General features: G+C 34.1%; 4 protein-coding genes across 4 annotated transcripts; all 4 read right to left on the reverse strand.

Annotated features, from left to right (window-relative positions):
- Positions 1 to 1,889: 1,889 nt before the first annotated feature.
- Positions 1,890 to 20,976, reverse strand: LOC134261540 (uncharacterized). Its single transcript, XM_062743994.1, has 8 exons — positions 20,963 to 20,976; positions 20,364 to 20,423; positions 20,136 to 20,250; positions 18,623 to 18,752; positions 18,350 to 18,498; positions 10,199 to 10,240; positions 2,539 to 2,577; positions 1,890 to 2,397 (listed from the first exon to the last, which is right to left on the reverse strand). The coding sequence occupies exons 1-8, from the start codon at positions 20,974 to 20,976 to the stop codon at positions 1,924 to 1,926; spliced, it is 1,023 nt and encodes a 340-aa protein (XP_062599978.1). The 3' UTR covers positions 1,890 to 1,923.
- A 2,910-nt stretch (positions 20,977 to 23,886) lies between these two features.
- LOC134261247 (uncharacterized) lies at positions 23,887 to 28,079 on the reverse strand. Its single transcript, XM_062743722.1, has 5 exons — positions 27,995 to 28,079; positions 27,526 to 27,661; positions 26,194 to 26,333; positions 24,586 to 24,621; positions 23,887 to 24,473 (listed from the first exon to the last, which is right to left on the reverse strand). The coding sequence occupies exons 1-5, from the start codon at positions 28,061 to 28,063 to the stop codon at positions 23,988 to 23,990; spliced, it is 867 nt and encodes a 288-aa protein (XP_062599706.1). The 5' UTR covers positions 28,064 to 28,079; the 3' UTR covers positions 23,887 to 23,987.
- A 24,568-nt stretch (positions 28,080 to 52,647) lies between these two features.
- On the reverse strand, positions 52,648 to 55,244 carry LOC134261625 (zinc finger protein 862-like). The gene is made up of 5 exons (XM_062744074.1): positions 55,196 to 55,244; positions 53,559 to 54,436; positions 53,238 to 53,444; positions 53,027 to 53,145; positions 52,648 to 52,936 (listed from the first exon to the last, which is right to left on the reverse strand). The coding sequence occupies exons 1-5, from the start codon at positions 55,242 to 55,244 to the stop codon at positions 52,648 to 52,650; spliced, it is 1,542 nt and encodes a 513-aa protein (XP_062600058.1).
- Positions 55,245 to 58,177: 2,933 nt separating this feature from the next.
- LOC134261723 (uncharacterized) lies at positions 58,178 to 59,991 on the reverse strand. Its single transcript, XM_062744156.1, has 2 exons — positions 59,377 to 59,991; positions 58,178 to 58,699 (listed from the first exon to the last, which is right to left on the reverse strand). The coding sequence occupies exons 1-2, from the start codon at positions 59,989 to 59,991 to the stop codon at positions 58,178 to 58,180; spliced, it is 1,137 nt and encodes a 378-aa protein (XP_062600140.1).
- Between the last annotated feature and the right edge of the window lie 2,795 nt (positions 59,992 to 62,786).

Below are 62,786 nucleotides of genomic sequence, written 5' to 3' on the forward strand. Positions count from 1 at the left end.
TAATTGACAAAAAAAGTCTCTTGAAGCAAACGATGTCATTTTAAAGAAGGTTAATGATTATTGTATTAACAACATACGAGCTTGAAGCGGGGGTACCTGAAATTCAGATAGGTACCTTGTGGTAAAAATAAGAAGGAGTGCACTGTATACGAAACAAATGCCTGTGCTTGTGAGAAATGATGAAGTTGAATGGCCTCAGTGTGACCTCTGTGATCAGTGGTATGATAGAATTAGTGGTATGATAGACTTTTTCAGAATAAAGATGATGGAACTATTCAAACAATCAGAGAACATTAAAACTTGAATGTAAGAGGTGTTGTGAATAAAGGCCAAAACTTAATCTAAATAAAAATCAAATATACACTAAAAATATAATTACATGCAGTGTGTTGTTGTTTTTTTTTTTTGGTTAAATTTATAAGTACATTCTAGTTATGTCATTTATATATGAAAAATCCCAGTTCCTTTATAAAAATTACATGTTTATAATTGATTGACAATCATTTCTTAACTAAATTTAGATTTGTACATTTCACCTATATTTTTTCTGTATTTCCTAGGATAAACAGGAAGTTGTGTCTGATATTTATGACACTCCATGACCACTTATAAATGTTCTCTTCCATCATATCTCATTACGTTTGGAGTCCTGTGAAAGAACTTACCACGTAAATCCGAAGAGAAAATACATGTGGACTTAAAAAAGTGAATACCTTAAAATGCAGACCCTTGGAAAACAGGGGAATGTGGTAGAAACTACTTGACGTCAATATCATGGAATTGGTACTCTTTTATGTGCAGTGTAAAGAGGATCTGTACAGATATATGGCTATATTTTTATTTTCCCTTTCGGATTTCATTTTAATTATTGAAAAATAAATAATATCCATTCCTTTTCACAATTCTCTTTTGATGAAATGAAAAATGTTTACAGCCCCCTTCTTTAAAGTGTTTCTTCTACCTTATTGGCTTGTTATTTAAACCAATTTTTTTTTCGCATCCGAGTTATATTCGCGAGTTTTGTTAACTACTTTAATTCCGTCTGCGCTAGAATCGCAAAATAAAGGAGTTGATCCTTACGTCTCGGGTTCGAATCCCACTGTGGGACGTGGAGACCGGTCCTTCGGATGAGACCGTATAAACCGAGGTCCCATGTCGCTAGAGGTGCTCGCATGAAATAGATCCCTCCCTGCCCAATGGCCCGCAAAAAATGACACGAATAATAGTTGGTTTACAGTATATGTGCATGCAAGTGATTTATTTGTTCAGTGCTTTTGACTTAATTTCTTCCAGAAATTAATAACGACGAATAGTTCATACTAGTCAAAGTAAATACTAATATATGGATCATCTTGTCGGTGGAAATGTTAGGTTACAACTTGATTCAGTGCACAATTTTATACATACTCTACAACATTAACCGTAACAGATTACATTGCTATAAAAAGTGGGAAGGGGCAATAAACATCAATAAAAAGTTGTTTGTCCTTTGAAACAACCCTCCCCCCCCCATTTTGTGTCTCTTGTTAGATACATATCTTTACCGGTATGTACTAATAACAAAGAGAAAAGATTAAAAGTATATGTGTATAACTCTTACTTTGTTTGACGTATCATGATTTTCACACTTAAAAACGAAACCCCTTGCCGGTTGAGAGATGCAAATTTTGACCACACTTAGGGCTTTTGAGCAGCGGAGGATATTGTTCTTGCCACCACTTACTGGGAAACATGACCTCGGTTTATACATCCAAAGGACTGTCACTGTGCTACAACCTTATTCTAATTAAGGTAAGAATTAAGATTCCCTTAGAAATTGGTCCACACTTATGCTGTTAATGAATGAAATATCATTTAAATAAAGAGAGAGAACGCTTTTTTGGAATGTTTAATAATACTGTAATCTTAGCCTTAAGTTCTGAGTCACCTTATAACAACATTATCGGGATCGGTCTCCATAAAACATTGGAATACACTGTATGGTCCTCTGTCCGCTGTTTTAGGATCGGATATCAAATTTCCCGAATTGTCCGTATTTCTAGCTTTTGTCCTTCCAGGTTTATGGGAAAATAAACCATTTTCATCCAATCTGTAAAAGTGGTAATCATTTCCAGGCCATATGACTAATGCAACTAAATTTCCGTTATATTCTTCAGGAAGACATGAAGACGTTGCTACCACTTCAATAAGTCCATCTAGCTCTGCTCCAACCTGTACTGATGGTCCGTCCATGGTTGGGATGCGATAATTATTTGCTCTTCCCGGCTGAGCAAATGTATTTGTTCTTATATTATTTCCGTAATTGTAACAATTATTCCAACGACGAGTAAATGGTCTGTTATTCCACTTCCATGGTTCATACGTCGTTTCAGATGGAGCTTGTTCACATGCTAAGGTCTGTAAAAGCAGTAACTTGTATCAAAAAAGTGAATTACCCCCTATCTTTTAATTACATATCGATTAAGTAGATCCCATCTGACATCACCGAGTTAAACAATTTTGTCTATTAAAGTATTCGTACTTGTATTTTTTATATACCTGGTTAAGTGGTAGTTTGTTTGATTTTTCTTGCAGAACCTGAAAAAAAAATGAGACAAAAGTGTTAAATGTTTACAATAATCCCTCGGTATTGAATCCTTCAATTATAGATTACTTATTATACATTTATTGACATGGTTCTAGCTATAGGTCAACATGCATTTTGTCGAACACTAGAACCAAACTGTTTTTCCTGGGGCCTACCTTGTTTTATCTATTTTAATTGTAAAACTATAATTTTTGAAATTTTTCTTTGCCAAATGATAGTTGACAACTTAATATATCGTATATATTTACACCCAATTACTTTTGACATAGGTTTACTGAGTTTTCTTTAATATATAATCATAAAAACTCCTTGGGATAAATATTTTCAAACTATTGAAATCATTCTCAAACCAGAGGCCCACGGGCCTTATAAATCACCTGAGTATCATGTAACAACTTTCCAACAATTGAATCTGGTTCGTGTTTTGAACCAGAGGCTATGAAATTCACACTTTTGAAAGAAACGCCATTGCTTATCATAATTATACACTTAGAAAAAAAGTCACGTGACACGGAACAGGGTGGACGCTTTATCTGTTCTTGTGTTTTTTTCGGCATTTTTTGCCAAAATCTCTATTTCTACACACTTAAAATCTATTGAAAGTGGCGTAGGAGAGTTTTTGGCCTGTGTATATATGTTCATTTCATTTGGATTGGATATTATATTCGTTTTTTGTGAATTTTTTGTGTGTGTGAATTATCTGATACCTTGGTGAACACTCTTCACCCCTTGATCGCTTGTATTACCTGTATTGCACAGCGAGGTTTAAACTCCGTCATGGGTGATCGGACAGAGGAACGTACGATCAAACCGTTATATTTAAAAGACTCAGAAATTCAATGCTCGGATGATGGCAGAATAACAGACTTCGACTTAATGGACTGTATCACGAAAGTGGTTGGAAATTCCTTGCATTGTCTACAACTTGACCGGAATTTGTGGAGAGTTTACCTCAGTGATAATGCCAGTAGAGAAAAACTTTTAACAGAGGGAATACATATTCAAAACATTTCTATTTCTTTCTTTGACACAAATCCTTACTCGTCAGGTAACCATAGTACCACAGAGAAAACTTTGAAAATCAGATTATGTGGCCTTCCCCTATCTGTAGACGATTCAGCTGTTCATGAATTACTGGAAAAACTTGAAGTCAAGCCTAAAAGTAATATTCTATACGAGAAAATTCGCCACCCGGTTACAAATAGGATGACTAGTGTACTAAACGGGAATCGGTTTATTTACATTGAGCCTTAACCCGAAGAAAAGTATCTTCCCAGGATCAACTACTGTGCGGGCCTGCGCTGTCAGATTTTCCATTACGGTCAGCCTAAATCCCAGAGGAAACTCACATGTACTAAATGCTGGGCAACAGATCATACCAGGAGGTACTGTAATAACGCCCCACGTTGTAAAGTGTGTAAACAGGAAGGGCACCAGCCAGGGGATGAAAAGTGTGCGTATTATCAAGTCCAAGAAAACGTAATTGCCTTTAACGGAGAAGACAACGTGCTTTCTAATTTTTTCCCTTGTGAATTAAATATTTATGGAATAACGCATAAATCTGCGGAACATGCCTTCCAATACACAAAGGCCGTTAGATGTGGCGATCTCGAGTCAGCCAAACTGGTTCAGGAGGCCAGAGATGCCCTATCAGCCAAACGGTATGGCGACAAGGTCAAACCCAACGAGCAATGGTTTGAGACCAGGGAAACAGCCATGACCGAAATAATCGAAAATAAATGTGTACAAGTCCCAATGTTTCGGGAGAAATTAAGATCGGTTAAGAAGGACATTATATTCGCCGAATCAACCTACAATGACATATGGGGCACTGGTTTGGATAAAAAAGGTACGGAGAACACCAAAATTGATTCCTGGCCTGGAAAAAACCTACTTGGCAAAATTATCAGTAAAATCGGCAAAAAAATACGGAAACGAAAAAAAAGTGACCAGTGGAGCAAACCAAAACAGAAACAAAAACCGAAAGTTAACACCAAACAGCGAGACATTGCACAGATGTTACATGCTTTAAGGAATCAATCGGATTCTTGAATCCATGTCAGGTTTTGATGAATCATCGGACTCTGATTCAGACGACCCGGCTAAGAAGGACAAATAAATCAAAAACTGTGTAATGCTCGAACGTCGCAGGACTTTGATTCTCGATCAGCGGACTGGAATGAAATGTTACGGTATTTTTTCCTATAACAAATATATGCATTTGAATATTAATTCTTATGGAAAAATTAGAATTTATCTCAGTTAATGTAAGGGGTTTAAATACCCCTGAAAAAGACGTAAAATTTTTACATGGTTGAAAGAATGTAATATAGATATCATTCTGTTGCAAGAAACACATTTTTTAGAAAAAAAATGAATCTGTATATAATTTAAACTGGAGAGGAAAAACATTTCACGCATATAGCGACTCTGCATTCAGTAGAGGCGTGTCTGTTCTGTTTAACGAAAAAATAGATGTTAACATAATAAATGTCAAAAAGTCTATTGATGGTAGGAAAATTCTGATAAATCTTGAAATCGAGGGTAATATTCTTACAATAGTAAATATATATGCACCTAATGAAATTAAGAAGAGGTGTGAATTTTTCAAAAAACTTAAGAACTTTATTTCAAAAAATTGTGTCAACGAAAATATTATACTATGTGGAGACTTTAATTGCCAGATAAACAATATTAATAATGTAGATAAAAGTGCAAATTATTTAAAAGATTTGATAAGGCATTATAACATGGATGATATATGGAAAAAACAAAATCCAGGTATGTCAGGTTTCACTTGGTGTGATGCAAAAAATGATCCTAAAAGTCGAATAGATTATGTTTTTATAAATGATTCTTTTTATTATAGCATAGCAGATATCAAGGATTTATTTTGCAAAAAATGAACAAAAATCAATAAAACAAAAGATAAGAACACTAGAACGCGAAATTGAAGATATGGTAGAAAATTTTAATTACAAAAGACTGAAAACTTTAGAAGCGGAATTTGACGCTATTTATGACAAAAAATCTAAAGGTGCGCAAATAAGGTCTAAAATTAAATGGATAGAGGAGGGAGAGAAAAATTCAAAATTCTTTTTAAATTTAGAAAAACGCAATCAATCATCAAACGTAATTAAAGAAATAAAAACAAGAGAAGGAAATAAAATCAGTAAAACTAATGCCATTTTAGGTGAAATGTATTCTTTTTATAGCGAACTATATACTAGTAAAGAAATTTCAAACGAAAAAATAGAAAAATATTTATCTGAGATAGACGATATCCCTAAATTAAGTGAAGAAGATAAGATATTGTTAGAAAAATTTCCAACATATGAAGAGTGCAAGGAAGCTGTTGATAGCATGAAAAAAGAAAAATCACCTGGACAAGATGGCCTTCCTAGTGAATTTTATCAATGTTTTTGGGAAACACTTGGGCCTTTCTTTTATAAAGCACTTAATGATATTTTTGATAAAGGTGAATTGTCTTACACACAGAAACTTTCTATTATATCACTGATCCACAAAAAGGGTGAAAAAGATAATTTAAAAAACTATAGACCGATAAGCTTAACAAATACAGATTATAAAATTATTGCCTTTGTCTTTGCAAAGAGATTACAAAATATACTATATAAGTTGATTAACGAAAATCAAACGGCTTACATAAAAGGGAGATATATCGGTGAAAATGCTAGCTTAGTACTTGACGTTTTTGAATACTGTGAAAGTGAAAATTCAGATGGTATATTACTTTTCTTAGACTTTGATAAAGCATTTGACTCGGTTGAATGGAACTTTCTTTTCCAAGTCTTAGAAAAATTTAATATTGGCAATAGTTTTATAAAGTGGGCAAAAATTTTATATACAAATCCAATGTTTAAAATGAAAAACAACGGCTGGCTTTCTAAAACCAGCGAAATGACGCGAGGAATTAGGCAAGGCTGTCCTATTTCCGCTCTCTTGTACCTATTCGTCGCAGAAATTTTGGCTATTAAAATAAAATGTGATACTGATATAAAAGGCATTACAATTAATAATTATGAAATTAAAAACATCCAACATGCAGACGATTTGACTGTAGCTTTAAAAGACGAAATATCAATGAAGCGAACTCTGGATAAATTACAAGAATTCTGTGAACAAGCGGGTTCAAAAGTAAACATGCATAAGACAGAATGCATTTTATTAGGGGAACTAAGAAATTTATATGATGAACTCTACGGTATAAAAATTACGAATAAAGCAGTAAGATGTTTGGGAATATTCATAGGGCATGATAAGGAAGAATGTTACAATAAAAACTGGATGAAAATTTATCACGATATTGAAAAACTTTTTGAATCTTGGAAAAGAAGAAAACTAACGCTATTTGGTAAATCATGTATAGTTAAGACACTTGCTATATCTAAACTTACATATGTTGCCTCAATACTAAGTCTTCCTGATAATGCTTACATTAAAAAAATACAACGTCTAATTTATAACTTCATTTGGGATAAAAATGAACGAATTAAAAGAAACACGCTTATAGGTAGAATTTTAAAAGGTGGACTCTCAATCGTTGATATTGAATGTAAATTAAAAGCCTTAAAAGCAGCTTGGGTACCTAGATTGTTAAAAAGCAAAGGTATTTTGTACAAAATTTTTGATGGTTATTGTAAAAAATCAAATTTTGAAATTCTCTATGTGTTAGATTTTTCTGATAGAAAAGTAGAAAATATGGAAAAATTAGAGAAACTACCTAAATTTTATCAACAAATGTTATGTTGCTTTAATGAATGTAAGCCCTGTTTTTTGAACAAAATGTCTTCCGATAATGTTCTTCGACAGCCGATATGGAACAATTGTAACTTTGTTTATAGGGGAAATACATTATTTTTTAAAAACTGGATAGCCAGTGGGATTTTGCATGTTAAAGACTTATTTGACGATGATGGTAATTTTAAATCATTGTTAGATTTTTCTAATTGTATAAAAAACAAGTCAAACTGGTTGTGTGAATTTAAAATTCTTTCTTCTGTTTTCAAACCTTTGCTACTAAAGTATGATTTTTCAAATTGTAAGTTTGTTAACATAAGATACAAAAATTATTTTCTTTTCTACACAGGACAGGTTAATATCATAGACCAAAGATGTAACTTTTTTTATGACAATCTTGTACACAGAAAATTTTGTAAACCATGTTATCAAGTAGTTTTAAGCAACGAATTCAGTGTCGAACCTTCAGAATGGAAAAATATATATCAATGTAAATTATATGACATACCCGATAAACAACTTACAGAATTCAACTATAAACTTTTAAACAATATTCTTTGTAATAACTTGTATCTCAGTAAATGGAAAAAAGAAACGAGTAGTAATTGCAAATTATGCCACGTGAATGAAACTTCAAAACATCTCATTTTTGAATGTAAAAATGTTGGTGAAATTTGGAATAGATTAAGTTTGTACCTGAAAATAGATATCAAATGGAAACATGTAATAATTGGATTTAGCTCTGAGCGCAATAGAAAAATTGTATCACTCAACACACTCATCTCATATGTTGCCTGTAGGATTTACAAATATAAGATGTACTGTCGAATAAATTCCTTAGATGAAACTAGTTATAACATCTTTAATCACGTTAAATCTTCAATTTTTTTTCTATGCTTCCATTCTAAAAAAATTGAAATCACTTGACTACAAACTTTTTAAAAATTTTGCATAAAATTGTCTGAAGGTAATATTGTCATATTGTTTGTAATGTAATTTGTCTGTTATATATATTTCACTGTTTGTTTGTATGAAGAATTGAAAATAAATAAATATAAAAAAAAAAAAAAAAAAAAAAAAAAAAAATAATTATACACTTAGCATGCTGACTTTGGTTACTTAATACCCAGAGGTAGATCAGATTAACAAAGAGAAAATGCATTTCCACTGTATAACCAGTTGTGCACCCCACCCCATTGGAACCACTGAACGTGGGGCCACTATTTCAAAAATTTTGAAAATTTTATCATAAATTTTTTTCACCATAAATGGTTTATTCATACCAAAGAGCAGATTTCAAAGCATTATTTTATTCCAGACTCTGTAACACCCCCCTCCCCCCTCTCTCCGATACCCTTGACCCATGCAGGGGGCATGAAATTAACCATTTTGCTAGAGATCTCGATGCAATTTTCTTCATCATAAATATATATATACTTAGATCATTGGCATAATTCCCAGGAGCAAAAGAAAAGATTTTCAAAGAATTCATGCATTTTCACTATATAATCATTAGGGCCACGCTCTAACACCAGAACCCCTGATCCAGGATCCATGAAATTCAAAACTTTAGAAGAGGCATCCTTCCTCATCATAACTATGTACACAGTTCATTGGTTTAATACCCAGGAGCAGAGAAGATTTTTAAAGAATTTATGCATTTCCACTATATTATTGATAGAGCCACACCCTAACACCAGAAACCCTGATGCTGGGGCTATAAAATTTACAATTTTGGAAGAGAGAGCCCTATTCAATATGACTATATATTGATTAGTTTATTAAATGCCCAGGAGCGGAGACGATTTTTAAAGAACCTATGTATTTTCACTATATTATCAACAGAATACCACAACCCTCAACCCAGGGGCCATAAAATTCACAATTTAGGAAGAGGCACTCTTGCTCATTATAACTATATACTTAGTTTATTTAATACCCAGGAGCAAAGAAGATTTTAAAGAATTAAATGTATTTTCACTATATAATCAAAAAGACTCCCCTTTCACCAAAATCCCTGACCCAGGGGCCATGCATTTCACAATTCTGGAAGAGGCACTCTTGCTCATTATAACTATACACTAAGTTAGTTTGTTTAATACCCAGGACCTGAGGAGAAGATTTTCAAAGAAAGAATGCACTTGTACTATATGATCTTTAACGTTCTACCCTAACACCAGAACCCCTGACCCAGGGGCCATGAATTTCACAATTTTGTTGGAGGACTCAATGCTGACTACAATTATGCCAACAGTTTGACTGCTTGATGTCCAGGAATAAAGAAGAAGATTTTTAAAGATTGCGTTAATTTTAGTAGTTTTGACCCCACCTCTCGGGCCCCAGGGTTGCAGGGACCATAAAATTCCAAATTTTGGTTTCCCTTCACCCGTAAATACTGTATATCAAATTTGGTTGAAATTGTTTAAGCGGTTTTAGAGGTTTTAGAGAAGAAGCTAAAAAAGTTTACGAAAACGACAGACAGATAGCAGTAGATCACCTGAGTTTACTGAGGTGACCTAAAAATCAAAATAATTATATTTTAATTTCGGAAGTTTCTATCCAGTTTTACAGGGGTTGATTTGCTTGTTATCCATATTTATAAGAAAATAAGTTGTTGGTGTTTGGAGGAAATGGAGAAATTTAAGACTTGAAGATTGTTATGTAGCAGAAGTATATGTGTGATGAAACATGAATATTTAAATAAAATACACTGCTTCAAAATGATAGTTTCAAAGATTCGTAGGAAGGATACGAACCGTTAATGACTTAGTATCTATGTGATTATGTTGTTTCATGCATTACCCGGTATTTGTCTTTTTTTCTTGGATATATATGTAAAAAAAAAATTACCAGTTTTTCACCATTTCGCTTGGAATGTATGGCCTCCCGAATCTACAAATATAGTGTCATAATGAAGGGTCACAAGATTAGTTTATTTTCTGAGATAATTTTGAAATCAATAAGTAGTCGGAGCTGAAAGACGTTTATCCAAAGTAAGTGTTTTCAACATCTATATACGAGTTAAATGAAACAAACGTGACACAATTTTTTAAATAGCAGCAAATGAGATTTCATTCATTTAGCTACCTACAAATGTTATCAACAACATACTTTGTTTACAGAAGGTAGAATTAAAAGACAGTCATCGATTCCATTATCATTCGGAAAACTACTGATTTTTTTTAAATTCAAATGAAATACATACATGTACGAGTGAGATAACAAGATTTTGCTGTTTTACGTGCATTCGAGATTTTTTTCACACAAAAATATACAAATAAAAGTACCTTGTAAGAGAAAAACTGACATCTTACAAACGACTTTAATAATTTTTCGGACTTCAACTCGCATGATATGAAGAAAAAACTGTCTGGTACTTGATTATCAAATGAAGATTGGTTACTAAAAATTGAAATTTCTGTGAAAATCTTCCAAAACGCTTCTCCGCCTACAGTTTTGGTCTGATTTCAACATGAAGACTACACTATGATACATATTTTTTTTTATTGGTTCTGTTCTTGATTTTGATAAAAGGTGTTTCCATGATTGCTACATTTTTTTAATTTCTGTGAAATACTTTTAAAGCGCTACTCCACCTTTAGTTTTGTTCTTATTTTATTATAACTTTGCACACAACAAGACTGCACTAAAGGATACATTATTCTATATATCGGTTTTTGAGTTAAAACACGTGCAAAATGCTACCTTGTTATAAGCAAAAACAGTAGAGTTACAGTCTCGTCACTTGAGCTGAATGTCCGTCCTTCTATAAAATTTTCACATTTCGCAGATCTTTTCAATAGATCTACCTCGGGTAAAGGAAGAGAAGCAACTTTCAAACCAGAAGTCTCAGTCGAGATTGTAGCTCTACTATTAAAACAAAGGAAGAGGAAGTAGCAGTTGGGAATTGAAAAATTAAAACAGCAATGAATAGAAAAATGATCCTTGCCACTCATCAAAATAAAAACCGATGCATAGAATTATGTATCTTAGTAAAGTCTACTTGTGTGCCAAGTTATATTGAAATCGGACCAAAACTGTAGGTTGAGTAGCATTTGGAAAGAATTTCACAGAAATTTCTATTTTTAGTAACCATGGAGACAACGTTCATTGAAATCAAAAACCGATGCACAGAATTATGTATCTTAGTGTAGTCTACATGTGTGCCAAGTTATATTTAAATCAGACCATAACTGTAGGAGGAGTAGCATTTTAAAAGAATTTCACAGAAATTTCTTTTTTTAGTAACCACTGCAACACCGTTCATTGAAATCAAAAACCGATGCACAGAATTATGTATCTTAATGTAGTCTACATGTGTGCCAAGTTATATTTAAATCAGACCATAACTGTAGGAGGAGTAGCATTTTAAAAGAATTTCACAGAAATTTCTATTTTTAGTAACCACTGCAACACCGTTCATTGAAATCAAAAACCGATGCACAGAATTATGTATCTTAATGTAGTCTACATGTGTGCCAAGTTATATTTAAATCAGACCAAAACTGTAGGAGGAGTAGCATTTTGAAAGAATTTCACAGAAATTTCTACTTTAGTAACCATGGCAACACCGTATCAAAAACCGATACATAGAATCATGTATCGTAGTGTAGTCTACTTGTGTGCCAAGTTATGTTGAAATCGGACCAAAACTGTAAGAGGAGTAGCATTTTGAAAAATTGTTTACAGACAGACGGACGGATGCATTACTATTGCATAAGCTCTTCTGGTCTCTGACCAGTAGAGCTAAAAACCAGAAAAGTTTTAAAATGACTTTTGAATTTTTAAAGTTTTTCTTTTCAAAATTATATCCACCGGATGAAGAGTAAGGACACAAGAATAGATCATATTCTACGAAGAAATTTATACTACATTCTATATATGCATGAAAGTCATTAATTTGTGTAAAAATTAAGATTTGATAGAAATATATATATATTTTTCCGTGAAAGATGTTTAATTTCATGGCCCAATGAGATGAGTTTGTGAAACACTATACGCCCGGCGCTATAGGTAACAGTCAAGGGCACTGAACTTGGTGTCAGTTGAACAAACTTAAATAGTGGAGTATGCATACCAAATATCTATCTCTTATGGTTAAAAAATTATAGCGAGAGTTCGAAAAAGCTATTTTTAGTATAAAGGTCAAGGTCACATGGTCATTGACCTTTGTATTATTTGAAAGGGCATAATTTATTGACAATAGACAGACAAGACAAAAGCAATACACGCCGTAATCTATCCATCCGGGGGCATAAAAATTCATATTAAACGCATCCAATAACTGCTATGTGTTTGTGAAATACGTGAATATTAGGAACAGAGAGAAAGTTCTCTGGTTTCCGAATATTGATTGATTGATAATATGTTGATTAACGTCCCTTTTGAAAATTTTTCACTTCTATATAGAGACGCTACCACTTCATAATCGCAATCGACAAATATTGCTGGCTATCATGGATGTTATTGTGTGCCTTGGACAGCAGAATCCTGCATTAAGAGGGCTGGGGTGTCGCGGTCATTTTTAGACTATATCGATCTCCTTTAGAAGAAGAGCCCCATATGAAGACATACAAAAATGGTCAAATTTTAAAACAAACGTGTGAAATTCTTCTTTGCCGAATGATAGTCGACAGCTTAAAATACCATATATAAACCAGTTAATACCACTTATTTAAAGACTGTAGCTTTACTGGTTTGTACTTACAACAAAGGATGAGAAAAGAAGTCATTGCAATCAGACCAAAACTGTAGGAGGAGTAGCGTATTCAAGGAATTTCACAAATTTCTATTTTTAGTAACCATGGCAACACCGTTCATCGAAATCAAACACTGATGCACTAAATTATGCATCACAGTGTAGTTGACTTTTGTGCCAAAATATATTAAAATCAGACCAAAACTGTTGGAGGAAAAGCGTTTTAAAGGAATTCCTAAGCAATTTCTATTTTTAGTAACCATGGCAACACTGTTCATCGAAATTAAAAACGGATGCACAATATTATGCATCTTAGTGAAGTCTACTAATGTGCCAAGTAATATTGAAATCAGTCCGAAACTGTTAAAAGAATAGCATTTTTAAAGGAATTTCACAGAAAATTTCTATTTTTAGTAACCATGACAACACCTTTCATTGAAATCAAAAACCGATGCCCCATATTATGTATCTTAGTGTAGCGTACTTGTGTGCCAAGTTATATCGAACTCAGATCAAAACTGTAGGAGTAGTATTTTAAATGAATTTCTAAGCAATTTCTATTTTTAGTAACACCGTACACCGTAATCAAAAACTGATGCCCTATTACAATGTATCTTAGTATAGTCTACTTGTGTGCCAAGTTATATCGAAATCAGACCAAAACTGTAGGAAGAGTAGCATTTTGAAAAATTGTTTACAGACAGACAGACGGACGGCCACCTTACTATCGCAGAAGCTCTTCTGGTCTCTGACCAGTAGAGCTAAAAAATATGTTATTTCTGATAGTTAATTTGTTGACCCAATGCTCCTTAAGAGGATTGGGATAAAGCACCGAAGAGAGAAGAAAGGAATTGCCAATATTTTGTGGACTGGAAGTCTCAATTTGACAAAGTTCTCCTGGATCATCTAAACTCCCAAAGTCCCTGTTATTGATCACAAAAATTCCAGAATGAAATTATCTGTTGTTGTGAAACAGAAATAAGAAAGAAGCTAATAACCCTTACCTTTTTTGCTGTTTTTATGGGGCGCCGTTTTGGTATTTACTGCCAAAAAGTGATATAATGATATCACCTATTCAAATAGGTGATATCACCTATTGGATTTGAATTGGTGATATCACCTACTCGAAAAGGTGATATCACTAATTCGAATAGGTGATATCACCTTTTGAATAGGTGATATCACTTACTCGAATAGGTGATATCACCTATTCAAATTATTTACGAAATAATAACAGCTCCCAAGATTATAGGTCCCTTAATCATATTTACTTTCACTACCATTTTATAACTCATTCTAGGAGACAATAGATTACAGTTTTGCATTTAATTTTAATCAACCCCAATAGAAGATTGTTTTGCTCACAAAGTAATCTATTTCACTTTTCTATCATGTAAACTTACAGAAAAAATTGGAAAACGCAAGAAAACTGGGTAGTCCGAATTTTCTAAGTTCCAGTGGTAATCTATATATTATAGGGAGCGTTCATTATTTATTGTAAGAAATTCAAATTATAGGTGATATCACCTATTCAAATTGAATAGGTGATATCACCAATTCTAATAAGTGATATCACCTTTTCGAATAGGTGATACCACCTATTGAAGATGAATAGGTGATATCACCAATTCGAATCGGTTATATCACTTTTTGCCAGTAAATACCAAAACGGAGCCTCATATGTTTGCTGTGATGAAATCACTGATATTTGCACTAAAAGAATATTTATGTGTATATGTACGATTTGTTGAAGGTTCGTTCATCAGAGAGGAATTCATAGGATTGATCGAGGCTACTAAGACAGGTGCAAAAATTATTGCTCAGAGAATACCGTCAAGCAAGGAACAGTGAGGTCTGGGAATTGCAAAACTAAGGCTATGATGGAGCCAGTGTGATGACAATCTCCCATGCAGAGTTGTTCGTTCCTCTCTCAGAGCTCACGTCAAGATTTTTGACATGACGTATGATGGAGCCAGTGTGATGACAATCTCCCTTGCAGAGTTGTTCGTTCCTCTCTCAGAGCTCACGTCAAGATTTTTGACATGACGTATAAAATGTAATATTTGAAGGATTTTTTTCAAATAAAATTAATAGTTCTGGATTGATATAGTAAATATTTATTTCAAAACTCAGACATAAGTATAGAAATTGAATAATCATGAATTAAAACAAACGCACTATTTCGCGTGTTTTTCACTGTGTTATACGCGAGCCAACGACAAAGGTTAATGTATGAGCCGATGGTACCGTAGAGAGTGATGTGAAGAGTGGAAATGTCCCGAAGTGCAATCAAGGATAAGGGAGGTGTCCGCAAAAGCAGACTATGTTCACTGTCGATCGCACAATTTAAATGTAGTTGTAAGAGAATAATTCCATTCCCATTCGGAATATCATCGATAGTATCGCGCAATTGACTTGGTTTGTTTGCACCCAAGCCAATCGCAAAATTTTTAAAAGGATGCTATGATGAATGACTCTGACTTGCTACAGCAATACATGTATTCATTTTGAGTTTTCGAAGTTAATTTTAGAAAGTTAACCTAATGAATTAAAATTCTAAAACTAAATCATTTTGGAAAATTAAATTGTTGAACCACGGACAAACCAGTACAATGAAATAGAAAAACCAATAAATAGACTTATATGTATCTTATGTAGTCTATTTGTGCGACAAATTATATTGATGTAGGCGGAGTAGCGTTTTGTATTGTATGTATAAAAAAGAAATTTCACCTTTTAGCTCTACTGGTCAGAGATCAGAAGAGCTTATGCGATAGTAATGCGTCCGGCGTCCGTCTGTCTGTCTGTAAATAATTTTTCAAATATAATACATGTACTCCTACAGTTTTAGTCTGATTTCATTAAAACTTGGCACACAAGTAGACTACACTAAGATACATAAATCTGTATATCGGTTTTCGATTTCCAACGGTGTTCGAACGTGGTTACAAAAAATAGAAATTTTTGTTGAATACATTCAAAATGCTACTCCTCCTACAATTTTGGTCTGATTCCAATATAACTTCGCATACAAGTAGACTACACTAAGATACTTAATTCTGTGTATAGGTTTTTGATTACAATGAACGGTGTTGCCGTGGTTACTAAAACTAGAAGTTTCTGTGAAATATTTTCAAAATGCTACTTTTCCTACAGTTTTGGTCTGATTTCAATATAACTTGGCATACAAGTAGACTACACTAAAATACATATTTCTGTGTATCGGGTTTTGATTTCAAGGATCAGTGTTGCCGTGGTTACTAATAATAGAAATTTCTGTGAAATACTTCCAAAAGGCTACTTCTCCCCCAGTTTTAGTTTGATTTCAATCAATATAACCTGGCACACAAATAGACAACATTAAGATACATTATTCTGTGTGTCTGTTTTTGATTTCGATTTCGGTTTTGCCATGGTTACTAAAATTGAAAATTTTTAAAAATACTCGTAGAGTTGTAGTCTTATTGTGGTCTTCCCACAAAAAGAGACTTTATAAAGGATCATTATTCTATTTATTGCTGTTGTAAAGTTTCCAGTCCCAACTGCAACTTTTCTCTTCCTTTGTTGTAAGTACAAACCAGTAGAGCTACAGTATCGACAGAGACTTTTGGTTAATAACCACGGCAACACTGTTCAATGAACTCACAAACCAAACAAAAGAATTACGTATCAAGGCGTAGTCGAAATGTGTGCTAAAGTGTTTATTGAAATCAGATTAAAACTGGAGGTACAAGTAGTTTTAAAAGTATTTCAAAAAAAATTTATATTTATAGTAACTAAGGTAACACATTGAAATCATAATGATCTTGGTATAGTCTACTTGTGTTATATTGAAATCAGACCAAACCTAAAAGGGGAGTATCGTTTTGAAAAGTAAAAGAAATTTCTTTGTTTACAATCAAGAGCAACAGCTGCAACACTGATCATCAAAATCAACAAGAGGCCTACGGGCCTTATAGGTCACCTGAGTATCATGTAACAACTTTCCAACATTTGAATTTGGTTCGTGTTTTAAACCAGAGGCCATGAAATTCACAATTTTGAAAGAAGCGCCATTGCTTATCATAATTATAAACTAAGCATGCTTACTCTATTTACTTAATACCCAGAGGTAGATCAGAATAACATAGAGAAAATGCACTCCCACTTCAAAGCCAGTTGTGCAACCCACCCCAAAGGAACAACTAACCATGGGGCCACATATTTCAAAATTTTTGGAAATTTATCATAAATGGTAGATTAATACAAAAGAGCAGATTTCAAAGTATTTATTTATTTTTAGACTATGTACCCCCCCCCCCATACCCATGACCTAGGGGGCATGAAATTAATCAGTTTGGAAGGGGCACTGACTTGCTCATCATAACTTCATATACTTGGATCATAAACATAATACCCAGGTGCATAGGAAACAATTTTCAGAGAATTAATGTATTTTCACAATATAATCAAAAGAGCCCCCCCCTCTATGAACCAAATGGCAAATAAATTTGGTTGAGGCATTATAACTATATACTAAGTAAGTCAATTTGATACCCAAGAGCTGAGAAGAAGATTTTGAAAGAATTAATGTATTTTCACTATATAATCATTAGAGAACCGCCCTAACACCAAAAGCCCTGACCCTGGGGCCATAAATTTCACAATTTTGAAAGAGGCACTCTTGCTCATCATAACTATGTACTTAGTTTATTTAATACCCAGGAGTAGTGAAGATGTTTTGAAGAAATAATGCATTTTCACTATATAATTTATATTGCCCCACCCTAACACCAGAACCCCTGCTTCTGGGGCCATAAAATTCACAATTTGGGAAGATGCACTCTTGCTCATCATAACTATGTACTTAGTTTATTCAATGCCAAGGAGCAGAGAAGAAGATTTTCAAAGAAATAATGCATTTTCATTATATAATCTATTTAGTCCCGCCATAGCACTAAAGCCCCTGGCCCCAGGGCCATGAATTTCATAATTTTGATAGAGGATTAAATGCTGATTACAATTATGCAAACAATTTGACTGCTTGATGTCCAGGAGTAAAGAAGACGATTGCATTAATTTTAGTGGTTTTGCCCCCCCCCCCCCCCCAGGCCCCAGGGGGGCAGGGACCATGAAATTCACAATTTTTGTTTCCCTTCATCCATAGATGCTTTATACCAAATTTGGTTGAAATTGGTTCAGTGGTTCCAGAGAAGAAGCTAAAAAGGTTCAAAAGTTTAATGTAAATAGGTTAAATCAAATATTATTTATATATACTTAATGACCTTGTAGTACTGCGAGGTAATGTAATATTATAGAGGTACCTTCTGCCGGCAGTGTTGCTGTATGTCTCTTGATATTGCACTCCACTGTAGCAGTTGGTGTTCAATCGTTATGTCAGATCCTCTTGCGACCAACCTTGTTTCTGTTGCATTCTCAAGGTCATAAATCGTGAACCCGCGGTATCCCAAAACTTTGGAAAAAAAATAATGAGCTATAAAGACAAGCTTTTGGTTCCATAATCTGTAAAACTACTGTAGTTTACTGTGTTATGTAAGGGTGTAATTTTCTAATCTATTGCAGAGATCAAAGCGTACCGCTGGGCAAGGCAGATTGTATCCAAAGGTCACTTGAGGCTAACATTCGTTGAACTGGTCTTTTCATCATTCGGACTATGGGATTTGGTCGTCCGGAAAAGATATTAAGCTCAACTATTACGGTCTCATTCTATAAAAATATGACAATAATACACATTACACTCATAAATCTTGACTTTCAAGTGACTTCTAGAATATTTCAGAGAGAGATTTTCCTTCTTTGCAGAAATTACCAGTACCTAGCATACTAAAGAAACTTAAATCTCCGAGAAGAGTTTGAGTAAGTATTCTACTAACTGATTGATTGTATGCTGTTCTATTTGACGTTTGAGAATTAATTACTTATATAGAGACCTTAGCAAACACCGATACGGGACATTGATCCGCCACTTGGTAAAGAACAGTTGCTACCTAGGTATATTTTATCGACTTAGATCAGTCTTTAAAGCCCTTCACCGTTGCATGGTGATATATCTATTTGAGTAAACAATCGTTGAATGGGATGTAAAACAACATACATGTACAATCAATCAGGCCAGGGGTGTCACTTTCCTCCAATTCGGACCGAATATCGAACAATTCCCAATGATAAAAGTGCTATATTTTCCTAAATTCGTACGAATTTTTCCAAACATGCGTGACGAGGTGAAATTGGTTCGTAAACTAAAGGATGCAATACAGGAAGAAAATATTGTCGTATAGTATATCGATGTTTCCTCAGATATTTTTAATCACGATAATACGTCCAATAAAGAGAACTTACGATTGCCGAACGATTTGTAAAGTTGTTCTTAAATATTCTATAATTTTAAGAATCGGTTCATGTTTAACATATTACGAAAATTCAACTACATGGATATGTATTCTCTGACTGAACTATTTATAATATAAATAAAGCTGAACACGACTCGTAAAAGGGATGTGTTTGGATTCTCGCTATATTGTCTCGCGATCTGTACTTTTCCGATGGGCCGATTTTTTCAACATGGCGGATGTACATGTATGTTTTCACCACGTGTAACAGTATGATGACTTCCAAAAAGTGTTCACAAAATGGAATCCGTTTTCGACAGATTAGATAAAGGTACTTCCTCAAAAGTTATTTGTCTACCACAAATTTGATGTAAAATACGTGATACGTGTAATTCACCGTTCACAACAGTAATGAGCACTTAATTTTTTTGCGCCCTTTCACTTCAAGCAGAACCAATGCATTGACCCTATTACGCAGACGTAATGCTATCTCACGTGATTTCCTTGGTATGATGACGTAACAGAAGATGTTGTTAGAAAATATCGCACAATGCTAATTAATGTCGACAATAAAAACAGTCAAAGCAAATTAATGACATATTCAATGATATATTGCTGTCGGTGTAAATGTGTAAACGGAATCTTCTGTAGAAATTCACTCGGAGTTTGAGATTCAGAACTTCAACAAAAAGAAATTTCTGACTGTCAATCTCTATTGCAGTCATGTTCAAAAACCTCTTGTCAAGACACAGTGGAGCACACACTGGAGATTGGCATTACAGAGTCTCAGGATTTCAACATGAAATTGAATTCTGATGTAAGTATTCCTGAAGATGTCTAACAACTTAGTATTGACTGTGTCTCGGATATGGACACTGAATGTAGAGAAACCAATAAAATGTCTATCTCAGTAAAGTACGAACTACAGCTCAGCAAAAGGAGATTAGGTTTCCTTGTGATTACACTGAGTTTTGGTCAAAACAAATACATCCGAGAGTAAGAGTCTATTTGTGCATTCAGGAATACAGCGTAGTGACGACCCGGGTTACTGAAGAATCATGACAGTTCAGAAAAACACAATAAAGATTGTTACAAATCAAAGTCAATGTATAAATTTCTGATGGACCAATATATAACAGTGGAGAGAAGTAAAGCACGATTCGATTTGCTAATGAACAATTTATGAAGATTTTTTCAGTCAACAAAACTAATATCTCCGAGGATGGAATTGGAAATATGATTTAACTTAGCTTTAATCTTCGTATTTTCTTTGCGATCACGTGATAAATGCATGTTATAATATTCATAAAAAATGTGTAAAACTTAAAAAAACCGACCTTTTTTTTTTAAATCAAAATATTCCAGCCTGGTGTGTTACTAAACAACACACAGCAAGAAAGCATGCAGTTGTGACATAGAAGGCAAATAGCTTTATGAGGTTACAAAGCGATTTCCTTATTTGTAGATTTATCTCGGATAAAACCATCGAAAAAAATATATATTTCGGTACATACAGGGAAAATCTAGACCTTCGACGCCAAAACGTAATTTTATGAGACAAATTACACAAAAACACACTTTTCTTACCTGAGTTTGGGCATCGTTTTTCTTGAAAAGGGTTAAAATAAAAATAAGGTAGGTGAAATGAAGTTTACACATATCTTCTGTGGAGTCGCCGAAGCTATGGTATACAATGACAACTAGCTTTGTAACATCATGCCGGACTTCTCTTAATGATTAATTTAAAATATTCATACATCGGACCTTGTTCTTGTTCATTTTAATGTACTTCTTGCGTTGTCAAGTGCAGAAAACAAGATTTTACATTTATAAGATCTTGACATTTTTACATCATATGAAAGGGACGAACAATTTTGCGTGATGGGGATTTCTATTTTTAAAGAGAAGTAGGACAGAATATAATTGAAATAATTACCCGATCGTCACGCTCCCTGGTAGAAGCGTTCCGAGAAACGTCATAACACTGCACTTAACAACCGAACTTCGTTAACGCCTCGTTCTAATGATGATGAATTGCATTGTGAAAAACTGATTATGTTTCAAAGTAAAAAAAAAACTCTTACGAGAATGTAGCTCTACTGGTGTGAACTTTTAACAATGGAGGAAAAAGTTGCACTGAGACTTGAAACTCTGCAACAGCAATAAAAGGAATAATGAACCTTATTTTTATATTTGTCTCTTTTTGTGGAAGAATTTAAATTTAAAGTTAAGAAATTGAAAGAAGAGTAGCCTTCAAATTTAAAAGTATTTTCAATTTTAGTAACCATGGCAACATCATAATCAAAACAAATTTTAAAGACAATGTATTGCAGTCTAGTCACCTTGCATGCCAAATTAAATTAAAACCATTCCAAACTGTAGGCAAAGTAGTTTTCTGAAAGTATTTCACAGAAATTTTTATTTTCAGTAACCATGTCAACACCCCACCGTCCATCGAAATAAAAAAATAAACAGAATTATGTATCTTAGTGTAGTCTACTAGTGTGCCAACATATGTTGAAATCAGATTAAAACTGTAGAAGAAGTATTTCGAAAAATTGTTTACAGACGTACGGCGGACATTTTTATCGCATTAGCTCTTCTTGTCTCTGATCAATAGAGCTCAAAACAAAATTATGTCAATAAGATAAACAGTTCAAGAAAAGTTTGAATTCACAATTATTTAAAATCATTTTTACCGATATTAAATCAATATTGTGATGTCGTGAAGGTTAAAGAAGATATTCTGAGGGCATTTATAAGTGATTCTCATTATTTATAAAGGGACGAAATCCTACAGGAATAGGCCGAGTATAGCTTCTTATAACTTCCGTAGGTTACATGTAAACGAAGCAAACATGTACCACGTGATATTTTTTTTCGGCAAAATGTGTTAAGCCCTTTCTCCATTTTTAAGTAAAGTTTGCTACTTTGTTCAAATAAATCCCTTTTATATCATGGAGCGATGTGCAGTAAAACTCAGTTAGTACGAACACGGATATTGCGAAATCACGGATACAGCGAAGTTATCTTGAATCCCCAGCTATATAATTTTAACGATTTTCTCATGCGGATATAACGAATTACGGATATAGCGAAGTAATTTCATAGGTCCCAGTGACTACGTTATAACCGAGTTTTACTGTAATAACAAATTTTGTTCCTAATTGCGCATCTAGACATATTTTTGGCATATCTTAGAAAATTTTAATATCAGATTAATATGTCCCATTTTCAAATCACATGAATCCGATTTATTAATAGTGAAATAGTGTTAAAATATGTGTCAAATCAGTGAAATTTTTAGTATACTACTCAGATTCACTGTAGAATCTGAATTAAAAAAAAACTGCAAATAACTCCAAATCGATTGATGTCATTTGAGTCTAGCTTAATCGGAGTCGGAAATTAAAAAAAAAAAAAAAAATCCCAGCATCAGCTAACAAGAGGCCCATGGGCCACATCGCTCACCTGAGAAGCTTTGATCATTCTGTTCTTTACCAGATTTCCCCTTGTAATACATAATGCATCCCTACCCTAACTCACTGATAATAATTTAGACATTTTGAAATCTACACTACCCCAGGATCCTTCCATGTGCACATAAGTTTCAGCTTTTCTGGCCCAGTGGTTCTTCAGAAGATTTTCAAAGATTTTTCCTAATTATTTCTATGTAAAACTTTGATTCCAAATTGTGGCCCCGCCCTTCCCCCGGGGGTCATGATTTGAACAATTTAGAATCTACACTACCCCAGGATCTTCCACTTAAGTTTCAGCTTTTCTGGCCCAGTGGTTCTTGAGAAGAAGATTTTCAAAGATTTTTCCTATATATTTCCATGTAAAACTTTGATTCCCCATTGTGGCCCCGCCCTTCCCCCGGGGGTCATGATTTGAACAATTTAGAATCTACACTACCCCAGGATGCTTCCACATAAGTTTCAGCTTTTCTAGCCCAGTGGTTCTTGAGAAGATTTTTTAATGACCCCACCCTATTTTTGTCTTTTCTTGATTATCTCCCCTTATGAGGGGACTTGGCCCTTTATTTTAACAATTTAAATTTCCCTTTACCCAAGGATGCTTTGTACCAAGTTTGGTCAAAATTGGCCCAGTGGTTCTTGAGAAGAAGTCGAAAATGTGAAAAGTTTACAGACGGACGGACGGACGACGGACAAACTGTGATCAGAAAAGCTCACTTGAGCCTTCGGCTCAGCTGAGCTAAAAAAGTGTTGTTTTTTTTTTTTTTTAGCTGAGAGTAAGAATTTTTTTCCGGAAATTTTTTTTCTAACGGAAAAGAAATTCCGACTGCTGTGTTAATATGAAAAGACGCATTGGTTTTACAATACTGTAGATCAATAAATTTTCGCGAGACTGTCGTTAACTCGTTTTGAATGAGACAAAATTTTCATGAAATGTTGTCATTGTTGCCCTATTTTATCTGAGGAATATCAAATTAAGCTAGAATCAAATTTTTGTGAGCACACTGCCTCGCGCTGATAAGCGAAAATATAAAGTTCTCGAATTAAACAATGATTTATCGTATTTCATTCTTGCAATAGAGACTAAAATAAGTTCAAACTTTATAGCATCTTTTTTTTAAATACAGTGCTTCAATTTACATGATGCCGACACTGTTCGAACTGGTCTCCATAAAGCAGTGAAAGACAGTGTAAGGTCCCCGATCGGCCGACCTTGGGTCAGTGATAGTTGCATCACTATTGTCATAATTTCGGGCAATTGTTTGACCAGGTTTGTGGGAGAATGTTCCATCGCTATCCAAACGGTAAAAGTGATAGTCCATTCCAGGCCATATAACTAGAGCAATCAAGTTTCTGTTTGGAACCGGTAAGCATTGTTCAGAAGGAGGATCGACACGAGCCAGCCCATCTAATTCAGAACCATACTGCAAATTTTCGCCGGTAGTACTTGGATAGCTATATCCACTAGCTCTGCCTGGTTGTGCAAAGGTGTTTGTGATGATGTCAGTGGCATAGTTATAACAGTTGTTTTGTGACTGTATCATTGAATTTGAGTTCCATCTAGACGGTTGAAATGTAGTTGATGACTGGGGATTTTGACACGTTCTTGAACTCATTGTTTCCTGCAAATGTAATCGAAATCGTTTATGTTTATTTTTCATTTTCAAATATTTTTATAAATATGTTAAGATGATTTATGCATTAATGTACTGAGAGGAATGATTTTATACTGACCGTGTACATAGGATTGTTTCTGTCTTTGCCGAATATCTGCAAAAAATAAGACATTTTGAATTTTGATCTCATTTAGTTATTTTTACAATCACTACTATTAAAGTGAATAGTTATTTTTAAGTTATATACTGCATATTGTTATAACTCCGTCGAAAACAGAATGTTTAAATTTCCACAATACTTATTTTTGGAGAGCATATTTATTCCGCTGCTCCAAAGGATAGAAGGTATACTGTTTTACCCTTGTGAATGCGTGTCCGTGTGTTACAAATTTTGTGAGTTTTTTTTTTGTACCCATCGCAGATAATTAAAACTCTAGCACTCTCTTATCTATGCATGTCATATTGTGGAATTTATTTTTGTTCGAATCCGATGTCAACTTCCTGTTAATCCGTTTGTACCATATAATTATAGATTTTTTTTTCGCAATTTTCGCTACTTCTCATCACCATATACCTGGAATATAAGGTAACTCTCTGTAAAGTCATGCTAAACGGTGGGATTTATTATAACCCCCGCTTGAAAAGCGGAAGGGTATATAGTAATCGGTATGTCTGTCTGTCGGTTACGCTTTAGGGTACCCTCTCTTATCCGTAACTCCTCTCATACCACTGAATGAAATTTGATGAAACTTTTACAGAATCTTTATTACATATTTCTATTGTGCACCTCCTATCTTACTTTTTGATCCGACACATATTTTGGGTTTCCCATGGCAAAACATGGACACTGCTATTATATTCATATAGGAGGCGGGGAGTATCATTAAGTGAGCTCAGTGCTCACAGTACAGTTTTTGTTCGAATCCGATGTAAGCTTCCTGTTTATCTATGCGTCTTTCCGAACAAAAGTTCTGTCACCGTTTTCTCAGCAACTACTCATATGCTTGAAATTTAAGCACACTCTTTGTTTTGGTATGCCATGTGGTGGAATGATTTTTTTTTTCGAATCTGGTGTCATTTTCCTGTTTATGCCTGCGTCTGTCCGTATTAAATATTCGTTGCAATCTCGGCAACAACTCATTGCAGATGCTAGAAAAACTTAGCACTCTTTTTTTAGCGAGTCAGAATGTCATAATTTGAAATGTTTCTGTATTAATTCAGTGTCAGCATGAGTGGGTAATTTCACATCAGTGCGGGGATATAGCTCACAGACTTCTTGTTTCAAGTTGTATCATGGCATGTGTTTGCGCGTCTGGTTAATAAATTTTAGGAAGGGGAGACCCATAATAAGTTGCAAGTTATTATGCTCCGGGATCTAAAGAGCCGGGGGGTATTTTGTTTTTGTCATGTTTGTCTGTCTGTTTGTTTGTCTCTATGTCTGTTGTCAACTCTAACCTCGCTCATAACTACAGTACAACGTTATACATGTACTACATGTCATTTCTTCTTTAACATAATTTGAAATTTCTTCAATCCTCCTTGGGGAAAGAATGTTTTTAAATTAAGTATTTGTGAGGGCGTGTTTTTGTTCGTGGTTTATAATTTTCAGACAGAGACTCTTAAATTTAATAAGTTGCAAGTTACTTCAAATAGTGGCCTATTTTACTATTTTAAGGTTTATATTTAGTTGACGATAAGGAAATCAGCCCCGGAATAACATAAATACCTGCTGGTTACAATGGTTTCTGACTTCCATAGGAATGTTGAAAAAATTCATCATCATCCCTTCTAGTTCTCTGCTCGAACCCCCAGGAATTGGCATAGACATTGTCCCCATATTTACAATAAAACCACGATATCCAAGAGCTAAAAATGAGAGAAAGAAAGTGTATGTGTACACAAGAAAATGAATATGAACTTTTTAATATAGTAATAGTGATTAAAACTTTTAAACTTCCAAGTACTTTCATAGTTTCTCTATGAAATATGAATATATATGTGCAAATTAAACGCGATAACAATTTATATTTTCTAAGTTTTTGACAATTATTTTGTAAAATACTGATGCAAAATATCAAAAAATAAAACACAATCTTTACACAACTGCTTGTATTTGTATTCGAAAAAAGCGAAGTTTTGATGTTATGAAAATACGTTTGATTCAACAGTTACTTAAATCTACAGCAATTTTTTTTTCAATGAAACCTCTTTAGTACAGAAGGCTTCAGTAAAACGATGAATGCATAAAATGAATGGCAGTAGGTTGGCGTCTCCCAGTGGAATGAATTCTATGTAGAAAATCTTCCTTGTGCAAGAATATGTTAATGCAGAAAATTGAGAAAAAATACTAAATGGGAAGTCAAAGCTAGATTTCATTCAGTTGGCGACCATCCCAAAGGGACCCGCTTTCAGCAATGAACATGATAATAAGGTAGCTGAAAAGGGTTTTAAAAGGAACATTTGTGTACTATTAAGGGATGTGTTATTTGAGTCTAAAGGGAACAAAAAGTTACTACTCTCTGAAAAAAAATTAAATATATCCTCTAGGAAAATTGTTGCATAATAATTATCCTCTTCAAATATGGAAGACAAATATGGAATAATAAAGATTTTTAACAGAGAGGATATTTTTTACCCTTGACCTAGAAACTTTGTTCAAGGTCACTGCACATCCATTGACCAGTGGCAATCTGTGAGGGAAGTATTAGCCACAATGGACCAAGGGGAGAAAAGACATGCTCCAGACAAGGGCTTCTCATATAATTTTGCTATGACATTAACCTTAGACATAGAACCATGGTTCAATGTCCTTGCACATCTTTTACCCAAAGGCACTCTGTTATCTCAAAATGCAATTGCAAGTTCTAATAAATTAAAAAAAAGAAATCAATGAAAAAAATATGTCAGCTAATTATATAAAAATGTTAACCTTTGGAAATTTTTTTTCAATAAAGAAGAGTCTATATAAGCCATGGGAAGAGACGTGTAAAACAGAAAACCGTGTTGCGGTGACACAAAAAAATACAAAAAATAAAACAAAAATGATTTGTGACTATACCTCGTGGATTGTTTCTAGTAGGACGAAGAGGAAATTTTTTCATCATACTCATCATGAAAGGCATTGGTACTTCAACAGATGGATTGGGCCTACCGGAGAAGACATCGAGGTCTAACTTAGCCATAGGCATATAGGTCTAAAAAAAAATTAAATTATTTTAAAAATAATAGGAAAAAGTAGCTGTACATTGTATTCAAGAAATTCCCTCATAATCTCTAACATAAAAAGGTAATATATTCGTTAATTTAAATATAAAATAGAGAAACCGAGTTTTCTCTATTTTTGAAGCAACACTTGAACACAGTCAGTCAAAGAATTAATAAATTAAATCTCGATAAATGCTTAATTTCACAGAACATTTAATTGGAAAAAATGATGTTGCCAATTAATAGTTTTCAGCATAATAAAATAAACAGTGAACGGCGCTAAAATGTCATACTTTATGAAAATTTTTTTATAAAAACCTTACCCGTCTAAATCCATAACTTTCAGTAACAACGGCAAAAACACAGAGAACTAGAACCGTGAAAAAGTTCATGATCTTTGTTTCTTAGTGGCTGTAAACGCAAAGGAAACACATTCATAACCTTTTGCTTTTATTTCAGTTTTGCCTTGTCAGTTAATCATGTTTCTCTTTCTACGACACGTATTCGTGTTACGTTCACGAATTTTACACGACCTAATGCTGTACAATATGGTATCTAAAAAGGAAATTCATTGACCCATATCGGTGAATCAGCACATTTCCGTAGTCACATCTATGTTTCCAATTCTTTTACTAAAAAAAAACAAGATTGCAAAGGTACAACTGGATGTTCTGTCGTCTAAAGCTGGAGTGGTGAAATTTTCAGTATTCTCGACTACGTTGCGCAATATGGAACAGCCATAGTCTGAAATTAATGCTTATGAATCTACCTGACTGAACTTAATATGGGTTTCGAGTTAGAATATTTTGTAGAGCATATTCTACAGAGCCAAATATTTGTGTGTATGGTACTGATGCTGCGAACCAGAGGCTGTAGATTCGCTAGAAAAACTACAAGGGACGTTTAAAATTTCCGAGAATTAGCCCAAACTTTCATACACTTCAGATAAAATGGGGCAGCTAGATCAAAACAGCAAGCTGTTATGATTAGGGCGGATGTGCCAAATCTTTTCAATCACATTATATAAGATTTGTAAGTATATCACATTCGTGAGGGCTAAATTTTCATTATTTTCGATGTATAAAGAGACTCACGAATTTTTGTCTACCAAGAAATGTAATTTTTCACAAATATAACTACTTAACACTTAGTAGAAAAGAAATCCCCACGAACTTTTATTTTTCCTCAAACCAAGAACATTTGAACCCATGAAATATGTGATTTTACAGTAATTGTTTGTGAACTATGTAAACATAGTATGTATTGCTTTGTCTTATTAGTCCCCTACCAGTGAAATCGGAGGGGACTATCGGTAACCTCTTGGTTTTCCGCACTTTTTTTAAAACGCTTACGGATTTTGAGCTGATTTTTTTGTATGGAAGAGTATCTTGACAAGTTACAGATCAAGTAAGAATTTCGTTCTGCGTCACTGATCTTTGAAGGAATTGTGGGCTGGCACTTGTATTTTTCCTTTTTTTTTTTAATAATCGATGTAACGATCGGGTTCGTTATGTACTAAATCAATGCTCCTAACGAGCCTGTATCATGAAGAGAAAGGGGAACCCGGTAGGGGACATGTATTGCTTATGCAATACTCTCAGAATGCTTGTTTTACCCCCTTCAAAGGAGAGGGGGGTACACTGTTTTACCCTTGTGTGTCTGTCCGTAAAAAAATCGTCGCAGTTTTCTCATTGCGGATGCTTGAAATTTTAATAATCTTTTCTGAGGCATGCCATATGGTGAGATTATGTTTAGCTGTACAGGTCAGGGACCAGAAGAGCTTATGCGATAGTAATACGTCCTTCATCTGTCTGTCTGTAAACAATTTTTCAAAATGCTACTCCTACAGTCTTGATCTGTCTGTCTGTCCGTAAAAAAATCGTCGCAGTTTTCTCATTGCGGATGCTTGAAATTTTAATAATCTTTTCTGAGGCATGCCATATGGTGAGATTATGTTTAGCTGTACAGGTCAGGGACCAGAAGAGCTTATGCGATAGTAATACGTCCTTCATCTGTCTGTCTGTAAACAATTTTTCAAAATGCTACTCCTACAGTCTTGATCTGATTTTAATATAACTTACATATAACTTAATTCTGTGTATCGGTTTTTGATTTTGATGAACGGCGTTGCTGTGGTTACTAAAAATAGAAATTTTTGTGAAATACTTACAAAATGCTACTCCACCTACAGTTTTGGTCTGATTTCAATATAACTTGTCACACAAGTAGACAACATTAAGATACATAATTCTGTATATTAGATTTTGACTTTGATGAACAGTGTTGCGGTGGTTACTAATTTCGGTAAAATACTTTTATAATGCCACTTTTCCTACCGTATTGGTCTGATTTCAGTAGAACTTGGCACACAAGTAGACTACACTTAGATATATAATGCTATGTATTGGTTTATGATTGTGATGACCGATGTTGTTGTGGTTACTAAAAATAGAAATTTCTGCGAAATATTTCAAAATGCTACTCCAAATACAGTTTTTGTCAGTACTCAGTAAGTATCAGTTTTTGATTTTGATGATTGATGTTGCCATGGTACCTAAAATTGAACTCCTACAGTCATAGTTTTATTGCAATCTTGCCCACAGGTGCTTGAGGACAGGACCCCCCCCTTCGATATAGACCCCTGGGCTTTTTCGATTTTTTTCTCATAAAAAAATCTGTCATTGCCATATTTGTGATAAGATCTATACCAGCAAATCGAACAATTACATAAAACAAACGTTCTATTAAAGCTACCCTACATTCTCTATATAAAAATCAACAAGGTTGCCAACTCCGTAAAAAGCTTATTAAACGGAAGTAATAAGGAGAGGACTAATTCCCGATGTTCCCCATATACCCAAATATACGTGTAAAATATCAAAAATAGATATATTCTTGTTTTTTTGTACGAATTCTTCATCAAAATTTTATTTTCAAACGTTTTGTAGATTTACGTGAATATTTAATGAATAGAAGATATTTTTATAAATTGCATTTTTAAAAGGGCATAACTCTCACATGCAAATCAGGTATTTGAAAAATAATTAGAGACATTTCATTTGCATCAGCGGTTTAGAACTCTATTCTCCCAATACGTTTGAAAGACATTTTTTAAAGTGTATATCAACCAAATCCTCAAAAGAGTGTCTCAGACTTTCTGCAGAAGTTCTGTGTATTTTGGTAAAAAGTCGTCTCCTCGTCACTTCCGTTCACTAAGCAAAAACGCTGACTGTAGCCTGACATCCTTTCGAAAACTTGGTCATAACGACTGTTAAAGTGCCTTAACCTTCATGAGAGTTGGTGGTTAATGAAAAGAATATTCAATCTACAATATGAGTTGTTGATTTTAGGGCTTTGTTTAGATTTATGAGACGATTCAACCAAATTTCTCGGCAGTGCCTCTCGGTTTGCAGACGAAGTTGGCAACCTTGTTAATTTATATATAGAGAGGGTAGATATTTTTATAAAATGTAAGTTTAAGCAAATTTTCTGAATTGATAGGATAGATTCTATCACAAATGTGTCATCCATATATAATTTATGTGAAAAAAGTCGAACAGGCCCGGGGGTCTATACTGGGGAGGGGGGGGGGGGGTCCTGTCCTCAAGCACCTGTGATCTTGCCACAAAAAGAGACTTAATCATGGATCATCATTCTTTTTATTGCTTTTATAAAGTGTTAAGTCCCAACTGCTACTTTTCTCTTCCTTTATTATAAGTACAAACCAGTAGAGCTTCAGTCTCGACAGATACTACTGGTTGTTCAAATCCGATGCCAACTTTCTGTTTATCCGTGTGTCTGTTTATTTTATACAAAACAAAATTCCGTTGCAGTTTTCTCAGCAACTTCTCGTTGCAGATGCTTGAAATTTTAATACAATCTTCTCTAAGGAATGCCATATTATGGGAATCATTTTTGTTCAAAACCGATGTCAGCTTCCTGTTTGTCCATGCGTCTGTCCGTTTCATACATACCAAATTTTCGTCGCAGTTTTTTCATCAACTACCTATCACAGATGCTTGAAATTTTAGTAAACTCTTTATTGAGGTATGTTCTGTGGTGGGATTCATTTTTATTAACTTCTGATGTCATTTTTCTGTTCATCCATGCGTCTTTCCGTACCATGCATAACAGTAATTTTTGTCGCAGTTTTCTCAGCAGCTGCTCATTACAGATGCTTGAAATTCTAGCACAATCATACTTTGTTGAGGCATGTCATATGATGGGATTCATTTTGTTCACTTCTGATGTCAACTTCCTGTTTATCCAATCGTCCGTCCGTTTCAGATATACATAACAAATTTTTGTTGCAATTTTCTCATCAACTACTCATCCAGATGCTTGGGTAGCGGACAGTATATAGGATACTGCCTCGCTAGTGTGCTAGATTTACTAGTAAAGTCTAGAGATTCTAGTAGAGTCTTTCTCTATTTCAGGCAAGTTAAGCATGTGAGCCTATTCAACCCTTGGATGGGTGACCGCTTCACGTTTCACTTGATTGTTCTAAACATAATAAATGACGACAGATTTGCCATGTTATGATATGTTGTCTTTTTATTCTATTACCTTTTCTAATCTATCTAAATTGGAACATGTCTCTCTCCAGTGTTTCTCCTTCGGAACACCGGGAGGGAGCCACCTCTTAATCATTTTGTTCTTTGACTCCAGAATAAAGTCGCACCCCTCTCCCTTACTTTGGTGGCATGACTCTATATAATTATTAATCTCATTAACAATTGGAAATCATGTAAATCACGTTGCTATCTTCTTTTTTTAAAAAAATAAAACATGTTCATATGTGAATTAAACTTACGAGAATGTTATTCACTGTTTTGTAAGAAACTTTTTACTTCATCAGGCGCACTAAAAAGCATCATAAGATCAAACATCTCCATCTGATAGTTCGTTTCATTCAAACCGTAGAATAGAGGAGAAAGTTTCAGGCGGCCGCATAGTATGGCATTAGCATTGTTTCTTCTTATTCCACGTCCGAATGCACAAATGGCCAGAGTATACACTTCATGAAGAAACCTGCAGTAGTGCATGTGTTTTTGTCCCCCGCTTGAAAAGTGGGTGATATTAATTTGAGTTAGTCCGTCCGTCCGTTGTTGCATAATATACGTTACGGGTGTTTCGCGTTCCGGCCGGAACCTTAAAATCATAATATTGGTTCCGGATTTTACTGTAATATAGGTTCCGGCCATGAATTCAATCTTCGAATCGCGGTATCTGTCCAGATTTCATTCCACATTGAGTCATGGAAGTAGTGGGTTTTTTTTTTCTTGAGGTTTTAGCATGACGCAGCGACATTCTATTTTCGTGCGTCGCGCAATGTTTTGTATAGCAATTAAAAAATAGATGAATAAATAGCCTGATGATACTCTTTCTGATACATATGACTTTGGTCGCATTATAAGGCTTTGTTTAACTTATGTATACAAATCGGTTATCTACAACTCAATTCCCTTTGTTTCTTTAGTGCATGCCAGGTGTGAATCTCTCGCTTCAATGCACGCAAACCCGTAAAGACAGGTTAAGAGCATGGTTAGGAGACCGAGTTTTAAGACAATTTAAGACCGGGTTTACGAAAGACTAACATTTAAAGAAACAGAATGTCAAAGAATTAATTAATTGATATTTTTTTTATTTCAGAATTCGATAAAAGTAAAGAATAAATATTGATAATTATATATTTACGGAATTAAATTCTCTGTTTAAATGATATTACACGTGTTGACATTAATTTTCACCAAGTCGAGGCTCAAACACGGCTTCCATTCCTCATAATTAAAGATTTTTTTTCATAATTAGATATTATTGATGAAATGGCATGATAAAATGGTTTATATTCCATTTGAAATATGTATATGATTCACTTTTGAAGAATGTTACGTCAGAGACGTTTTATATGTCTCTGGTTACGTATATGGTTGATTTTCTTCTAAATTAATCTCCATACTACATGTAGGTACAGTACATGTATTTCATGATGATATATTTACATCCACTGAATATTTTCTTCTTTATTTCTTAAGAAAACCCATTGCGTTCATCCCTGCATAAACTACATTAGGCATATCACCTGTACAGATTTCTTGATCAGTGGCCGTTCCATCAATGAAACTTACAAAGACGTTCGCATCATTAACACAATAATTAATATTTTTAATCCTACTTAAAGTGATAATTTAAACAGATATAAATATAAACAATAAAATGTCTTTCTTTGTTTGTTGTTACTGGAATGAACGGTCGCAGCTATTGCAGAAAAAATTTACATAACCCGCTTACGCGGGTTATGTATTTTTTCTGCAACAGCTGCTTCCGTTCATTCCAGTAACAACAAACAAAGAAAGCATTTTATTGTTTAAGTGATTTATTCTGTAATGAAATAAACATGAAAACATAAGAATACGAGTATAGTTTATTCCCTTTAATACCAAAAAAGCCAAGCACGTGTAATTAATGAAAATGATAATTTTTTTAATCGTCGGAAGAGAAAAAATAGTAATTGAGATATGAAAAGTAAAGACAATATATATTGACTGGCTCGGCTTTTTTATTTAATACGATCAAGTTTTCAAAAAAAAAATCTATTTTTTTTCTTTTTCTTTTCTTTCGTAAAGTTGGTAAAAATATGATCGTTTTATACATGCCATTCATAGGCGTCGGAACCGGAGGGGGTGGGGGTAGGGAGGCTTAACCCCCACTTTTTTGCAAAAATAGACATAATATAGACATAGTACCTTAGGGCGTAGGTTTAACCCCCCCCCCCCATTATGGTCATAATGAACGTTCCGGGTTGCAATTACTGAAAGATATTTCATATTTTTTAGCTACTTAGTTGTTTGTTTTCCAGTTTTTGACGAACTTAAGTTAGCCCGGAACCAAAAATTATGCTCATAATAAACGTTCTGGGTTGCAATTACTGAAAGATATTTCATATATTTTTGCTACTTAGTTGTTTCTTTTCCAGCTTTTGACGAAGTCAAGTTAGCCCGGAACCAAAAATTATGGTCATAATGAACGTTCGGGGTTGCAATTACTGAAAGATATTTCATATATTTTTGCTACTTAGTTGTTTCTTTTCCAGCTTTTGACGAAGTCAAGTTAGCCCGGAACCAAAAATTATGGTCATAATAAACGTTCCGGGTTGCAATTACTCAAAGATATTTCATATATTTTTGCTACTTAGTTGTTTCTTTTCCATTTTGTTACGAAGCTTAGTTAGCCCGGAACCAAAAGTTATGGTCATAATAAACGTTCCGGGTTGCAATTACTGAAAGATATTTCATATATTTTTGCTACTTAGTTGTTTTTTTTTCCAGCTTTTGACAAAGCTAAGCTAGCCCGGAACCAAAAGTTATGGTCATAATAAACGTTCCGGGTTGCAATTACTGAAAGATATTTCATATATTTTTGCTACTTAGTTATTTCTTTTCCAGCTTTTGACGAAACTAAGTTAGCCCGGAACCAAAAATTATGGTCATAATGAACGTTCCGGGTTGCAATTACTGAAAGATATTTCATATTTTTTAGCTACTTAGTTGTTTGTTTTCCAGTTTTTGACGAAGTCAAGTTAGCCCGGAACCAAAAATTATGGTCATAATGAACGTTCCGGGTTGCAATTACTGAAAGATATTTCATATATTTTTGCTACTTAGTTGTTTCTTTTCCATTTTGTTACGAAGCCAAGTTAGCCCGGAACCAAAAATTATGGTCATAATAAACGTTCCGGGTTGCATTTACTGAAAGATATTTCATATATTTTTGCTACTTAGTTGTTTCTTTTCCAGCTTTTGACGAACTTAAGTAAGCCCGGAACCAAAAGTTATGGTCATAATAAACGTTCCGGGTTACAACTACTGAAAGATATTTCATATATTTTAGCTACTTAGTTGTTTGTTTTCCAGTTTTTGACGAAGCCAAGTTAGCCTGGAACCAAAAATTATGGTCATAATAAACGTTCCGGGTTGCAATTACTGAACCTCCTATTTAAAGTTACCATCATGTGTAGATGTAGAAGGGGCGGGGTAGTTAGCTCCCCCTTAGTTATTTAAAGAATTTAGTTAAAACAATCGATTTAAATTTTGATGTAGCTACTGGCGAGTATATGCGAGCAAATCTAGCATCTAAAACCATATTCGAATACATGTTTTGTAAAATCATATATGAGACCCACCTCCCCCCCCCCCCCCCCCCCCCCCCCATCACTGAATGTTTTGATTGTAACAGATAGAAATGACGTAAGCTGTATATTTCCAATTTTGCCAGTTAATGTTCCGCGGTCTTAATTTGGGTTTGTCCGTCCGTCCGTCTTTCTGTCTGTCTGTAATGCTTTCGTTTCCACACGATATCTCGAGAACCCTTTGAGCTTTTGCAATGAAATTTAGCAAAGCAAATTCCTGTGGCCTAAGGAAGACCCCTGTTGATTTTGAGGTCAAAAGGTGAAAGGTCTAGGTCATAAATAAGCAAATTCTGTCTGTTATAACGCTTTCGTTTCCACACGATATCTCTAGAACCCTTTGAGCTATTGCAATGAAATTTTACATAGCAACTTCCTGCGGCCTTAAGAAGACCGCTATTGATTTTGAGGTCAAAAGATCAAAGTTCAAGGTCGTAAATTTATACATTCTGTCTGTGTGTAACACTATCATTTGCGGGCGATATTTCAATAAGATTTTGAGCTTATGCAATGTAATTTTATACCAAAACTCCCTATGACCTCTAATCAAATTGCCCCGCCCGTTTGTTTTATTAGTATGTATAGTAATACATGTCGCTATTTTTGTCCCCCGCTTGAAAAGTGGGGGATATTAATTTGGGTTTGTCCGTCTGTCCGTCCGTCTTTCTGTCTGTCTGTAACGCTTTCGTTTCCACATGATATCTCGAGAACCCTTTGAGCTTTTGCAATGAAATTTAGCATAGCAACTCCCTATGGACTAAAGAAGACCCCTCTTGATTTTGAGGTCAAAAGGTCAAAGGTCAAGGTCATAAATAAGCAAATTCTGTCTGTTAAAACACTTTCGTTTCCACACGATATCTCTAGAACCATTTGAGCTATTGCAATGAAATTTTACATAACAACTCCCTATGGCCTAAAGAAGACCCCTATTGATTTTGAGGTCAAAAGGTCAAAAGGTCAAAGTTCAAGGTTGTAAATTTATACATTCTGCCTGTGTGTAACACTATCATTTCCGGGCGATATTTCAAGAAGATTTTGAGCTTATGCAATGTAATTTTATACCAAAACTGCCTAGGACGTCTCTCGCCCCTCTCAAAGTGCCCCGCCCGTTTGTTTTATTAATATTTATAGTATTACATGTCGCTATTTTTAGCGCAGGGGCATGAGGAGAGTTATTGCGTATAAAACAGGTTCTCGGCGGACTTTATGTTCTTATTACATCTATTAGAACTGTTTAATAAAGGCTAAATAAATCAAACACCGTGGATTGTGTAAAATTTTCAGAATACCGAACATGAAAACATGAATACATGTATATACATGTATGTGACTTCAGTTCTGCATGTACTTCACTCCGATTAAAGCGACTCCGTGGTCTAGTGGTTAGGTCTCTCGCTTCAAATGTGAGAGGTCTCGGGATCGACTCTCGGTCAGACCGTTCATATTTTTTTTTTTTTTTTTTTTTTTTTTTTAAATACTTTTTTTTTTTTTTACTAAATTATAGTATTCAGCATGTGAAATGAAAAATTTATGAGGTTATAAAATCATCATTACAGTGTGATAAATATTCCATATGAAAAAATCTTCTGTACACATAATAAAGAATAAGCAATCAAATCTTTATATGCATATTGACATACATGTATTTTATTTCCTTCAGTATACATGTATACATTTAATAATTCTACAAATTCAGTCAGGGGAGCCGACTTTTTCCCTAAGCGGGGGACACGAATTCTCTGAATTAGCTTGTTAGCACAGGGGCATGCGGAGAGTTATTGCGTATAAAACAGGTTCTCGGCGGACTTTATGTTCTTATTACATCTATTAGAACTGTTTAATAAAGGCTAAATAAATCAAACACCATGGATTGTGTAAAATTTTGACAATACCGAACATGAATATATACAAGTATGTGACTTCACTTCTGCATATACTTGCCTTTATTTAAAGCGATTCCTTGGTCTAGTGGTATGTCTCAAGCTTCACATGTGAGAGGTCCCAGGATCGCATATAGAACGATTCTTTTTTTTTTTAACTTTCCTTTTTTTAAATGATAGTATTCAGCATGTGAAAAGAATAATTTATGAGGTTATAAAATCATCATTACAGTGTGGTAAATATTCCATATAAAAAGAATCTTCTATACACATAATAAAGAATAAGCAATCAAATCTTTATACGCATGTATTTTATTTGCTTCAGTATACATGTATACATTTAATAATTCTACAAATTCAGTCAGGGGGATCCGACTTTTTCCCTAAGCAGTGGACACAAATTCTCTGAATTAGCTTGTTAAGAACATCTCTGAGTTAGTACTTCTTTATTGGGTGTATCCCTATTCCTTTTTTTAGAAGCATGTTTGAATTTAAGACTGACATGTTTAAGTATTTTTTTTTAATTCATTTTAATCGATTTCTATTGCATACATATATCTTTAGCAGATTAGTCCATTTTTATCCAAGTTTTGTGTAAAAAAAAGAGATTAATATAATAGAGTTATTTGTGTACAATCTAGTTTACAGTCCATTTATATCCAAGTTTTGTGTAAAAATAAGAGATTAATATAATAGAGTTATTTGTGTACAATCTAGTTTACATTTAGCAGAAACAGAAAAACGGAGCATACAAGTAACTTTTCTTTTCACAGTTGTTTGTATTATTGGATAAGTATTTTAGAAAAGATATAAGGCATACATGTAACATCTATTCTTGTTCTTTGTCCAAGTTGATCAACAAACTCTCTCTCTCTCTCTCTCTCTCTCTCTCTCTCTCTCTTCCACGAAGAGTGTGTCCCCTCTATAAACTTTTTTGAATATGTGTTGTTTCTCTGCTGTTTTTATTATTTACATCTTCTTCATCTTCATACATCTTAATATCAAAGATATGTCCTAAGTTCGTCTTAAGAGATATCTTAGTCCTAAGATCTATAGCTTCATAAGCATGCCTGCAGGTTTTCATTTTAAATTAAGATTTTACATTCCCATCGAGTTCTAGAGCGGAAATACACGTTTTATCAGAATTAAAGAGAAACCTTTTCTTCTTTTCCAAATAATTATAGTTTTTGAAGTTCGTAAAAAAAAATCTATTATATCTATAGGAAAAGTCATTCAAAGATGTCTTTTGAAAAATCAGGTAGGCGATAGAACAAACGTTCGCGGTTGCCTTCCCCACTAAGACTCCTTTGTTTGTTGAACACATTCAAGATATTGTTAATTAAAATATAGAAAATTTCATACCAAGCAAATCAAGTTTTTTGTCTACTGTTCACTGCAGGGGAAGGGGGGGTGAGCAGACTTCAAAATGCTATTCATATAAATAGTAAAATACAGATCTGTGTCTGTAATACATTTCTTCTTCAGTGTTATTTTTACAAATGAATACAAATGTACTTGTACTTACGTGCATAAAGAAAAATGAATTGAATTTTATTCAATTTTTTTTACCGTGTCATTGAAACATTTCCAAGTTTATCATGTTTTGTTGACATATAACATTAAAATTTAAAAAAAACAAAAAACTTCACCTGGCGAAGAAAAATAATCAACAAACGGGAAACACTTTTCTTTCGTATTATATGCTAAAATTATAAATTCCCTTTTTAGATCCGGCATGCACTCGTTTCCCATTATGTTCTTGTATTTTAATTCATTAATATATTTGGTTTAAAAAAATAACCTATGTATGGGTGTTTAAAAAATTGTAAGGAAATTAAAATATTACCTAATAATTAAAGTATTTTACCGTAAATATAATTAATCTATCACCATTATCATCTGATCAGGGTGATTAGTCAGCCCCCGGGCTGACTAGTTACGTTAGGATGAAACTGCAAGTGCGCTTGCGTTAATCGGAATTCTGGGAAAAAAGATTTGCACAATTTTCTCCAACCAGAGGGCGTGCTTTTTCACGCACACTCACGACCTCGATCTATTTATAGACTGCATTGTTCTTCGTCGTTCTCGAAGAAAATTAATGACATAGATTGTTCAGCTTCTAGGTGGGATATTTTTTAAATGATACTATGAAAATATTTCATTGCTTCTAATAGGAGATAAGAACATTTATTCCCTCAATCGCCATTGCAAGCCGAAGATTTAAAATGTATATTCCTTTGGATGCCTGATGCAAGACTCCCTCGATCAATATTCAATACCTTGCATAAAACATGTTCGGGTCGGATTTCACACAACAATCCACTTGCCACAAAGGTCCCAAAATAGTGAAAAAAAGAAGTTGAACGATCTATATCTTTTTACTCTAATGATGGAAGTTAAGTTATGAAAACATCAGAAGACTATTGTAAGACAGTAAATTCTTATAATTTACATGATGATAGACGTGCGTGTAAGTGCCGCTTGTGCACGTGAACCGCGCCTACATGTGAGAAATTGACCACAGTGGAAATGCGATAGCTTCAAGAGAACTTTGCTGATTTATAGACAGGGTCAACCCCCCCCCCCCCCCCCCTAATGAAAGGAGAGACAAGGGGGAGGATAGATTCCAGTATTTTAATCTATAGTTTTGCTATGATGGTAGACATCATCGAAAGATATTTTATGTATATACGTATACTGCATGTATAAACATATTTTGAATTTCCATCTTAAATTGTTTTCCGTGTCGTTCATTACTTTTTTGGAAGCAATTCTTTTCTTTCATAATAACACTAAAATGGATGCTCAAACTTAGAAATTGTATTGAATATACATGCAGTATGCCCCCCCCCCCCTCCACAACATGCATTGCCTCGAAATGCACAACTAAAAAACTGTTATTCAATAATATTTAAAAACAATCTAACACATAAGTCTACCTTCATTTTATTCATCATAATCTATATCATTTTTATAGAATTTAACATGATCTTAGTTGCCATGGTGGCTTTTGTTCATTTACCGGTATGAGATGAACTTTCGAATTCTCTGATGTCTGCGCCGAAGAGAATTTATTGGAGATCATAGTAATAATCATGATGCAGACTAACTAAAATTTATTCTATGCTTTATGATTTATTATGTACAGCATTATGTTACAAATAAGAAAACTATTAGAAGAATTTAACTTTTCTTACAATGGCATTTATTACATTTAAGGAACACAACATGATGGATAGATTAAATCATAAACCTTTACAAAACAAGAAAGAAACTTTCTGTATTCCAGTGGCTGACGCTCAGCTTTTTTTAAAAAACCTAACCTTGTCATGTGTGCTTACGGCGATTCGCAAGAACATGTGTACATGTATCGTAAAACAGCACGATGGGGGTCTATCAATGTAAACAAGTTTCACACCTTCTTTTGTTTACAAAGAATCAAAATAATCAACTCAGTTGAAAAAAGTTTTTTAACAGTGTATTTTAACCGAGATAATTATGCCAGATGTGGAAATTTTAGAAATACACACGACACTGGATACAAACTGACAAACTTGTGAGAGTTCACACTTTGCAGCAAACTTTGACAATATACGCATAAACCATTTATAAAAGGTGTTCAAGTTTTGGAATACTGCATTCCTCATTAAATTATAATCTACTTATATACACTGCCAAAATCCAACATGGAAAAAATGTGCCTGCAAGTGAAAACCATTAGGACTGCCAAGAGTGATCAAAATAAAAAAGAAAGGAAAAAAACCATGCCTTTTGCAGACTGATTGAAAAGTTAAAGTGACTTAATATTCCCTCTGATTAAGAAAAAAATAATTTAACAATATTTTGTATAACAGTAGCTTTATAAACTTTGTAATTTACCAATACACAATATACAGTTCAGCTTATTTGTAAAGTTTAACATCCTTATTTTATGTACTAATATGTTAACTCTGTGTATCACATTCTTCAAGACAGAGGGTATATTTATCTTAATATTAATATATTAAATAATTTTGAATAAAATTGTCTTTTTTTTTCTTTTTTTTTAAATGATTTGTATTTGTGCTTTTCTTTAAGTTGATAGAGGAGAAAACACTTTTTGAAGTAGTAATAATATATGATTTAATTAAGGTAGTAGATTGATAATGTAGAAAAAACATTACAAATGTTATTTCACGACAAAATGCCGCGAATTAGGAACTTTTAAAAATGTCGTTACGCGCAATCTCCCCCAAGAAAATTTTCAAAAGTTGGCATGTATGCAACTGGAATTTCATGGACTGATATAATATTTAAATCAGAGACGTCAATAAATATATAATGTCTCTGGTAAAAAGACTGCATATTCTGACTTGAAATGTAAACAAATATGTATGTCTTACGATTAAATCCTGCTGTATCATATACGAAGGTATAAAAGAAAGAAGAAAATTAGAATTAACAGCCAATATTAAATTTATATAAATAGAGAGTTTAATAGGGTGCTTGGTTGCCCGGAACGTTTTTTACGGCCGAAACCAATCTTACACGGGCCGGAACGTTTATTATGGCCCGGAACCAATATTATAGGTATTTAGCGTTCCGGCCGGAACGCCAAGTTGCCCGGAACGTATATTATGCGACACCGTCCATCCATCTGTCTGTCCGTCCGTCTTTCTGTCTGTCTGTAACGCTTTCTCGTTTCCACACGATATCTCGAGAACCCTTTGAGATTTCGCAATGAAATTTTGCATAGCAACTCCCTATGGACTGAAGAAGAACCCTATTGATTTTGAGGTCAAAGGTCAAGGTCATAAATAAGCAAATTCTGTCTGTTATAACACTTTCGTTTCCACACGATATCTCTAGAACCATTTGAGCTATTGCAATGAAATTTTACGTAACAACTCCCTGTGGCCTAATGAAGACCCCATCGATTTTGAGGTCAAAAGGTAAAAGTTCAAGGTCGTAAATGTATACATTCTGTCTGTGTGTAATACTATCATTTCCGGGCGATATTTTAAGAAGATTTTGAGCTTATGCAATGTAATTTTATACCAAAACTCCCTAGGACCTCTCTCACCCCTCCCAAAGTGCCCCGTTTGTTTTATTAGTATTTATAGTATTACATGTCGCTATTTTTAGCACAGGTGCATGAGGAGAGTTATTGCGTATAAAACAGGTTCTCGGCGACTTTATGTTCTTATTACAATTTGTACGTCTATTAAAACTGTTTAATAAAGGCTAAATAAATCAAACACCATGGATTGTTTAAAAGTTTGACAATATCGAACATGAATATATACATGTATGTGACTTCACTTCTGCATATACTTGACTCCATGTAAAGCGATTCCGTGGTCTAGTGGTATGTTTCTCGCTTCCCGTGTGAGAGGTATCGAGTTCAATTCCCGGACGGAACACCTTTTTTTTTAGAAATACTTTTTTTGTTTACTAAATAATAGTATTCAGCACGCGAAATGAAAAATTTACGAGGTCTGGCTTGTATAAACTCATAAAATCATCATTACATTGTGATAAATATTCCATATAAAAAGAATCTTCTATACACATTTTAAAGAACTAGGGCTAATTGTAACGGGAACCGTTACAGATGTTCCCCAAACGCTCCCCAACTCCCTTTTGGTGCCTTACTCCCTGTAAGCTTCATTAAATAAGACGAATATGCCTTTTAGACTATAACAATGTTTTCCCAAAAGTATATTCAAATTTATGCATTGCACGCATGCGCATTTGAATGCATGTGCGTAATGACCTTATCATCTTGTCTACACTATTTATATACTAGAAATTACAGCGTTTTATCCAAAAGTATTAAAAAATACGTTTTAATCTAGTGTATTTGTAATTTTACTCATTTCACGTGCACGCACGTGCGTGCATGTGCATGTCGACCATATCTTCTTGTGGGAGTCTGTTATGTTTGTCTATGTTCTAAATCCAATCCTGTTTGGTTGAAAAACGAGGAAGTTATAGCCATTTTAAGTTTAAGCCAATCAGATTGCAGCGCACGTGTATGCGCATGTTTTCATGACAACTGTTATATATCATATTGTAGGACATCCTAATGCATGATTATGTTTAAAATTTTAAAGCATTTCGTCAAAAATTAAAAAAAGATATTGCGATTTTTGTTTCAGCGAATCACAGCAAAGCACACGTGCATGCACGTGCATGCCTGTGCATGACGACCATACCTCCTTGTGGGAGACCATTATGTTTGTCTATGTTCTAAATCCCATACTGTTTCGTTGAAAATCAAGGGAGTTATAGCCATTTAAAGTTTAAGCCAATCAGATTGCAGCGCACGTGCATGCGCGTGTTTACATGACAATTGTTATATATCATATTGTAGTACATCCTAAAGTATGCCTATATTTTAAATTTCATAGCATTTTGTCAAAAAACAGAAAAGATATTGAGATTTCTGTTTAATCAGAGCGAAGCGCACGTGCATGCGCGTGAGTTCGTGCTAATTTGACAGTGTCACATTATCTACACTATGAATATATCCTTATTAAATGAGTTTTAAAATATTTCATCAAAAAATGTTAAAGTTATGGCTATATAAAGTATATCCGTCATTTCACTCATTTCACGCGCACGCACGTGCATGCGTATGCGCGCAAAATAACCTTCGTGTTGCACACCTACACTACACACCTATTAACCCTAAAAAGGTTTTAGCTCAGTAGGTGAACAGTTTCTGAGAACACTCGCGGACAAAAAAGTACCGGAGAACAAAGAAGAAAAAAAATAATAATAATAATAATAATAATAATAATAAGAAACCGAGTAAAAACAATATGTTCCCAAACTCCGTTTGGGGAACATAATAAGCAATTAAATCTTTATATCCATAATGGTATATTTTATTTGCTTCAGTATACATGTACATGCATGTGTACATTTAATATTTCTACAAATTCAGTGAGGGGGATCCTAATCCCCCCCCCCTCCCCCCGAACTGCGCATGTTTTACTTTTTCCTTAAGCGGGGGACACAAATTCTCTGAATTAGCTTGTTTTTTTTTATTCTTGGCCAAAATATTCGAGCATAGCCTGGTTTGGGTCAATTTAAGCTTTATAATCCGCCCACCGTAAACTGACCCAAACCAGTTATACTCGAATAATTTGTCTAAATAGAGTCTTTCCATATAATTTAACTCTAAAATCAGTAAACAACTGTGGGTGTAAAAGTTCGTTGTTTTTTTATTCAAATTTCCCGCTCAATAAAATAACCTTAGTTACAGATGTGATGGGAAGCAAGGGGAGGTAAACACTGATACATAGGCCTAGCAGCCATGTTGTTTGTTTTCATGTGGTAAGATCAAGTTACTGTTTGAAGTTAAAGGTACATTTATTTAAATGGAATACATGCTGAAAAAAAAGAAATTAACTAACTTGTAATTGCAATCTGCAACCTCAGAAGCCTATTTAAAATAATCTCTGTCAGATGGCTCTGTTTCATTCTTGAAACAGGATAAAGCAACTCGTCAGCTGTTTGTATAAACTTATAAATATGCATATAAATGACAAGGTATGAACTTAATACATGTAAACCTTTTATATTGGGTAAAAACATTTAATGGAGAAGGGAGTAATTTATGTAAGAAAGTATCCCTTATATATTTAGATCACCTGTTGTAGGTCTTTCAACTAATTTTTAGCTCTGTTGGTCAGAGACCAGAAGAGCTTATGCAATAGTAAGGTGTCCGTCGTCCGTCTGTCTCTCTGTCCGTCTGTCTGTTAACAATTTTTCAAAACGCTACTCCTCCTACAGATTTGGTCTGATTTTAATATTACTTGGCACACAAGTAGACTATACTGAGATACATAAAATAATGCATCGGATTTTGATTTCGATGAACAGTGTTGCCATGGTCACTAAAAATAGAATTTTCTGCGAAATTCCTTTAAAATGCTACTCCATCTTCAGTTCTGGTCTGATGGCAATGGCTTCTTTTCTCATCCTTTGTTATAAGTACAAACCAGTACAGCTACAGTCTCGACAGAGACTTCTGGTTCAAGTTGCACTTATGGTCAAAAACATTTAATAGATATATTTCTGTGTACATGAAATTATCAAATAAGATAATAACTTATGCATACCTTTAATTAAATCAATAAAAAGTTTAATTAGGGCCCCGCTAGGCGGGCGCCCTATAGTGATCAGTCTGTCCGTCCGTCCAGCTGTCCGTCCGAGATCTCTCGTCCGGAGCATATTTTCTCTCTCTTTGGCCCAATCTGGCTCATACTTCACCCACAGAATGCCTTTGGGTAACTAATGTGCATTGACTTTGAACCATGTTTCTAGGTCAAAGGTCAAGGTCATAGCAATTATATGAATAATACTTGTCCGGATCATATCTTCTCTCTTCTTGGCCCAATCTGGCTCATACTTCACCCACAGAATGCCTTTGGGAAACTAATGTGCATTGACTTTGAACCATGTTTCTAGGTCAAAGGTCAAGGTCATAGCAATTATATGAATAATACTTGTCCGGATCATATCTTCTCTCTTCTTGGCCCAATCTGGCTCATACTTTAACCACAGAGTGCCTTTGGGTAACCGGTGTGCAATGACCCTGTACCATTTTTCTAGATCAAAGGTCAAGGTCATAGCAGAATTATATGATAAACCCTTGTCCGGATCATATCTTCCCTTTCCTTGGCCCAAACTGGCTCATACTTCACCCACAGAGTGCCTTTGGGAAACGGGTGTGCAGTGACCTTAAACCATGTTTCTGCGTCAAAGGTCAGGGTCAAAACAGAATTATATGAAAAATCCTTGTTGGGATCATATCTTCTCTCTGCTTTGTCCAATGTGGCTCATATTTTACTCAAAAGTGCCTTTGGGTAAATGGTGTGCAGTGACCTTGAGCAAAGTGTCAAGGGTCAAAATCAAAAATATCTTTTCTATTGACTTCCGTCTGGAGCATATTTTCACTTTCCTTGGCCTTAACTGACCCATACTTCACAAACAGAGTGCCTTTGAGTTAAAGTGCAGTGACCTTGAACCGTGTTTCTAGGTCAAAGGTTAAGGGCATAGTAAGATTATATGAAAAATCCTTGTTCGGAGCATATCTTCTCTCCCATTGGTCCAATTAGGCTCATACTTCACTCACACTTTGGGTAAAGAGTGTGCAGTGACCTTGAACCATGTTTCTAGGTCAAATGTTAAGCTCATAGCAGAATTATATGAAAAATCCTTGCCTGGATCATATTTTCTCTCCACTTTGTCCAATACTTTACTCACAGAGTGCCAGTGGTCAGTGAATGTGCAGTGACCTTGAACAAAGTTTCTAGATTAAGGGTCAAGGTCAAAAATATTCATTCTGTTCAAATTCTTGTCTGGAGCATATTTTCTCTTTCCTTGGCTTAATCTGACTCATACCTCACTCACAGAATGCCTTTGGGTGATCTAGGTCAAAGGTTAAGATTATATCAGAATTATGTGAAATTCCTTGTTTGGAGCATATTTTCTCTCCTATTAGTCCAATGTTGCTCATACTTCACTCACAGAGTGCCTTTGGACAGTGAATGTGCAATGACCTTGAACAAAGTTTCTAGGTCAAAAATAGTCTCGCTTTTAATTCCTAGGTTAAAAATAGTCTCTCATTTTAATGTCTTGGTTCGCTGCATAATTTCTTCCCTTTAAGTCCACTCAGCTTCAAACAAATTGACTGGATATGGAACATTTGTGATTTTCCTTCCCTATTATGATAGAGGATATGCAACAATTTTCATATAGAGGCTACATTTCTAAAAGTTTTTTAATTGTATTATTTTTCAGAGAATAGTACTTTTTGTCCCCTTTAATCTCAAACACCTTCAAAATAAACCCTTTTCAGCTACCTTACATTTTCATGTTCATTGCTAAAAGCGGAGCCCTTTGAGGTGACCACCATCTCAATGATATCTAGTTATTTGTAGTTGACTACTACGATGTTATGTTTTAAGGACAGGTAACTCAAGTGTGAAATATGACCAAATAAGTGCCGGTTTATGAGTTATCGTTTGTAGGAATGACATATAGGCTGCTTCAGCTTGGTATTGTTAAATACACAAAAGGGTTCCTTACATTGTTTTGCACACAAAAGTGTTAACCAAAAGAAGGAAAATTGTCTCACTCTACCTGAAATAACAGATCTAAGCACATATTTATGATGAAGAAATCTGCCTCTTCCAAAATGGTCAATTTCCGGGCCCCTGGGTCAGGGGTACTTGGAGGGGGGGGGTACATTGTCTGAAGTAAATTAATGCTTTGAAATCTACACTTTTGTGTTAATCAACAATTAATGATTAAATAAAATTTATGATAAAATTTCTAAAATTTTGAAGTATGTGGCCCCAGGGTCAGTCGTTTAAGTAAATTAATGCTTTGAAATCTACACTTTTGTGTTAATCAACAATTAATGATTAAATAAAATTTATGATAAAATTTCTAAAATTTTGAAGTATGTGGCCCCAGGGTCAGTCGTTCCTGTGGCATGGGGTGCTCAACTGGTTATAAAGTGGAAATGCATTTTCTCTTTGTTACTCTGATCTACGTTTGAGTATTAAGTAGCCAAAGTGAACATGAGTGTATAGTTATGATAAGCAATGGTACCTCTTTCAAAATTGAGAATTTCATGGCCTCTGGTTTAAAACATGAATCAAATTCAATTGTTGGAAAGTTGTTAAATGCTACTCAAGTGTCCTACAAGGCCCTTGGGCCTATGGTTAATTTAGGTGTATATAACCTGTTCCACAGAGAAGAATTTCACAAAATTGGAATGCTTTATGAGGTCATTGTCCTTTAACCACGACTGGAGTGCTTTAGGCGATTTGTAACGAAGAAGTTAAGCCAAATCCTCTCCGACAACTTTCCGTACAATTTTGATAAGTCCTGTATCAAAAGGAGGAAAGAAGATGTTAAAAGAAGATTTTTAAAAATATGAATCAATAATCGTTTTCTATATTCTGAGAATTATGCTTTTAATTTAATTTACTGGAAAATTTCACATACTTGAACATCTTTTTTTTTTTAATCATTGACTTTTCAAACATTTATTTGTACAGTCAAGTCTTCATATCTCGAACCCAGTGGGACCGAAACCTTGAGATCTCCAATAAAGTAATCGAGGTTAAAATACATCAAAAAGTGGTTTGGACATTGAAATCACTTTGGCATATCTAAGGTAGTGCATATAATGAAGTTCAAGATAATAACACTGTATTTTATCCAGTTTTAGTCAATAAGTGATAAGTATATGCATGAAAGAATTACTGAAGAAATATATATGTTAGAAAAAAAAGATATTAAAAGAATAGCTTGTATAATTATAGTGCGAGTGCTTTATTTTTTTAGGAAAATATAGCCATGCTAAGATTGGATGTGCGGATGATGGATGATAAATGTGCTCGTAACATGGTAGGGATAATTTATAGTACCCTTTGTCGTTTTCATTTCCCAATGGCCATGTCCCGGCAACAGAAGAATATCATGCAGATTTTCATGTTTCCTAAGGATTCTTGAAGCAATTACGTAAGGAAGGCCATCACAAACGACCACTGTCCATGATCTTACAGAGGGGACTTTAGTTGCGTCTTTGATGGTTTCAATGACATCTTTCACGGCCTCGGATGAGCAGGGGTTCTTCGATATTGGATTTCCAATCATAATGGAAGGGGGCTAGCATGAAAGTGAGGAATAGTATTGTATGGGTCATGTTTCATTTTAAACTTTTCATAAGGAGGTTCCTTATTCTTTTGTTTCTTTCCCTTATTGCTAAGCATGCAATCTATGCAGTCAAAGAATCCCTCATGTCCAGATACTTGCCGTTTATTAATAAGAGAAATCCTTTCTGCAATGAAAGCTTCCCTGTAATCTCTAAAAAGGGAGAAACAGTGCGGATAAGCCGACAAGATTGATTGCTTAGGGAAAGAGAAATTGCTGCTGTAAAGCCAGCGCCTGTGAGACAGTTCTAGTTTCTGTTGGATTTCCGTAGCACAGAAAGGAAAACGGTGAACTGCGATCGTTATTGCGCTTAGAATGACCTTTGCATCGTAGTGCACTCTCCAGTTTCTGGCGAGCACTTGAGTATTATCAAACAAGGTGATGACGTCACTAGACGAAGAAACATTTACATCTGACAAAGAATGGTCATATATCCACTTCAGGATGGTAGAGTATGAACCCACAGGTCTACACGATACATTTAATGTGCATAAGAGTTTGTTGCCACATAGGTTATGGTAGTATGACAAAAGATTCTAGGCGTAAGGAAATCGCAATACAAGATTTCTCTTTAATAAGGAATATACATTTTCAACACCAAACGCTATAAGGCTACATTCGTCGTCGATGTTTTGAAGCTCATAATTAAAAATAGCTAAAAGAAAAGTAACAATGTTGTTTCTCCCCTTGAGAAACCACTCACACACATTGACTTGTTTGTAAAAAAAAAATCGTCATTTTTGTACTGTGTCTGAGTTTCACAACAGTCTTGGTAAATATGTGGCAATTCACACTCTACAATTGTTTTTACAAGTTTCTTTAAACTGCTATCGTCGACTTTTTTTTTGTTTTTTTTAAACTCTATTCTTCGTCGATTTTTTGTTCATTCTCAGCATATGATTGTGTCAACAAAGATTGTTCTGCATAATTTGCACGTCCAGCACAAATATAAATTGGACGCCCACATAAATAATTTGCAGTCTGTAGTGCTTCCAGGACACATTTTTAAAAAATACTTTTTACTTCAATTTTGTATATTTTTGCTTGTTCATTCTTATTTATTTCATTGTGTTTTTAAAGCTACACACTGGTGGCATTTTCTACAATAAAAATAAGTTGCTATAATTAATGGTATGTCTTACTCTTTATCATTATTAATTTTTTTCCTTATCTAGGCATTTTGAAATAAATGTCCCTTATCACAATAACTATGTAGAAATACACTACCAATAGTAATTTTAGACTCATTATTCCTTACTGAGAAGTTTGACATCCTTCTTCAGAGTTCTGAAATCTTTTTTCCACTGTCAGTCATTTGGACTGACTACCATTTGAACTTTGTCAGTCCGGACAGATTTCAATCAGTCCAAAAAAAAATAATAATAATAAAAAGATGAAATTTTTCTTTTAAATTTTATTATCAATTTATCTCAACCTACATCTCTAAAACAAGTTTTCTAATCTCTCTCTCATTTTCAACATCATCTTTCGTAATCTGACTCATCACTTTCACTGTGAAATTCTGACTCCTCACTTTCATATTCTGATTTATCACTTTCAATTTTTTCAACTCTCTCAATGTCAACATCCCTGACCCTCTTGTTCTCTCTTTCATCTTCTCTCTCATTCTCTCTTTCATCTTCTCTCTCATTCTCTCTTTCATCTTCTCTCTCATTCTCTCTTTCATCTTCTCTCTCATTATCTCTTTCTGTTGGTCTCTCCTTCTCCTCCTGTTGAGCGCTCCTTTTCCTTTTATAGCCATTGTCTTCTTTTCTGTCCAGTTGGGGATAACTAAAATGTAAATTTCCATAAGTGTTTAATAAGAATTTTTAGATATTATTTTAAGTTGTTTTTTATCAGACCAATTCTCAAATATTTAAGTTATTTCATCACTTTCAATCATTCAATTTAAAATAATTTACCCATGTTTTGCATTCAACTAGATAATTACCATCCGTCAACTGCTTTTGGATCAAATTCACTGATGGCTGGTAGTTGGGACGATATATCGATATATTGTGATATCTATGAGGACGATACGCATATCGATACATATGAAGAAATATCGCTAAAAAAATCTAATTTCTATTTTTCTTTGTTTATTTAACTTTTGGGGTTTAATATATAAAAAAAAATAAGCTAAATGTAAATATAAATATAAAATAAATAATAATTAACACAACTTGAGTAAAATATTTTGGTTTTACAACATATAAACAACTATTTTGAATAAATTATTCTTACTTGCAAAGAAATGATTTGTTTATTTCAATGCAAAAAAAGATTTTATAAGCAATTAAACATATCGTGATACATATCGTATCGTGGCTCAAATATCGTGATACGTATCGATATAGGAAAAGTTGTATCTTCCCAGCCCTAATGGCTGGGGACTGCAGTTTTATCATCAAACAATCATTCAGATGTTTGTTAGACAACCTCTGTCTCCTATCTGTCTTCAGTAATTTCATTTGGTTGAATGCTGTTTCATTCAATACACTTGTAGGGGGTAAGCTGTGCAGGAGGTCCATCAGGTGAAGAATGTTAGAAAGTCCATTTCCTGAGAGGGAGGAGTGCACATCTTCCCAAGAAACACGCACAAACTTTCCATCATGCCTTAAAATATAAAGTTTTCAATAAAATGTGGACACTTTAGGATCTAAACCTTGCATTTGCAATTCAAATGTTAAGTATATACCTTTTGTACAAAAGGCTCTTCATAATTTGCCACTCTTGACAAATTTCTTCTGTTTCCACTCCCTGACTCAGTAGTGCCCTGTCAAACCTTGCCACCAGCTGTTTCACCTCCTTCACACCAAAGTCTGTTAAATTGTACACATATTTTATTACATGTAACATCTCATGAATGTGAAAATAATATCAGGAAACTTCAAAGATTATTGTAAATTATAATAAATGACAAAGATAAGGAGATAATAAGAATCAAGTATGCAGTGGTAGACAGAAGGTAAGTAAAAGATTATACATGTACTTAATACACACTACTACAACCAGGAAATGTGTTACAATAGGAAAAAGCATGTATATATATACATTATAGGGCAGCAGAGACTAGCTATAAATATACATAAGCCAAACCACTCTAGTACACATAAATTACCTAGGTCTGTCACTGGTGTTCCAAAGCAATGTGAAAATAACATTTTATGAAATATCTTTTAAAAATTTATCAATTTATCATATACAAATATACAATGTGTTTATTGAAATTCATAGTAATAAAGCACAAGTAAAACATACCAGATTTCATTTCACATGGCCAATTTCTGAAACTACCAATAAGTGTTGACTCGAGCACATCATCATTCAGGTCCTTGTATCTAAGGTCAATAAGCTTGATCAATGCTGACACGATGGTGTTGCATTTGTTCTGGAATTTAAGCTCACTTCCTCTTACTTTCAATGGGTGACCTATCCACTCCTTATCTTTAACAATACTCTGAATTTTGGTGCAGTCATTTTTAATGTAAGCGTGAGAAAATGAAAACAGTAAGTAAACTTTGTGAAGTTTAAATTTTGCAAGCAAAGGAATTTTTTTTTTATTTTACCTGGTGTCAGTCTGCAGTAGGAGTTCCTTTGTAGCACAGATCATATCTTTGGCATCTCCAAGTGTAATGTCTGTTTTCTGGAGCGTTAAGGATAATCGTGTGAGAGGACCAATGATCTCCTAAAATTATTTAAAGAAATGGACCAATTAGTTACATATCACATTTTGTATTTTTTTTCATGCCTTCAATTACATGACTTAGATAAACATACCTGCAAAGGTGCAGCATATAGCAAAATGTTATAACTTTCTAACATCCTGAAAAGTCCCTCCGCTTTGGCATTTCCATTTGATGCATTCTGCAACTGTGTAAAGAATGCAAGGTGGGTTTTGAACAACGTACCCAAGGCCTTCTTCATGTGGGGCAACCATCGACTTCCACATACCCTGTGGGGTAATGTGCCTTTCACATCTAAAATCTGAATAGAAAAACGTTATTTAGATAATACAATATAATTGAATAAAACATATACTTCAATAAAATCGGTTAAAATTATAAGTTAAAGTAAACTTAGGGTGAGCAATCAGCATACTTCCATGCTTCTCTTTAGACATTTTCTTTGCTTTGGACTATTCTTATAAAAGTAATAAATTCCAAGTAAGAGTGTGGTAAGCTGCATGTACAGCTTGTCACCCTTGAATATGTCTTTGAATGCCAGTTCTAATCTATGTGCTAAACAATGAATCCCTATCATTTCAGGGTGGTCATGTTTCATCAAAGTGACTAAACCAGTCTTCTTTCCCATCATGCTAGCAGCCCCGTCACTTCCAAATCCCACAAGTTTACTCATGTGTTTCTCCAAACCATTCTCTTGAGTACTGTCTTTCACAAATTTATATAAATCTGCTGAAGAGATTGAATTGGGTTCTCCAATGCAAACAAATCGAGAAATAATTTTCCCATTCTTAGCTGCACGAAAAAATAATGTTTCTTGTTCTACAACTGCATTATCTATACTACCATCCATAGTAAGAGAAAAGAATTTGATACCTGTCAACAAGTCATTCATCCTTTCCCTTTCAACAGCTGAAATACACTCTAAAAAAGCTGTTGCTGCAGTAGGGTTGTTGTAGGTTGTTCCTTGATCAACACCTTTGGCAATATCAAGTTCATTTAACCAAGTAAAGTCACTAATTGGCCGATTATTCTTTACCAAAGCATGTATGTTGCGGAATTTTAGTTCAATTTGTTTCCGGGCAGCTTCATTCAAAGATATCACAGTCTTATGAGCAACTGACGTTTTCTTAGCTGCTTCAACTCGAGATGCAACAACCTTTGAAGGATGGATATGTGATATCGATTTTTCGTGATCTGTGACAGTACTAAACCTAATATTATTGGATCCTGTAATGAAATTGTGTTTCGGGGCCTTGATATTTGTACAACGGTTGCAAAGGAAATGAATGGAAACTGCAAATAATTGAAATTTTTCTAAGTTCAAGGGGCATAACTCTGTCAAAAATGGTGCGATTGTACCCAAAACATAACTTTGCTTAGATATTCATGTGATATATCTGTATACCAGATTTCATTTCAGTATCTACAACGGTTGCAAAAAAAAATAAACGGAAACTGCAAATCACTGGAATTTTTCTAAGTCCAAGGGGCATAACACTGTCAAAAATGGTGCGGTCGTACCCATAACAGAACTTGACCTAGATATTCATGTGATATATCTGTATACCAAATTTCATTTCAGTATCTGCAACGGTTGCAAAGAAAATGAACGAAAACTAAGTGGATCGACAGACCGACCGACGGACCGACAGACAGCAGCAAAGCAATATGCCCTCCCTTCTTCGAAGGGGGGCATAATAAAGACAAGCAAGCCATATATGGTTGGGTAGATAAATTTTCGTAGAAGACATAGATATAAACAGTTTGCCACTGCCTTTCCTCTGAAAATGTAAATGAGCACTATTCTAAGGGGGTACTCCGTGTAATGGGTTAAAATTTATTCCCGAAACAAGTGCCTGTGCCCACATATAGCGGTTGGAGGCATTGGCAAATTATGTTCACTTAATTTATTTCGTTCTCTAGTTTCTGTTTCTTTAACTTACTATGTCCTCTTTTAACTGGAGGATTGTCATCTTTTTACTATTGTTCTATTTCTGCCGTTATCAGGAGCCTATTCTTGACGTCCTGGACCAGAAGCTTTTCGTTTAGTACCAGAAACTCTGGACGCTGGTTGTGGCGGTTTAGCGGATTTTTCCGACATTATCCTGAATTGTGTTGGTTGTTAATATTTGTGAACCATGAAGGATTGATTATAATTATGAGTAAATAAAATATATAATTGATGTAATGGTTTTTGTTTAAAAAAATACAATAAAGCATGCATACAGCAGATTCCTCATGAAACGCGAGGAAATAATTGGGTCATTCTAAACACAGATGCCCAAATAGTGCCCCGCGAGTTTAAGAAAACTTCGCGTGAAATTTAGATAATTTTAAACATCGCTTTCTGTATCAAGGATAAAATGTAATGTTTTTATGCTTGATATAAGCGAAAAATATTAAATTGAAAACAACATATTAATTTTTCTTAAATTAAATAATCAAGGATGGTAACAAAAAAAAAAACAACCAATGTTCCAAATCCTGGATTTACGCAGATGATTCATTAAATCGTATTAATTAACCGTCCATAAGTTCCTTTTTAAAACTTTTTGGCAATTGATAAACATACTGATTCATGCATTCAATGCAAATTCCAATTTTTATGTCATTACCGTAACAAAGTTTCAAATATACTTGTTTGTACAAAACAAAGGCGCAGGTTTTTATGAATATTACGTGATTGAATTTACCCTGGAAAATTGTTGAGATGCAGCAGCATGGAAGTTTGGCGAGCGATTTAAGTAGCTAAAACCTAGTCTAACCACTTTAAAACATTAACAGTATATTTATTGTACGTCATTTCCGAATGCAAAAAAAAAATATACAAATACATTAACCTCAAGTGAAAAGTTGATTTAGTCGGCTACAAATTAGTTTTTTTCTCTATCGAACGCTTAAGATCCTATCAGTAGCCATGATGATAAGAAAGGCCTTGTAAATTAAAAAAAAATAAATTTGTCATTACCATAACGGGTCATTACCGAGACACTTTTGCGAAACGTAATTGTTACGGTAATGACAATATGTGATGGTACATGTAGTAACATTTTTAATTTATCTATGAAATTATATCTATCCCCTAATAAGGTAATTCATAGGTATAATGAATTATATAGTCTTCAACATTATGCTATTTGTCAATTCCTTACAATCTTCAGTAAAGACTACCAAATAAAATATCATATATGGAATCTAAACTTTTATACCTATTTAAATTATAAAACATTTCATTTAAGGTAAAGCTTGAAGAAGAAACTATAAAAAAAAAGATTTGATAAGAATTGAAAACTTACCAGTATTCTAGGAGAAAACACCATTTGGACTTTTAAGTGAACTCCCCCAGCGATCAACATCGCCATATACGGGTAGGTCTTGCGGCTGATGCTTTTTTAAGTGGGCACATACATAGAGCATCTCATTTTGCAAAACAAATTAGCAAAGCAACATCACTTCAAATGGCACTGTCAGCAAAAGAGAAAGCGGGAAGATGGAGAGAGCGACAAAAGACCGATCCCGAAAAACACCAAAAATACTTGCAGGCAGAAAAAATGTATATATCAAGAAAAAATAGCGGAAAACTGAAAAATGTGTCACAGATGACTGAGAGACAGAAAAGAGCAGTGCGTAAAAGATAAAGAACAAATCAAAAACACAAGAGAAAAAGATATTATAGATATGTTAACTACAAACACTTCTTCAGATTCTACAGATGACAAAGAATCGGTTATCAATGAGTTAAATGCTGACTGACGTTTTTCATACTAATTGTAAGTCCATTAATTATACACTGAATTTGTGACCGTGTCATATTGATGAACAAACACAGTATAAGGGTTACATGGATTCTTTATTGCCGGGATCTCGCTCCACATATAAACAATTGAAAATATCGGCCCTATAAGAAATAAAATACAATAAGTAAATGACATCAAACAATATATTCAGTTCAATGCAGTCCTCATACATCGACACGGATTTAATGTTCCAAATTCATGAATGCGTAAAAAGGGAAATAACTCTTACAAATTTCAGAATTACCAAAATCGTGTTTAGATAGAAATTTCCGTAAGTTTGAATAATTTATCAAAGTATGTTAAAAATGTAAAAACAAGTAATTCCTATAGCGTACCAATTTATGGAATCAGGCTGGGCACTAACAAAAATGCTGGCTCGAATATTACATCTATACAGAATCTATATAAAAACAACAACCATAGGTTCAGCCGTAATCTCAAGACAATATTATAGCTGATCATAAAAATAATAAAACTGTACAAATTACAACATCTATATCTAGTATTACTTATAATCAATATGATTACTGATAATAATGCTTTACAAGAGACAATGAACTTTATTTCAAAACTTCACTCGTTCTCTCTTTCAATCAAAGAAATTATATTACGTAAAGATAGAAAGATAAAAGTAGAAAAATAGATAAGACTTACTGTATGTGATCTGTATAATAATGCTCAAAGTAATCTTGTAAACACGAATGTATATATGGTTGTCACTGAGACAGAATCGTCTCACAGCCGGTAACTTTGGCTGTCCGTGCGAGAAGGAAGTGCCCCCCGCACATCACATCGAACAATAGAAACTTACCGCCAAAACCCTTGGCCAATAAAATTTCGTAACTCGTAATGTCAAAGGTCGACAAGGTCAGCCAGTCAGAATTAGTAACATGCAAAGTGAAAAGTGCAATGATGATAATGAAAACTATAAAAACAATTTGAGATAAATAAATATTCTTTATTAATTATTTATTTATTAAAACCACTCTGCCACATACTCCCCCTGTTTGGAAAATGACGACCCCGTCATTAATCAAAGGAAACCTGTACAATATCAAGAAATGTAAAGTTATAAACATTTCATATTCTGACTTGTATATACACAATAATACTCACCATTCTGCAAATTCACACATGCAATGCTCAGGAGCAATGTGTGAGAAAACATCCTAAAAACTGAAATATATACAAATTAAAATTCTCAGGAAAAGCTGAAAAGAAAATCATAGAATAAACATTACTGCTTCATTAGATAAATCATTGTATCAATGATTTTGTTCTCAAACCCTCTACAGGAACAAGTGATCAGGATACTCTGTAGGTACTGTATCTTCTCCTTTGCGTTCCAAGGATCCTCAGTACTTTTACCTCTTTGGACAGACTGTACAAATTCACCACTCCTCATCCAGGATGGCTGTGTTTTCTGTCGAGTACTTCTCCTGACTTGCTGCTCTTCTTCATCATCCTCCACTAGTGTTTCTTCAGGTGCAATCTCTGCAGCATCTTCAATGCATACTTGACTATTGTCACCCTGTGACACCTCTCCCAACTGGTCAGTTGTAAGTTGCTGTTGTTCAGTTTCCACTTCATCTGAATCTTCAGCTTGTTGAGCGTCCTCAACTTCTATCCCTACCTGACTTTCTCCTTCGTCATTAGCATCATGTGGGATGTCCTGACTAAAGCTTGGTACCGGTACCTCATTGTCTGACTCCTCCTCAGATTCACTATCACTAGTGGTCTCTTGTACTGGTTCTGATTCCTCTTAGTTCTATTCTTTGTAGATTCAGCTACTGCTATATCTGACTTTGTCTTTCTGGATTCTCTAAAACTATCCAGGTGACCTATAGGAAGTAGGAGATTCCTGTGCAATGTTCTCTTCCTTCCCTCACCACTCTCTTTCCTTACAACATACACTGGTATTGTGGGATTTGGTTGCCTCAGTACTAGGGCTGTGTATTGAGTAAAAAATTCCGATACGATACGATACAATATTTTTTAAAGCGATATGCGATATATTGGATTCTAAAACAAGTCCATCAAAAAAGGCTTTTTAATTATTTAATGTATGTATTTCATAAAAAAATTGTGTTTTATTACCCATTTCAAAGTTCTTATCCCATAGTCAGTAAATAAAACACTTCCAATCGAAACTTTTAATGACTGTAAAATCAAAATGTATTAAAATAAAATTATTTTGCAATTTATAATAACTATAAAAACTGTGTTATTTCTTTAATAAATCTATAATTATTGATCAATTTTAATTCAAAAAAGTTCAATATAATCTTTGCTGGTTAAAATTCACATCTTTTTAGCAGAATTAGGAGAAAAAGTGCTTGTCCGATACGTATTGGAAGTAATTTTTCGATATGATATTTTTCTTGAATATCGATACATATCGATATATCGATATATTGATACAGCCCTACTCAGTACTATGTAGATGTCCTCCTCCCATCTGTCTGCTATTTTATGTTTGCCATCGAAACTGACAATTTTCACTAAGACCCTATCCCCCTCTTTGATGTTGTTTCCCCTTGTCTTCATATCATATACTTCTTTTTGTTTAAAACGGGCTGCTGTTGCTGATGACGTTGCAATTTCATAAGCTTTCTTCATTTTCTGGCGAAGGTCTTCTATGTACTTGGACAATGTTTTCTGTTGCTGGTTGTTAATACCAAAGGCCAAGTCAACTGGAAGCCGTGGTTCCCGTCCAAACATGAGGTAGTAAGGTGACTGATTGGTACTCTCATGGCGTGTGCAATTGTATGCATGGACTAATGGTGCAACATGAGACTTCCAATTAGATTTCTGATGTGGCTCTAATGTTCCTAGCATGTCCAACAATGTCCTATTAAAGCGTTCAGTCATCCCCTTTCCCATTGCATGATATGTAGTAGTTCTGGATTTCTTCATGCCGGTGATGTTACACAGTTCCTTTATGATTTTGCTCTCAAAATTTGCTCCTTGGTCACTGTGGATTCTTGATAGTATTCCATAGTAAGTTATGAAGTTGTGAAATAGGGCTTCAGCTGTTGTTCTTGCTGTCATATTGCGAGTTGGTATGGCGCGAATCTAGTGAAGTGGTCAGTGATCACCAAAATATGCTGGAAACCTCCTTTTGAATGTTCTAGCGTTAAGAAGTCCATACAGACTAGTTCTAAAGGATATGATGTTTCTATGTCTGTCAAAGGTGCATACTGGTTTGTTGGTGTCTTCCTACACACGCGTCTTTGGCAATTTTTAATCCAGTTCTCTGTGTCCTTAAACATTCCATTCCAATAGAACCTGTCTCTGATAAGGGATAGTGTCCTTTCCCGTCCTGGATGGCCAAATTTGTTGTGTAGATAGTCTAAAACACTGCTGATGTAACACCTAGGTAGAACTAGTTGATTTCTTTCTTCTCCTGAGGTTCTGGTTTTTCTGTATAATACACCGTCTTCTATAAACAAGTTCTTAAAATTTCTCCTCAAAGCATTTGATTCCTCATTAGATGTTATTTGGTGTTGTTTTGGTTTCTTTCCACTTTTCACAAAGTATTTCCATTTCCTCAGTAACTCATCTGCATCCTATCTTTGTTTCCAGTCAATTTTGGTGGTGTCTGATATATCTGATTCACTGATGGTCTGTTGAAAAACATTGGTATCTATAGCTATACTCTCTACTAATCCTTGTGTGTATGTTGAATTCGAGATGGCTTTGATTGATTCCTTATCTATCTGTACATCCTCTGGAACTCTGCTTAATCCATCCGCATCCTTGTTATTCTTACCAGGTCTGTAAATGATGTTAAAATTGTAGTTGGACAATTCCGCTAACCATCTATGTCCGGTTGCGTCCAATTTTGCAGTCGTTAAGACATATGTAAGAGGATTGTTGTCTGTATATACGGTGAATGAGTTTCCGTAGAGATAATCCTTGAACTTCTCAGTTACTGCCCACTTAAGGGCTAGAAATTCCATCTTGTGGGCAGGATAATTTCTCTCTGATCTGGTTAATCCTCTGCTTGCGTAACTTATGACTCTCTTTTTCCCTTCTTGTGTCTGTGTATGTAATAGGGTTCTTGGAATACAAACGACATCATTCCTGGGTTTAGTTGATTTTATTAGATAGAGTAGTAATATAGTACAAGTAGTAGACCCTGTAACAACAATAACAATTATTAGACAAGATAAAAATATACATTCAACTGCAATACAGTATTTGTTATCATTATAATAAATTCATACTTTATAGTTCATATTCTCTTTGTATTAAATTTATATAAAAATAATTACTTCTTATTTATCACAGATCAATTCATCATAAAAATAATTCCTTTGACAATTAAGTAATTTAAAATAAAAGAAAATCATAATAATTTATCATAATCATTATCTGATTTTAAATAATTCAGAATCAAATGATCTTACTGAACATTTAAAAAAATACAATATCATGCATTGGACTGAATACAAATGAAATTCAATTCAACACAAAATGTAAACATGCAAGACAAATACTCAAAATAAAGTTTTGTCAACACATATATATATAATAGAACAACACAAACATAAAACACATAAATTACCTTCAATATGGTCAAAAGGTCTTGATATTAGATACTACCACATATGCATACACATGCGTGTCAGTCCTATAAAGAATGCATAAAAATGAGTAATCTTCCTTAGCTGATATAAAAATCTTTAAAAATGATAACTGATTAATTTAATGAAAAATACCTATGCTTTTAATTGGAATGATTATTTAAATTAAATGAAATAAAAGATAAAATTCCTATTTTTATGATAAATAGCATTACAGTTATACAAGTTATTTATAAAACTAATTTTACAACTTTACACTTATTTATTCATTTCACTCAGTCCTACATATATACAATTTCATGACTGAATTAGAGTGAAATGTCAGATAAAATATTTATGTTACTCATTTACACATGTACATAAACTCTCAAACTTTCAGTTATACAAGTTATTTATAAAACTAATTTTACAACTTTACACTTATTTATTCATTTCACTCAGTCCTACATATATACAATTTCATCACCATTCTAACACCTTTTTCACTCACTTTCATACAAAATCAAAATCACAATCATACAAAATAATATAACAACAGACCTGAGATCCTTGAAATACACCCTCGATGAAAATGTAGATGAAATGAACATTCAACTGAACACCCAAAATAGTAAACTCAGGGAATCACCAAAAATACACACTGTCCTCTTGGACACAAAGACTGGTATGACCAGTTCTACCCAAAAATATCTACCCACAAAGAGATTTCCCTCCAAAATCTCGACCAATGAAATCTCATTGTCAGGTCACTTCATAGGTCACTGACCTGTAAAAGTTTATAGCTATAAATAAGTATAAGGGAAAACTTATATCTAATAATTCTTAATTAATTTCTAAATAATTCTAAAGCTTCTAAAGTATAATATACCTTAAATAAATAATAAACTGCTGAAATATAAATAAATTAAATTAAATAAATTCCTGGAAATAATCATATCAAAATTATTTAGCAGACAAAAATAATAATATGCATGTCAAATAAATGAAAAATTCTAAAATACTAAAACTATACACTCTTTTTAAATATTTACACTTTACCACAGATATAAAATCGCTCCAAGTCCTTGAATACTGACATCTGTGTGTAACTCGAATGGAATTGAGTAATCTGGAAATCCTAAAATAGGTGGTTCTGCTAACAGGTGTTTAAGTTTGGTAAATGCTTGTTCTTGTTCTTCACCCCATATCCATTTCTGTTTGGCTATCTGTTTTCCTTTCTTCTTGTCTTTGGGTATTGGCATCAGGATGGTCAATGGT

Source organism: Saccostrea cucullata, unplaced genomic scaffold, assembly GCF_032062105.1.
Source record: "Saccostrea cucullata isolate Sc308-1 unplaced genomic scaffold, CSIRO_AGI_Scuc_v1 ctg856, whole genome shotgun sequence".
Lineage (NCBI taxonomy): Eukaryota > Metazoa > Mollusca > Bivalvia > Ostreida > Ostreidae > Saccostrea > Saccostrea cuccullata.

Coding starts and splice junctions, on each gene's coding strand:
- LOC134261540 (XM_062743994.1), bottom strand. Junction 20,251..20,363: donor ATAGACTCTTACTCTCGGAT/GTATTTGTTTTG, acceptor CTCTACATTCAG/TGTCCATATCCGAGACACAG. Junction 18,499..18,622: donor ACAATCTGCCTTGCCCAGCG/GTACGCTTTGAT, acceptor TTTTTTCCAAAG/TTTTGGGATACCGCGGGTTC.
- LOC134261247 (XM_062743722.1), bottom strand. CDS start 28,063: ATGAACTTTTTCACGGTTCTAGTTCTCTGTGTTTTTGCCGTTGTTACT. Junction 26,334..27,525: donor TACTAGAAACAATCCACGAG/GTATAGTCACAA, acceptor TCTCATTTTTAG/CTCTTGGATATCGTGGTTTT. Junction 24,622..26,193: donor GAAACCATTGTAACCAGCAG/GTATTTATGTTA, acceptor TATTTTTTGCAG/ATATTCGGCAAAGACAGAAA.
- LOC134261625 (XM_062744074.1), bottom strand. CDS start 55,244: ATGTCGGAAAAATCCGCTAAACCGCCACAACCAGCGTCCAGAGTTTCT. Junction 54,437..55,195: donor ACCAGCGTCCAGAGTTTCTG/GTACTAAACGAA, acceptor AATTATTTGCAG/TTTCCATTCATTTCCTTTGC. Junction 52,937..53,026: donor CTACTGCAGACTGACACCAG/GTAAAATAAAAA, acceptor TTACATTAAAAA/TGACTGCACCAAAATTCAGA.
- LOC134261723 (XM_062744156.1), bottom strand. CDS start 59,991: ATGACAGCAAGAACAACAGCTGAAGCCCTATTTCACAACTTCATAACT. Junction 58,700..59,376: donor GGGAGGAGGACATCTACATA/GTACTGAGTAGG, acceptor TAGAACTAAGAG/GAATCAGAACCAGTACAAGA.